This window comes from Schistocerca piceifrons, chromosome X (assembly GCF_021461385.2).
Source record: "Schistocerca piceifrons isolate TAMUIC-IGC-003096 chromosome X, iqSchPice1.1, whole genome shotgun sequence".
NCBI lineage: Eukaryota > Metazoa > Arthropoda > Insecta > Orthoptera > Acrididae > Schistocerca > Schistocerca piceifrons.
The window spans coordinates 663,690,992-663,763,080 of NC_060149.1; positions in this window are offsets into that span (position 1 = coordinate 663,690,992).

A 72,089-nucleotide genomic window follows, 5' to 3' on the forward strand; every position below is an offset into this window, starting at 1 on the left:
TGAGATTTTCTCCGCTCTGGCATTGGGTGTTGTATCGCCCTTACGTTCGTATCGGCGTAATTGATGGTCTATTGTTGAGCTGGCTGACTAGGCGCGTCCCAATAACTTAAAGAAAAAAAAGTGCTGCGACGCAAACGGCGCAACAAGCCCCTTCTGCGTGGTGTTACCGTAAGGTGTATAGCCGAGGAAAACTGGAAGGACAGACAATGAGACTTTCAATGGAAATAATACGCTGTGTGTTAGTCTCGCAAAACCGGTGCCTGTATAATTTAAAGTATTCCAAGTAAGAGAACATTTTATTCCATCACAACTAGGAAGCTACAATTTGGGCAATAATTCCTTTGCTTTTTCCAAAAGCTTGTCTGTTGAAGGAAGTGAGAAATAAACTGGATTAAGTTTTTAGACAAATGCGGACAGTACTTCTTCTTCCACAAGTTTGTTGATGTATCTTGCAGAGACTTCGAAGGAAAATACTAGCGATCGGTAAGAGCCTCCTGTTGCCAAGAGTCTGAAACAAATATAATTAGGATAGTGTAATTTTATTTTTAATGAACCAATATTTCAAGGAATTTTAGTTGAAACATGCAAGACCAGATGGAGAAATATTCGGGACTCAGTGTATGTAGGAATATAAGACAAAGAAATCTTGGAACACGCCGGCCGGTGAGTCCGTGCGGTTCTAGGCGCTTCAGTCTGGAACCGCACGACCGCTACGGTCGCAGGTTCGAATCCTGCCTCGGGCATGGATGTGTGTGATGTCCTTAGGTTAGTTAGGTTTAAGTAGTTCTAAGTTCTAGGGGACTTATGACCACAGCTGTTAAGTCCCATAGTGCTCAGAGCCATTGGAACCAAAGCTTGGAACAGGACCATATGCCCCAGCGAAACCAGAGAAATAGTTTTGGTATGACTTAGCATCCCTGGAGATAGTTCTGCGCGAAAGACGATAAGCAAATTTGTTCACTGCAGGCATACTGCTTCCACCTGCCAATATAGTTTTCGTTTCCTTGCCTTTGGGAATAATAAATATGGCCTTTTATTAACGCGTTTAAGGAACTACAATAAGAAATATTTTTTTTATAGATCTGTCTCCAAAATATAACGCAAATAAGTGTGGGAGTTAAAGGTTTTAGAGGAGGACCAAGGTTTGAATACAGTAAGCAGGTTCAAATGGATGTAGGTTGCGCTAGGTATGCAGAGATGAAGAGGATAGACTGGCACGGAGAGCTGCATCAAACCAGTCTTCAGGCTGGAGACAACAACAATAACATAACTTATTGTGGAAGAGCCTCAGATTACAGGGATCCAAGCTACGTCAAATGTTTCAGATTAACATACAATTTCGTGTAGATAAACGAAGGTGCTGACCCAAGGGGAACAAATTTGCTTAAGAGGAAGAGATGAGTGCTGAGGACAAGATGAATTTCCTCTGCTAGAAAAAAGACAGACTGAACGGGACCGCAGAACGCAAATTTAAACATCTAGAGGCAGCTGAAAAGAAAGATGATGATAATAAATAAAGACAATTATCCTAGTAATTAAGTACACTCATGCTCATAAATTAAGGATAATTGCAGAATGTGGTGCCACACAACGTGGCACTACACAAAACTGGCGCTAATAGTATAGGCGCATAAGGAACGCACACGACACAGGTCTGTAAGTCCACAGTATTGATGATAATTTGAGAAAACTGTCTCGAATTACGTGTCCTACAAAACGCCACTATTTACTGCGCTTGTACCCCGACATCAGTACAGGGTATGATCACCATGCACATGTACAAAGGCCGCACAACGGGTTGGCATACTCTGGATCAAGTGGTCAGGCAGCTGCTGGGGCATAGCCTCCAATTCTTGCACCAGTGCCTGTCGGAGCTCCTGAAGTGTCCTAGGGGTTTGAAGGCGTGCAGCAATACGTCGACCGAGAGCATTCCTGACGCGCTCGATGGGGTTTAGGTCTGGAGAACAGGCAGGCCACTCCAATCGCCTGATACCTTCTGTTTCAAGGTACTCCTCCACGATGGCAGCTCGGTGGGGCCGTGCGTTATCATCCATCAGCAGGAAGGTGGGACCCACTGCACCCCTGAAAAGGCGGACGTACTGGTGCGAAATGACGTTCCGATACACCTGACCTGTTACAGTTCCTCTGTCAAAGACATGCAGAGGGTACGTGCACCAATCATAATCCCACCCCACACCATCAAACCACGACCTCCATATAGGTCCCTTTCAAGGACATTAAGGGGTTGGTATTTGGTTCCTGGTGCACACCAGATGAAAACCCAGCGAGAATCACTGTTCAGACTATACCTGGACTCGTCCGTGAACATAACCTGGCACCACTGCTCCAATGACCATGTACTGTGTTCCTGACACCAGGCTTTACGGGCTCTCCTGTGACCAGGGGTCAGTGGAATACACCTTACAGGTCTCCGGGCGAATAAACAGTGTCTGTTCAGTCGTCTGTAGATTGTGTGTCTGGAGACAACTGTTCCAGTGGCTGCGGTAAGGTCCCGAGCAAGGCTACCTGCAGTACTCCGTGGGCACTGATGGTGAGATATCGGTCTTCTTGTGGTGTTTTACACTGTGGACGTCCCGTGCTGTAGCGCCTGGAAACGTTTCCTGTCTGCTGGAATCGTTGCCATAATCTTGAGATCACACTTTGTGACACACGGAGGGCCCGTGCTACGACCTGCTGCGTTTGACCAGCCTCTAGTAGCCCCTCATAACGTCATCAGTATGCGTTGTTTGAGCCATTTTCAACACACTGTCGCCATTAGCATGTCTGAAAACGTCTGCACGCTTACTCGCTGCACCGCAAACTGACATGCACCAACACACCTCTGCGTATGTCGACTGCTGCCAGCGCCGCCGTCCGACGGCCGCAGGTCAAATGCACCGCATGGTCATACACCGAGGTGATTTAAACCCGCAAACCGCCCACCAGAGCGTTGTTTCACTATGTATCAGCATTATCCTTAATTTATGAGCATGAGTATATTATGACGAAGTTATTACCTAAATAATAAGCAAGTGTCCATAATAATCTTGTGTGTTTCTCTGTCTTCAGTTTAAAGGGGAAATATGGCGTTCTTAAAAAAAAAATTAGGAACTGCTTCACTTTTCACTATGTGTAAAAACCTCATTTTAATAAGTCGCAAAACATCTGCAAATAGGCTACATTTAATCTAAAATGAAGCCGGAATTTCGAGTTGGCCTTTAGAAGGCACTTGTAAATCAAAATGTAGTAATAACCTTCACCGTTATGTGCCGAGAAAATACTATTAATCTTCGTCCTCCTCATATTGAGGAGCGACAATAACATTGCCGTATCATCCTCTTAATCTCGCAGTAAAAAATCTTAGTAGTTTAAACTAAAATCCAATACGGCGATGCTTCTCTCCATCCCGGCTGCGGCGGGGTTTGCGCCTCGGGGCACTGCGGCCGCTGCCGCGCGACACAGCAGGGGCAGCATCAGCCGCAGACGTATGCAGCAGCCGCGCCTGGGGCAACGCACCGCCCGTTGCATATCGCAGCTGCTCGACAGAGATCGCTCTTGTACGGTGTTCAACCAACTCAGAAAAATTCGAACATCGATTTCTCTACACTGCCTCACAAGTGTATCGTATTAGGGCAGCAATCGTTACATTTAAGAACGTTCTACGAGTGTGCGAAATATGAGAAAAACCGGTGACCCGCTGAGTGTATACTTCCGTTGTGAGTGAGGTGTGAACTGTCTATCCCACTAATTCTACATCTACATGGATACTCTGCAAATCACATTTCAGTGCCTGCCAGAGGAATCATTGAACGACCTTCACAATTCTCTATTATTCCAATCTCGTATAGCGTGCGGGAAGAATGAACACCTATATCTTTCCGTACGAGCTCTGATTTCCCTTATTTTATCTTGGTGATCGTTCCTCTCTATGTAAGTCGGTGTCAACAAAATATATTCGCATTCGGAGGAGAAAGTTGGTGATTGGAATTTCGTGAGAAGATTCCGTCGCAACGAAAAACGCCTTTCTTTTAATTATGTCCTCCCCAAATCCTGTATCATTTCTGTGACTCTCTCTCCCATATTTCGCGACAATACGAAACGTGCTGTCTTTCTTTGAACTTTTTCGATGTACTCAGTCAGTCCTGTCCGGTAAGGATCCCACACCGCGCAACAGTATTCTAAAAGAGGACGGAAAAGCGTAGTGTAGGCAGTCTCCTTAGTAGGTCTGTTACATTTTCTAAGTGTCCTGCCAATAAAACGCAGTCTTTCGTTAGCCTTCCCCACAACATTTTCTATGTGTTCCTTCCAATTTAAGTTGTTCATAATGGTAATACCTAGGTATTTAGTTGAATTTACGGCTTTTAGATTAGACTGATTTATCATGTAACCGAAGTTTAACGAGTTCCTTTTAGCACTCACACTATTCGTTATTTAGGGTCAACTGCCACTTTTCGCACCATACAGATGTCTTTTGTTTTGATCTTCTGATGACTTTATTAGTCGATACACGACAGCGTCATCTGCAAACAACCGAAGACTGCTGCTCAGATTGTCTCCCAAATCGTTTATATAGATGAGGAACAGCAAAGGGCCTATAACACTACCTTGGAAAACTCCAGAAATCACTTCTTTTTTACTCGATGACTTTGCGTCAATTACAACGAACTGTGGCCTCTCTGACAGGAAATCACAGATCTAGTCACATAACTGAGACTATATTCCATAAGCACGCAATTTCACTACGAGCCGCTTGTGTGGTACAGTGTCAAAAGTCTTCCAGAAATCCAGAAATACGGAATCGATCTGAAATTCCTGGTCAATAGCACTCAGCACTTCATGTGAATAAAGAGCTAGTTGTGTTTCACAAGAACAATGTTTTCTAAGCCCATGTTGACTGTGTGTCAATAGACCGTTTTCTTCGAGGGAATTCATTATGTTCGAACACAATATATGTTCTAAAATCCTGCTGCATATCGACGTTAACGATATGGGCCTGTAATTTAGTGGATTACTCCTACTACCTTTCTTGAATATTGGTGTGAACTGTGCAACTTTCCAGTCTTTGGGTACAGATCTGTTGTCGAGCGAACGGTTGTATATGAGTGTCAAGTATGGAGCTAATGCATCAGCATACTCCGAAAGGAACCTAATTGCTATAAGTCTGGACCAGAAGACTTGCTTTTATTAAGTGATTTAAGTTGCTTCACTACTCCGAGGATATTTACTTCTACGTTACTCATGTTGGCAGCTGTTCTCGATTCGAATTCTGGAACATTTACTTCGCTTCTTTTGTGAAAGCGTTTCTGAAGGCTGTGTTTAGTAACTCTGCTTTGGCAGCACTGTCTTCGATGGTATTTCCATTGCTATCGTGCAGAGAAGGCATTGATTGTTTCTTGCCGCTAACATACTTCACATACGACCAGAATCGCTTTGGATTTTCTGCCAGGTTTCTAGACAGAGTTTCGTTATGGAAACTGTTATAAGCATCTCGCTTTGAAGTCCGCGCTAAATTTCGAGCTTCTGTAAAAAATCGCCAATCTTGGGGATTTTGCGTCTGTTTAAATTTGGCATGTTTGTTTCGTTGTTTCTGCAACAGTGTTCTAACCCGTTTTGTGTACCAAGGAGGATCAGCACTGTCGTTTGTTAATTTATTTAGTATAAATCTCTCAATTTCTGCCGATACTATTTCTTTGAATTTAAGCCACATTTGGCCTACATTTATATTATTAATATGGAATGAGAGGAGATTTTCTCTCAGGAAGGCGTCAAGTGAATTTTAATATGCTTTTTTGAATAGGTATATTTTTCGCTTATTTTTCGAGGATTTGGGGATTACAATATTCAATCTTGCTACGACAGCCCTGTGTTCACAAATCTCTGAATCGGTTTTGATGCTCCTTGTTAACTCAGGATTATTTGTTGCTAAGAGGTCAAGTGTGTTTTCACAACCGTTTACTATTCGCATGGGCTCATGAACTAATTGCTCGAGATAATTTTCAGAGAATGCATTTAGCACAATTTCGGATGATATTTTATGCGTACCTCCAGAATTAAACATGTATTTTCGCCAACATATCGAGGGTAAATTAAAGTCACCACTAACTATTATCGTATGGTTCGGGTACGCGTTTGAAATCAAACTCAAGTTTTCTTTGAACCTTTCAGCAACTGTGTCATCTGAATTGGGAGGTCGGTAAAAGGGTCCAATAATTATTTTATTCCGGTTGTCAACAATGGCCCCTGCCCATAATAATTCACAGGAAGTATCTACTTAAATTTCGCGACAAGTTAAACTACTTCTGACAGCAACAAACACGCCTCCACCAACCGTGTTTAGCCTATGCTTTCGGAACACCGTTAGGGTTTTCGCAAAAATTTCGGCTGAGTTTATATACGGCTTTAGCCAGCTTTCAGTGCCTATAGCGATTTGAGCATCAGTGCTTTCTATTAGCGCTTGGAGCTCTGGTACTTTCCTAACACAGCTACGAAAATTTACAACTGGTTGAGGAAGAATAACGATTTATTTCCTGCTCTTGAGGACTGCGGACTGTGTGTGCTGATGCTGGACCCAGAGCAAAGATGGTTGGCGCAGTCTACGGCTAGCCAAGCACTGGGGTCAGGTGACGTCACGAGTGGCCCACGCCGGCAGACAAGATACCAGTGTCGTGGGCTTTGTGACCCGTGAAACCAACGTCGTATATCCGACGGCAAATATTTTAGCAGTGAGTTTTCTAACCGCAAGAATGCGGGACGTTATGCCGACCGTTTTGTAATAATAACTTCCCTTCATATTTTAGCCAGGGGTAAGAATGTCTATGCACATAGTTCATAGATGTATATTTTTATCTTTTTTACGTTTTTGTTCTTGTAACGGAGCTGCAACAAATGATTGCACTTCATATCCTATTTCTGAATTTTAATTTCTCATTCAGTTTTTTGTAAGGAAGCCAGAAATGTTAAACGTCTTCTTAAATCCCCTGAGTTGTTATACAGGGTGAATCAAAAAGAACTTTACATGTTTGGAATCATATAGATTTTTATTGAGATAACTTACAGAACCGGTTGATGTGTACTCCGTTAATCCCAGTTCTTTTATTTTCGTTGAATTAAAATTGCAACCGGAAAGGGATGTTTCGAGAAAATATTTCTTCATAACTTTAATTATAGCCATTTCAAAGCCTAGCATTGCCGTTTTCGCATGACCGCCATGGTACCTTTCTTTTCAATTAAGAAAAATATCTCTCATATGTATTTTGACTTTTATATGGGAGCAAAACAAATAAAACAGAAAATACCTTCGTCTCTTCTTGTGTGCTTCGGATGTCAACGTGTATGGTGTACAGTAGTTCGTAATGTTTCGAACAAATGTCAGATATCGCGTCCATATAAAGAGTTCTATTTTCAAACATGGTTTTCTCCGCTTTTTCACAACCGAACACCAGCATACTTTTGCCACGAACAGACCCACTGTTAAATTTTAACGAAAATATTACCTTCAGTTAATTTCAGAATGTTTTAACTCAGCTGAATTTCTAAACTGGTGCCAGGATTCTCTTCTTGCTCTACACAATCTAGTCTTGGAGCATTCATAATCTGGCAGATTTGCAACGAAATATAAACCTTTGTCTTTCAAATTTTGAAATCCTTTTTCAAAAGTCTGGAAAACAGGTACTGCCTTTCCTACGTGGACTCTTTTCCTGCAGTTATGTGTTCATTTCTTAATCTGCACATCTGCTTCGCCGGGTGGGCAGGAATGTTGCTGTTCAGCCATTATTACAATTTTTAAAGAGCCTCGGCACTTACTCCCTTTGGAATTCAAGCACAACCAATCCTTATCCTCATCAAATTTTTTGTGCACTCGGTAACGCCAACGATCCTTGAGACTTATTGTAACTACTTCTACTACTCTTTGTGTATGGAACTCAAGCAGCTTAGGCCTACGAAACTATTCGGAAAAGACGACTGCCGGCGAGGGTAGTGCCTGACCGGCTGTAGGAAACACGAGTGTGTCTTCGTGGCATGTTTGCCTTCTTAACGCTGAGAGTGACTGCTACAATGCACTGTATAGACAAGTAGAGGGGACGGCCGGTGTGGCCGAGCGGTTCTAGGCGCTTCAGTCTGGAAACGTGCGACCGCTACGGTCGCAGGTTCGAATCCTGCCTCGAGCATGGATGTATGTGATGTCCTTAGGTTAGTTAGGTTTAAGTAGCTCTAAGTTCTAGGGGACTGATGACCTCAGATATTAAGTCCCATAGTGCTCAGAGCCATTTGAACCAATTTGAACAAGTAGATGTCTATGTCTTGAAACAATATCGATGTTTTCATGCGGGAAGCACTGCTACTTAAAAAAAAATTAATAAAATGGTGGTATCAGGCAGAATCCATTGGTACTGGAATGTTACTTTTCACCATATATATAAACGACCCACTAGATAAAGTCGGAAGTTTCATGAAGCTTTCCGCGGACGATTCCCTTATATAGAGAGAAGTTGCAGCGCTAGATACACTCGAAGAAGAAGAAGACGAAGAAGAAGAAGAAAAGACTCACCACGAAGGAATTTTCAGAATGTCATGGAAGACAGTAGATGGGATGTACATGTATATGTACAGACAATTTCAGAAAAATTGGATGATTTATTCAAGAGAAACAGCCTCACAAATTGAGCAAGTCAGTAACGCGTTGGTTCACCTCTGGCCGTTATGCAAGCAGTTGTTCGGCTTGCCATTGACTGACTGAGTTGTTGTATGTCCTCTTGACGGATATCGTGCCAATTTCTGTCAAATTGGTGGGTTTTTCGGGAGGCCTCTGCCCGTAATACTCAAAACCTTGTAAGTTAGTGAGATACCCGGCGACCTTGCTGACCAAAGTAGACTTATCCAAGCACGAAGACGAGCAGCAGAAACTGTCGCAGTGTGTGGGTGGGCATTATCTTGCTGAAATATAAGCCCAGGATGGCTTGTCATGAAGGACAACAAAACGGGGTGCAAGATATCGTCGACGAACCACTGTGCTCTAATGGCGCCGCGGATGACAACCAAAGGGGTCGTGCTATGGGAAGAAATAGCACCCCAGACCATCATTCCTGGTTGTCGGGCCGTATGGTGGGCGACAGACAGGTCGGTATCCCACTGCTGTTCGGGACGTCACCAAACAGGTCTTCGGCCTGGAATCTCATTCAGTGGAGTAGAATTGTTTTTAGTGATGAGTCCCGCTTCGAAATGAGTCACGGTGTCTAGCGAGACGACCCGGTCAGTCGTGGGATACCAGCCTGACTGTTGCTCGCCAACTAGAAGTGATGGTCTAGAACGCCATTTATTTTCATAGCAGTACGCCTTTGGTTGTCATCCACGAATCCCGTACAGCAGAGCGGTACGTCGACGATATTCGACGCACCGTTCCGCTGCCCTTCGTGGCAAGCCAGCCTGGGCTTACATTTCAGCAAAATAATGCTCGCCCGCACACTGCGGGAGCTTCTACTGCTCGTCTTTGTGCTTGTCAAACCCTACATTGGCCAGCAAGGTCGCCGGATCTCTCCCAAATTGAGAACATTTGGAGCATTATGGGCAGGGCCTTCCAAACAGCTCCGGATTTTGACGATGTAACGCTCCAGTTGGCCAGAAATCGGCACGATATCCGGCAGGAGGACATCCAACAATTCAACTAATCAATGCCAAGCCGAGTAACTGCTTGCGTAAGGGCTAGAGGTGAACCTAAGCGTTACTGACTTGCTCGGTTTGTGAAGTTCTTCCTCTGGTATAAGTCATCCAATTTTCCTAAAATTTAATCATTTGCTTGTCTGTAAATGTACATCACATCTACTGATAAATCCTTCGTGGTTCAATCACTGGAAGACGTCCCATTGATTAAATTTCTGGGAGTGTGCGTTCGGAGCGATTTAAACGAGAAAGAGCACTGCAGATAAGGCACATGCCATACTGCGATTCACTGGAAGGATCATCCGGTACAAGGAGGTAGCATACATGACCCTTGTTCGACCAGTGGCTGGATGTTGCTCGTCAGTAGAAGATCCGTATCGGGCGTGATTGGCAGAAAAAATAAGGAAGATTCAAAGAAGAGTAGCGCGTTTCGTCATAGGCTTGTTTACAAAGCGCGAAAGCGTCACAGACATTAAAAGAGACGTTGTGCGTCACTGCGTGGTTTACCGTTAAAATTCTGAGAGTGTACGCTCACAAAAGAGTCAGTCTATACACTGCTTCTCACGTATACAGCGTAAGATAAGAGAAATTCATACTTTCACAGAGGCGTACCATTCGCTACTGGAACAGGAAATACCGGTACCCTTAGCACCATCTGCTACATAACACGAGGTGGCTTGCGATATTGATGTATATGTAGATACCTTGTGCTCCATTTGTCGGCATTTTTATCCAATGGTATCAATTACATAATTGAGATGATAATTCAGTTCAACTACAAATAATGAATTATTTCATGAGGTGATGGGTTACTAACGTGCTCAGTTGTCGGATGAATTTTTGTTCTTCATTCGTGTGGCCACGTTGTCCATAGTTGCTTTACAATTCTTGTGGGTATTTTTGTTCTGTTGCGGTGTGAGAAAAAGTGTGGTGTGAAAATCATTAGAAATGCCTAGTGCTGCAGAACAACTAAAATTTAGACCAAAAATACCAGAGTCCAAAGAAGAGAAACATCAACTATATGCTAGCAGACGGCATTTCCCGATGTAACCGAGAAATCAAGCGAAAATCACTGCAAGTACAAACCAGCGTATTGTTAACGAACTGTTTTTCGATATTAAGGCAGATCACAATGTAAATAATTTAACTACGGAGCACTGATGATGATTTACCTCAATAAAGCGAAACGCGTCTGGTGAAAAAAACACGCATTTTTGTAGTTGCAACGACAGAACAAAAATACCCTCGAGAATTTTTACTGTTGAAAGTTACATTAATTTTAAGTGCAAAATCGGTGTATAATGAACGTGATTTAAGGCGCGATAGACGATTATACACCCGCTGTTAGAAATGAAACTGTTCCAGATGGAACTAGCTCATGGCAAGTACATAACCCGTGCTAAGATTTGCAGGATCGCTTTTCCCGAAATCTTTAGTCATATTAGGGCACTCGGTGTGGTCGCCAGTAACCTGTGGTGTTGTTTAACGCTATTCTAATCGAATATCTTACTTAATAATTAAGATCTTCTAAAATCTGTTATTAGGTATGTTTACAAATTTTTATTTTGTGAAAGCTTGTACACACATTAAAGAGACGGTAGAAACAAGACAAATTTGGTCAATAACCCTAACTTTATAGCATTAGGATACCCACGCATGCACTCTAAAAGCGTGGGCTGTATATGAGTGCACTTTCGATGACGAGAACCGCTTATTACGGTTTGTGGTATAGAGATGAAGTGGATGTTTGGGAGTAGTGTTGCGTTCGCGGTGATATTGAGAGCTGCTACAGTACCAGCAATAATTTATCGGCATCCAGTGAGCTCGAAACAGATCAAAACACACCTGTCTCAATTACCGACAGAATTCTGCTAAAGTGCTTTGAGTTAGAATGAAGCGGGGCTCATTACTGCCTGTCCATTATCGCCCACTTGCGTATCGGAATTCGATACATCTTTTACGCGGTTGTTTCAGGAGTCGATTGCTGTCAATGGGACGAAACGCATTTCTGTATCAAGGTACTTCAGTCATTTAGAACATGTGGCTGTGAGGATGAAGTCAGTTTTCATTACCACTAATTTGTTGTGTGTATAAACCATAATCTGTCAGTTTTGATGAGCGTACCATCTCATCTGTTCATTAAAGACAATGTGTTACGAAATGCAAAGCTCATTTATCATACATTTAGCTTCATACGCTGCTATAGTACGTAGCATCTGGTAAGACGTCCGAAAGTTCTTTGTTAGAAAAGTAAACTGTCTGGCTGAAAGTCACCTGCAGGGATGCCCCATTTGAAGATGTGCTATGTTTGATGACTAAATATTGCTACTAGAGACTACGTACGGCACGAGTGTACACACGACATCTGACCAATCTGTTACAGAGTGCCGGCCGCTATGGCCGAGCGGTTCTAGACGCTCGAGTCCGGAACCGGGCTGCTGCTACGGTCTCAGGTTCGAATCCTGCCTCGGGCATGGATGTGTGTGCTCTCCTTAGGTTAGTTAGGTTTAAGTAGTTCTAAGTCAAGGGGACTGATGATCTCAGATGTTAAGTCCCATAGTGCTTAGAGCCATTTGAACCATTTGTTACAGAGATGCGTGCAGTGAACATGGGAGCACGTCGAGAGTTAACCGACTTTGAACGTGGGATGATGATCGGAAGGAAGGAAGGAAGAAAGGAAGATTAGAATTTTAACTTCACGTCGACAGCGCGGTGTAAGGTGCCTCTTACGTGAGGAAGACTTTTTTACCAGTTTTAATAAATTATTGTCTCTAATTGATGTATTCACGATAGTTTGGAAGTGCTGTAGTCCGTAGCCGGCCATGAGTCGGAGAGTATTTCCCACGCTGGCTGGCTAGGTGACGAAGCGACCATATGTCGCGCGTAGTGGGGTGCGACTCGGTGCTGGACCGTAGCAACAAGCGTCAGCCTGGGAAATATACATGAGGGGAAGTACCGCTATCTTGGCGCCAAAGTCACCGATTTTGTTTATTTATATTTAATAATTAGTCATTTATGACAACATGAATACTAGGAGGAGCCTCTGGATGTTTAAAACTATTTATCATAATTTTGCCTCGTTAAAATTCACACCCGTTCATTAACAAATGCATCTCTTAGTAAGTATGAACTTGATCGGAAATCAACGAACTGTGACGAAACTAGTAAGAGATACGGACTGCGTGCCAAAGTCGGCAGTCGGCGTTACGAGCTCTTCCTGTCTTGTTCGATGGTAGCCATGCTCTCGGTTACGAGTAGTTTGTGACATTAGTGTTTCATTATTGATCTAATAGGAATAAAAGTGATATTACGGCATTCTGAATGTTAATTTCGAGTAAATACATACCCCAGAGTTGATCGACAGCAATTTCAGATAATTAGCTTCCACCGACAGAGACATCCAATGCGCCAATGAAGAATCTGCAGCCGGCCGCGGTGGCCATGCGGGTCTAGGCGCTGTAGCCCGGAAACGCGAAACTGCTACGGTCGCAGGTTCGAATCCTGCTTCTGGCATGGATGTGTGTGATGTCCTTAGCTTGGTTAGGTTTAAGTAGTTCTAAGTTCTAGGGGACTGATGACCTCAGATGTTAAGCCCCATAGTGCTCAGAGCCATTTGAACCATTTGAAGAATCTGCACAGGACGACATTTACGAGAGCTGCACCGCGCACAGGTAGGAGGAAATCCGACGACACAACCCACCAAGGCGGATCAAGTAAGGTCCGACTTACACTCGCAAATTCCGGGTGGAAATGCTGACCAGTTATACTGTACGTCACATATACCACCCTCTACGGACTCGCGGCGAAGCTGAGTAATAACAGTATCAGTTTAGAAGCGAGGGGATCTTGCAGCGATCATTAGAGACAGAGCACAAACTCGGATTACAAACGGACGGGGGAAGAGATCCACCGTGCTCTTTTCAAAGGAACGATTCCCACATTTGCCTGGTGCGATTTAGAGTACTCACGGAAAACCTAAGTCTGAGTGGCTGGACGGGGATTTAAAGCGTCGTCCTCCCGAATGCGAGTCCAATGTGCTAACCACTGCACCACCTCGCTCGGCTGATGGTAATCGGTGCTCGTAGCAGATAGGAGGCTACACACGAATTCCGGCTTCCAAAGTAAAGTGTCCAGGATGAACCCTCGGTATCTCTGGGAAAATATTTCCATACGCGTAAACCACCGCAGAGGACGACCACAAGCGTCTGACGAGCCGACGTCAAATAACTCATACGGGGCGATCCAATGTCTTCCGTAATTGAATGTGGGGAGTCAGGAACTCATTCCTGCCAGGACTGCGCGGACACAAATACACCACATAGGCTTCATCAGACGTCGACTCGTGCCGCAGTGACTTCCCATAACTTTTGGCCATTCGGTGTAAGGTGTAAAGTCTGTGGCGCACAGCTCATCACCGGGTAACTGAGCTGACTGTTGGCATGACACTAGGAGAGAACATCGCCCAACGCGCCTCGGTACACGCTGGGTAGCAGGCTGACTGGGCCTGTGGCCGTCCTAGAGGGACTGCAACGAGGAAAAGTCCCTACCCCGATCTGGGATTGAACCTGAGACTCACGAGCTGAAGTTATTACTCAGTCCGTAAGACCACAACGGCAACTCTGTGTGGTATCAGGTGACAACGTACCGAGCGAAGTGGCGCAGTAGTAGGAAAATGTATGCATATTCTAGAAGGAGGCTCGAATCCGTATCTGTCCATCCAGATTTAGTTTCTCCGCTATTTCCCTGAATCTTTTGAAAAGAGCACACCAATTTTCTTCCCAAATCCGAGCTTGTGATCCAACACTAATAATATCGTTGTCGACGGGAATTTAAGTCCTGACGTTTCTTCCTTTTTTACAGTTAACGTGGAGGTGAAGCACCCCCTGGTACACCTATTTGTGGGGATGTGGATGGCGGGTGGGTGGGGACGGGGGTAGGTTGGGAAAGTGATGCCATGTGAAGTACGTATCCATCCTCCACCCCTCCAGTGTCCTTACGCGACAGATGGCCGGGCATAAATGGCGCGCCACCGGGGTCTCAGGCAGTAGGAACTAGCTGTGACTCTTTGGCTGACGTTTCCTAACTGCTAGGGTTGCAGTGTAAATATAACTCAATCCCGACTGTGGAGGGGATATAACTCTAATTAAAGCAGATGAATTTTAAACAGTACGTTATATTCTTCCAGAATTTGCAGACATATAGCCGATAGCAGTCTACACTGACCAGATAAACAACTAACATGCAGAGATAATAACCAGTGAATGCACGACTCAACACAATAATTATTAAAAGAACTTTAAGAACCCTAGGAGTTTAAAGTACAAGTGAGATTTGAATTCATATGAGAATCCTAACATTTTACAGTCAGCTGAACCCATGAGACAGTGATCAAGATGACGATAAGGGGATGACTGTGATGACGGCGTACTAAATGGTGGACTGTGTCTTCTCACTCTCGTGTGTACCCAGTCAACATTCCTACCTTCTCCTCAAGATAATGGGCAGATAAACACTACTCTGACTCAAGGTGACGGGTACTGAGAGCACATCACAAGTATGGTGGAGCTGCCTTGCTGCAACCATTGGTCTTAAGAGAAGCTACCTAACATACTGGGGCAACTGCACTCTGATGTTTTATGGCATCTGGACGTCTGCAGTACGAGTGCTACTAATCTCAAGAAATAGGGATAGTATCAGCCGCTGGAAGGAACAGCTTGCTGGAACTTAGATAACTACACCAGTGGATTAACAAAGAGAGTTCTAGATGACCTTGACCTTGAGAGATAAGGACTTTCTGTGTCAGGGTACATGCATAGGTGGTTCATAATCAAGGTCTCCCTCTCCTCTCCCCACAGGGAACAACCAACCTGTGTATGTGGTACACTGAAGGTCATACACGGGGTTCCCTGTCCCACCCATGCACCTTAGGCAAGTGGACAATGTCATGACATAACTCAGTACTGAGCACGTGATATAAAACTGGTGGGAAACCACTAGACCAATGAGAGCGCATTAAAATGGTGGGAAACCCTTTCCTCTCTCCCTGGACCAATAATATTCGAGCTCCTCCTCTTCCTTATCATCCTTTATATGTAGTTCAATTGAGTAGGCCTCTTCATTCGAGGTCTGTGCATCATCGCGAGAGATTCAGGCTCATTATACAGAAATTATCAATAATTCTATACTGATAGGTGTTAGAAATAAAAGCAATAATATGATTTCTTACAGTACAATTTTTACAAAAGTTATTTGTAATTTACTAAAATTTTTCTTTTATTTGCAAAGCTGTTTGTTTCTGGTGATGTAAAAAAGGTGTTTTTATGAAACTGCTTTTTTCTTATATACAAAAATTTCCAAAGCTGTTTTTTTTTACATTTTCTGTTGATGTATTTATACAGCCAGTTTTTCCTTACATATATACCTCAGTTTTATTTATGAAGGTATTATTTTTTCTGAGGACTTATGTATAAGGGGCATTCAAAAAGAAACGAGCCGGAGGTATAATAACAGAAACCAGTATCTGTATGTTAGAAATAGTGACCCTGACTGTTGAGACACTTGTCCTACTGTGACACAAGGAGATGAATGGCTCTCCCATAAAATTCCCGGGGCTGCAATGTTAACCAGTTTCGCATGTACAGCAGGACTTCATCGTCAGAGGTGAATCGTTTGCCCCTCAGAGCCTTTTTATGGGACCAAAAATGGCGTAATCACAGGGAGATAAGTCCAGACTGTATGGTGGGTAGCTGAGAACCTCCCATTTGAATTGCTGCAGGAGTGCCACGATGCGGCTTTGCATTGTCGTGGAGCAGAATGACCTCACAGGTAAGATTTCCTGGTCGTTTGGATTTGATCGCTTGGTGAAGGGTGGTCAAGGTTTGAGAGTAACGCTGGGCATTCACTGTTGTCCCGTGCAGCAGGGAGTGGACCTTTCCTGCACTTGTGTGGATGGCCTTGGCTGTTTTTGGTGGTTGTGACCCTGGATGCTTCCAGTGGAAACTATGTAGTTTTGATTCTGGTTTGAATTGATGACACCGTGACTCATCTCCAGCTACCACTCATGCCAGGAATGCATTCCCTTCCCGGGCATAGCGCTGGAGCTGAGCAAGACAGTGGGCCATTTGACATGCTTCCTGGTGTGGTTGAAGACTATGGGGCACCCATTGGGCACACATTTTGTGCGTGTGCAGTAGTTCCTTCATGATTTCGTGAACACTTCTGCTGCTCAATCCGACCATGGTGGCTATGGCTTTCACTGTCACTCAGCAGTCCTGGGTAATGAATGCATCCACCAGCTGGCCGATGTCATTGGTAATGCAGTGTGGTGCTCCAGACCATGCATCATCGACTATCGACACCTGTCCTTCCCTGAAACGCTTGTGCCACACCTTGACCCTTGCAAGGGCATGCAATGTTCACTGTACACTTGTGACATTCATCAATGAATGTCCATTCCTCCTCCTCCCGCTGTCAGAAAACGAAGAACACCTCTTTGCTCTTCTGCTGGTGCCTCCACGTCACTGTTTGCAATTAGACTGTCAGTGTTGGACGATTGATGCATAATGCTGCTAGCTCTGTACAGTCACATGACGTGCACGCGTGCCCTCTAGCGACATGCTGTGAACTTCCACACACTGGTCGGAATCACACCTCGTTACAGACACCATGATATTATCCTCCCGTCACCGGTTTGTGCATTCCAGGCTCTGGCTCTTTTCTTTTTGAACGCCCCTTATATATTAATAATATTATCAGTTACAATAACTAGTTACACACTGTTTCCCATTTTAGTTTGTTATTATTCATTCTACTATATATATATATATATATATATATATATATATATATATATATATACTTTCTGATCATTCTAAGTACAATATTTACATTTTAATTGTATCTTTCTATATACATATGATATACACTCCTGGAAATGGAAAAAAGAACACATTGACACCGGTGTGTCAGACCCCCCATACTTGCTCCGGACACTGCGAGAGGGCTGTACAAGCAATGATCACACGCACGGCACAGCGGACACACCAGGAACCGCGGTGTTGGCCGTCGAATGGCGCTAGCTGCGCAGCATTTGTGCACCGCCGCCGTCAGTGTCAGCCAGTTTGCCGTGGCATACGGAGCTCCATCGCAGTCTTTAACACTGGTAGCATGCCGCGACAGCGTGGACGTGAACCGTATGTGCAGTTGACGGACTTTGAGCGAGGGCGTATAGTGGGCATGCGGGAGGCCGGGTGGACGTACCGCCCAATTGCTCAACACGTGGGGCGTGAGGTCTCCACAGTACATCGATGTTGTCGCCAGTGGTCGGCGGAAGGTACACGTGCCCGTCGACCTGGGACCGGACCGCAGCGACGCACGGATGCACGCCAAGACCGTAGGATCCTACGCAGTGCCGTAGGGGACCGCACCGCCACTTCCCAGCAAATTAGGGACACTGTTGCTCCTGGGGTATCGGCGAGGACCATTCGCAACCGTCTCCATGAAGCTGGGCTACGGTCCCGCACACCGTTAAGCCGTCTTCCGCTCACGCCCCAACATCGTGCAGCCCGCCTCCAGTGGTGTCGCGACAGGCGTGAATGGAGGGACGAATGGAGACGTGTCGTCTTCAGCGATGAGAGTCGCTTCTGCCTTGGTGCCAATGATGGTCGTATGCGTGTTTGGCGCCGTGCAGGTGAGCGCCACAATCAGGACTGCATACGACCGAGGCACACAGGGCCAACACCCGGCATCATGGTGTGGGGAGCGATCTCCTACACTGGCCGTACACCACTGGTGATCGTCGAGGGGACACTGAATAGTGCACGGTACATCCAAACCGTCATCGAACCCATCGTTCTACCATTCCTAGACCGGCAAGGGAACTTGCTGTTCCAACAGGACAATGCACGTCCGCATGTATCCCGTGCCACCCAACGTGCTCTAGAAGGTGTAAGTCAACTACCCTGGCCAGCAAGATCTCCGGATCTGTCCCCCATTGAGCATGTTTGGGACTGGATGAAGCGTCGTCTCACGCGGTCTTCACGTCCAGCACGAACGCTGGTCCAGCTGAGGCGCCAGGTGGAAATGGCATGGCAAGCCGTTCCACAGGACTACATCCAGCATCTCTACGATCGTCTCCATGGGAGAATAGCAGCCTGCATTGCTGCGAAAGGTGGATATACACTGTACTAGTGCCGACATTGTGCATGCTCTGTTGCCTGTGTCTATGTGCCTGTGGTTCTGTCAGTGTGATCATGTGATGTATCTGACCCCAGGAATGTGTCAATAAAGTTTCCCCTTCCTGGGACAATGAATTCACGGTGTTCTTATTTCAATTTCCAGGAGTGTATATGGAAACAAGGACTAGCACAGCAGGCGGAGAAAAATCACACACACACACACACACACACACACAACGTGCACAAATCAGCATATAAGGTGAAACAGGGATACACAGCTACACTTTTTTTAAACTCCCAATATCAAAACCTAATACACTTGTGTGTAAGGGTTAGATAGCCAGACATGCAGAGGATAGATAACCAGCTGGCAAAACACTTTAGAAAGAAAGAGGAAATCATATTAAAAGAGTATCCAATAATCATAACATGTTTTTGTTGAACAGATAAGTTTTGTAGAGAAAATTATAGGAAATTACTCGTTATTGTCTAGACACAAACAGCCCATTGCAGTTTTTGAATCACATCCAATTTTTATTTTTGGCTGTAGTGTTTTCCTTGGAATGTTGAACGCTATGGAAACTTTTCTGGTTGAATATCTACCATTTTTCTGCTTTATTGATAGTAATTTGAAGGTCTTCTCTTCTCCATCTGCCTTTAGTAGAACCAACCTCGGGAAAGTACTGTAAAGAAAGTGAAAGCCTATCAAAACTAAAAAATAAAACGAATTTTACCGGGTGGCCAACTATCCTAAGAATGATATGTCTATCTTCCAATCAGCAGGGAGAGATGGTCAAAGTGTGTCATCAAACATGATGGACAACAACGCAAAGAGAAACAACATGACAGTATGCAGCTAGATATATAAAGCCCTGAAGTCCAACTTACGGAAAAATGGAAAATTATTGACATGCTGTATAAAATCATGAGAAATATTTACTTTTTGTTGAAACATCGACATGTCAAGACTCCATATCAACCGACTGGTAGTGCTGTAAAGTGGGCAGTTGTAGAAACACAGCCATTGGCCACCTCCCTCATATGGCTATCTATCCCTGTTTTACACTAGAATATTTACATGCATACATAGTACGCACGCAATATATACGCAAACAAAATGTACACTCAGGTATGCAGAAACACACACACACACACACACACACACACACACACACACACACACACACACACAAAACTGCGACAAGTAGTTCATCCAACTATTCCACACACACACATCCATTACTTACAAATAAATAAAACAGTCACACACTCAGTCGCTTAGTGAATAGAGTCGATATGGTAGGATCCTAGTCCCATCCCCACAGATGAACTGTTTGTCATCATGGTATGACAGCCTTACTTTGAGCTTGTGAGGTAACAGGCGAGTTGTGGCGCCCTGAAAATATTCTAAGTTCCGAGTTGGCGTAGCCGCGCTGGGGCCTCTCGGTGGGCCGGCCGCGGCGGCGGCCGAACGTTAGCCAGGGTCCATAGGCCACGTGACTGGGAATTCCATGCTGATGCTGTGTCCATGAAAGAGACTTGTATGCCGGTAGTGCCAAAGATGATGGACTTTGTGAGACCATAATGGTAGACATTTCACAGTTCATATAGAAATTAACAGCCAGAGGAATCATGATACCTTAAAAAGAAACATGTACATTTCCATTATTTGCACAACGATTCTGATGGTGTAATAAGATTTTCAATATCTTTATTAGTTTAAAATTTAGTATCCGACAGTAAATTGTACAGTACAAGTAACGCCCAGCAAAGAATTTCCAAAATCTAAACAGATCATCCAGTGTTGTCAATCGATGTGTCTTCAGAAAGCTATTAGTTTAATCCTCAATTGATATGAATGACAGGCATGTAACTTGGATAGTACATGAGCTATTGGAGGTCAATGTGGCTGATTACTATTGATCACATCAGGCCATAAGTACTCCACAGTTAGACGAAAAAAAAGACGGTAGCAGCATGCTTATAAATATATTTATTCATCTATGTCTTTGTTTATATCTGATATATGCTATTCACGAAGAAATTGGTTAATTATTTACTGTGTTTAGAAAGCACAGAGACGTTAGGCTTCTAGTGAACTGTTGCTTACTATTCTTTTTATATATGTCTATTTACTTTGTTTATGTATTTAATATGTGTGTTAGAGCGTGTTTACGGTCCAGCCGTAGGAATACTTATTTAATTTAGAGTTATTTAAATGTAAATCCAGTATTTCGTTTGGGTTACAAAATGTTCGTGAGAGTGCGTTGGCTTGGAGACATGACGGGAGCGCTATCGCCAATCACAGCGCTCGTTACGAAGGGAGGCGACTACCGAAGTGAATGGAGGGTCAGTTTGGAACAGTGCAGCGCAAGGGACAGTCGCACAGGAAGTGTGGAGTCTTGGAGAGTATGGCACAGGACACGGGGAGTGCAGGATGGGAAGCAGTGGCGTTCGGTCGCAGGAACTACTTGGAGTGTGGAGCAGTTTGCGTGTGGTTGCGGATAATAGAAATATTTCGTAGTGCACTTGTGAGAATTCCATGGCTTCTGCAGTGAAGACGTGGTATGTGTTTAGAAGTGAATATCTTGTGAGTTGTGTTGTTGTTCATAACTAATTACGTGAAGTATCTATTGTTTCCCTGTTATGCAACTTATATTTAATTGCTGGACCATCGACACCAATAATTGGTTTGCAGAAATATACCACATTCTCAAAAGTACTTCTACTATCGTACTCATCATTTAGAGTCGTTAAGATAGTACCTGCCGATTTTATTTAATTACAATCTTTCATTTATAAATTACTATGTTGCATTAAAAAATTCGCAGTTGCCGAATGATAGGAACCTCCGACCATTCGATTTATGTGTATAATCATATTGTGTACCGTAGACTCAGCAGTATTTGGCTTGTAATGCGGCAACTATGTATCCCAGCCCCTAGACATCGAAACCAGGCAAAACTTTTAATATTTCAAATCTGAGTCAGGGGGTATGTAGTTGAGGGCCACATCACACCACCCTCATTTTCATTTGAAAGCCCGCAAGCTGCAGTGCAGTATGTACCTCGTGAACTATCGATGGAAAGAGTAGGCAGCTCTTGTAATTATCTTTCGAGATAGCCTTTGAGAGAGCACATGGCATATCCTTGTCCCACCTCTGAGTGACACCTGCATCTATGCGTACATTTTCGACTTGAGTCATACAAACGCCACAAACTGTGGAGCCATTCACTCATCTTTCATCAAGCCGATCACCTTTTTTTGAGTGTTAATTCAAAAGGATTATCAACTGTACATCGAGACAATGAGTTCCTTGGGAGTGTACCTAATTACTTCATATGGATCACGACTGGATGAAACTGTCTATATCCATATAAAGTATCCTGGGATCGACGAAGTTTCGCTTCTCAAATTCATAGCGGAATCGGTACCTGTCAAGTTCGGACAGGTCTAGAACACACATACCGATTTAGACAGGCTTTAAGAACCGCACTGAAACCTTGGCCATCTCCACAGTGGGTACAACTTGGTTGAAGATGGTGACCTGCCTGAAGTGTTGTCTGCATGTGTGGACTCAGGGTCGCCCCTGCGATTACTACTCCATGACCTGACAAGATGATGATGCGTTCGTCGCCCCATACTATTTCGTCGGAAATGTATTCGCCTTGCCTGCAAACACCACCACACCCTCATTCATCATCATCACTGAAGTACGAGCTGTTGATATCAGTTCATTTAACAACACAGTCGTGTTCTGTACCATCTCGCAATCCTAATGGACCCTTCTTTCTAGGTGCACTAGTTGAAAATATCCTGATAGACCCGCAAGATATGATACTACAAGACATCTGACAAGAGGTTCGCAGACTTATTTAGATGACGCTAATTTTGAATGTATGTAGGACTAGTATAGACATCTGCATCCAATACTGATCAGTTATTTTTCTTGCATTGTAGATGACATGGAAGCCATATGTGGACACTGACTTGCACATGTAATTACTCCACCACTTGACACGACTATGATGTGTTCGTCACATTGGCTCAATTCTGCGATGATGTATCTGCCATGTCCGCAAACACCATTCCATCTGGGTTCATCATCAACACTGTGGTAGGGGCTGATGACACCAGTTCATCCGCCAAAAGAGCCACGGTGTAGAGCGTTTCTCAATTGTCAAGGACCTCCATGGCGTCAGACATGTCATCAGAAACAAATAGCTTGGTAAATAAAAGAAAAAATTCAATAAACAACAAAAAACTATTGTAAAATAGTACTGCGAATACTAAATTTTTAATAATAAGCCATAATTAATTTATCTCATTGTTGTTATTTCCAAGCCGTGTCACTATGGGATTATTGTTAATTTGTTTATAACAAACCTGAACCTCACCTCATGAGTCACAAATCTGGAATGATGAGGCCAACACAACTGAACTGATTATAAAGGGTTATAGGAGACAGTGGTAGCTTGAATATTACAGGTTCAGGAGAAGGGGAGACGGTTCCCTGTCATTTTAATGCCATCCCATTTGTCTTGGGGTATCCCACCAGTTTTATCACATGACCAGTATTGACTAATGTCATGACCCAGTCCACGTGTCTAAGGTGCACGTGTGGGACAGGGATACCCCTGGATGACGTTGAATGTACCATGTTCACATCCCAGTGGTTCTCTGTAGGGAGGGGAAGGGGGGGGAGTCAACTTTGAATATAAGTCGCCCAAGTGTGTAACCTGACACCAGAGTCATTATCTTTCAAGGTCAAGGTCATCTAGAATTTTTCATGATAATCTATTGACACTTTCTTTTGTCCACAGAGGTTTCCTCTCCTGCGTTGACACTCATTGTCAAAATACAGTCGTTTTTGTAGCACTGCGCCTCCTCTATAAAGAAGAAGAACCATTTGAATTTTGATCTGAACCTAATGTTTGCCACCATCTTGAGCAAATAACAAATCCTCTCAGAATCTCCATATCTGAATTTAGATTCCTACATGCTGTTCCTCAGCATATAACGAATCTATCTGTTTGGTCCGTCTTCTCTCTGAATTTTCGATCAAGGGTAAATTTTCAGTTGATGTAAGAGGAGCTTAGATATAAAATTGGTAATGTGATAACAAGTTCGCCAGTGGGTCAGTCGTCAAAAATAGATCTGGAATCTGCAATAATATGTGCTGATTTTTAATTATCTGTGGTTTCTTTCTTTGTTAATGGCCTGTCACTCATGCACACGTCCGAAAGCGTGACGACCCTGGCGCTACAAGTATAATGTTGGAAAGCCTGGAGCAACTTCAACCAGACTTGCTACAGATACTGAAACGTAGCTGTTATTTTGTTTAATTTCATTACGTAACGAAATTTGTTGTACGCAGCAAAATTATCAAAGAATCATGCGTGAGTCATTCACAGGAAAGTCAGATGCATACTAATTGGGCTTCACTCTTCCTTGAAGTACCTTCAAACAAGTGCCAACATTAAAATGAGCCTAAACGTCACAGGATTCACTTTAAAAATAACTACAGCTACCTTAAAATATTACTATTTGAAAAAAAGTATTATAGGTCTAGATCACTCCTAGCCCTCGTAGGGATAAGGGTAAGGAAAGGGACTGGAAGGGCGGAGGGGACGATGACATGTTAACAGACATGGAGAAATTGCAAAGCACCAAATGAGCCACATACACAAGCCAAAATACCTAACTTCGCTCCTACCTGATCACCCGAAGTCACCAGATAGTCTCACAAGAATCGATGTGTAGGAATGCAAGCTGCATACAGAGCAGATGGCTGCCACAACGCAGAGGCCGTCTCTCAGAGCACAAGTTTTGCTCGCTGCTGCATCCTGTCACTGAAGTCTGAAGTCTCCAGTCTTAGTCCTGAGCACGTACACTGCCTCTTGTCTTCTCCCAGAGTCTACTAAAAACTTCCTTTCCGTACCCTGATCAGGACAGTCTGCGCCACAAGACTCAGTCCTCCAATAATAAAAAGGAGTGCCAAACCCTGGCTGTTGAGGAAACTGTGGAGGCTCTGTCCGTTTTCTCATCAAAGAATCAGTGTGAAAAGTTCTTCAGTCACCATAATTTTCGTCGACTCCATTTCTAGATCATTCATTCTATGTCGATTTCCTACAACCCTGATGTCTTGTTTACCCCATCTATCCATGGTTTCCCCAAGCACAAAATTTTCTAAATCTCAGCTTTTAGTCTTCTACCGCTAAGTATTTTTAAACAACGCCCAATAAAACATCTACCTCCTTTCTGTGGAAGAAATCCTCACGCCTTCATAGCTGGCGTCTGATTTACGCAACTTGCTTTCACCGGGAGACCAAAAACACAAAAACAAAGCTGAATGTCCTCGTTTCCTTCAAAACGGCAGGAGATAGCGATTTTATTTCCAACTGTTTCCCTCTCTACCTACCCTTCGAGAAGTCAATGGGCTGAGTACAATATCCTCTGCAAAACATGCTTTGACGACCTGAGCCCGGTTGTAAAATGGCCATTTACCTGGTACAGGCGACTCTCCACATACGACCGTTATTGTTTTATTCAGACACTATGAGGTAAAATATATTCACATTCGACATAAATTGACTATTTTCAGACGTTAATCTTCATGATGCTAGACATACTTTTTGTTACCTTGTAGAGATTTTTCTAATTTATGTCCAAAGCGCCTGTATTTGAAACCATTCTTCACGGTGCATATAATCGGGCTGAGAGATCTCCAGATTAATTCTTCACCTGCACCATGTATCTCCATACTCCCTTTAATTCCACTCATCTTATAGTTTTATGGAGAGCCACCGCATTTGGTTGGTTCTCTTCTGGAGGGCCGTTTTGTCTACCGACGAGCATATTACAGGGACAATTTCTTCTCTTCCGTGGGTGTAATCAAAGCCAGTTGCTTTTCATTCGTAAACTTAGCATTACTGTACAGACGGAAACCGTTTTAGTAACTGCGTAGCGAGGACAGAGTTACATTCAAAGAACGATAGCTAATAGTATCTTCTTTTCAGCGATAGTTGGAAAAAATGATGCTGTTTTAGTTACGTATTGAGAAAAGTTTGTATCATGAGTAAACTAGCAAAATTGATATGAATATATGTCCTGCAATAAAGAAGTGGTGACTTAGTTAATTAATAGCAACGGATGTAATAAACTGCACATTTAATTCGTCTAGTACTTTTATTAGAGTATCAATGTTCGTGGTGACTATTTAATATATGCGTAAATAACCCAGTCGTGCTATTTTCAGCTGAATCACTCTCGCTGAGTGGCAGTCCGTTGCTAACAGAGGCCAGAACCGTGGCAGTGAGGGGAATTACGACGTAGCATTCTATGTATTCTGTCTGAGACTGGCTTCTGCTAAACTTCAATTCCAAGGAGGCATATACAAGAGGTCTACGGCCGGGACAGAATACGATGGTATTCCAAGTACTCATATACCCAGAAAGTACATGTACAGCCATTTTTCGAGCACAAGCCACACACACTACCGTCGTTACTACGGGAATAGCACTGCAGAAAAGCAAATTCCCTGTCTGTCACAGTGACACTAATTTCTTTCGGGAACAAGACAACGAGCTGAGTGGTAGACTGCCGCATGTCTTTCGCCACGACATTAACAGCCAAGGAACATATAGTCTCAGGTACTGATAACATATGTACTCTGCAAGCCACTGCAGAGTCGGTTAGTCACATGTTCGATAGATTATTTCAACGATTTCTTTTCGAAATGATGTGGAACGAATCAGTTTACAGGATATGCATATATGATTGGTTTAGGCAAATGGCTCCACGCTGGCCCTTTACAAGTTCCTGAGCAGTCCAGGTCTGACGTTAAGCACTCCGTCTTCAGGCCACAAGTGGCCAATCAGGACCATCCGACCGCCGTATCATCCTCAGCTGAGGATGCGGATAGGAGGGGCGTGTGGTCAGCACACCGCTCTCCCGGTCGTTACGATGGTTTCCTGTGACCGGAGCCGCTACTATTCGGTCGAGTAGCTCTTCAATTGGCATCACGAGGCTGAGTGCACCCCTAAAAATGGCAACAGCGCATGTCGGCCCGGACGGTCACCCATCCGAGTGCCGGCCACGCCTAACAGCTCTTAACTTCGGTGATCTGACGGGAACCGGTGTATCCACTGCGTCAAGGCCGTTGCCTAGATCTGACGTTCACGCACACACTAACTTTGCTCCTACTCATGCAGTTATCCACCTCCGCAGCAGGGTGGTCAATACGACAGACCATTATGTGGGAACCTGGGGTCGATTCCTGGTGCTGCCAGGGTTTTTCCTTGGCCGGAGGACAGGAATGTGGTGCACTCAGCTTCGTGATGCCAACTGAGGAGCTAGCTACCTGACTGTGAGGTAGCGACTCCATGGACGGAACGTTGACAGTGGCCATGGGAGCGGTGTACTGACCCCATGGTCCGCCAGACCGCAACCGATGATGAATGACTAAGGATGACACGGCGGTCGGAAGACTATCTGGTAGGCTTCAGGGCCTGATTGCGCGATTTCATTGTTCTCTCTTCCCTTTTATTCAAGAAATTACATTTAATGCTAGGTTTTTATAGACTGTCTGTTTTTAAATAAAATTTAGCCGACGGAGTAGAAGGGGCTATTCAGAAGAAATGATTTTAGGTTAGATTTAAAAGGTACATCACTACCTGTCAGACGTTTTTGTTCTTGCATACTGAACTCTTTTCTGATCTTATGATAGCTTTAATAATGAGTAAAAAAAGTCAATTTTTTCTTGTGTTGATCTAGGTGTGGACATCACTATTCTTCTCAAATTCTGAGAGATTACTTACGACAAATCTTGTTAGCGAATATACGCTGCTTGACAAATCAGGTGAAACACCCAGAAGACATGAACGGATGTCACTGTAACGACTGACGACTGTGTAGCTGATTAGGGCTGCAATTCTCTGTGATAGGTAGAACGGCCACCAGAATGCGTTAATGCTATTAGTGTTGCCTGGTTGGGCATCTAACGAACGTGAACAGTGTCAGATGTTGAGTGATCAATGTAATCGAGCCGATGCTGCGTACTCGTACGAGACAGCGTTATCAGCACCTGACCGAGTTTTAAATGGGGCCTCATTGTGGGTCCCCATTTGGCCGACTGGTCGAATCCTACTGCGATGGTAGCCTGATGGTGGACTGCGTGGGAACGTCAGGGTAGCCATATTCGTTGTTAAGGTGGTAATCGACCACGTCTGACCACCACATGGGAGGATTGCCGTTTTGTGTTTACAGGCACATCACTGTGTCTGTCATCCGAGTAGAAGTAGTGGATCCCCTGTAACATTCTGTTTTATCCCACACCTTGGTTGGAGACTAGGAGCAGCAGGACTGCGTCGGCTGTCATCACAACACAAACGGTGATGTCTGGAGTGGGAAGCATGTACTGCTGATGAATGGTGTCACATTGTGTTCAGTGATGAATCGCAGTTCTTTATTAACCCGAACGACAATAGTTGACCTGAGAAGAGGTGTCATTCTTCCAATGTGTTGGAGAGACAATGGTGTTACTCCTGTCGTCATGGTGTGATGAGCCGTCCCGTATGACGTCAGGTCACCAGGGATTGTGACAGAGGAAACTCTGACGGACAACAGTGCGTCACGGACATCCTGCATCCTCGTGTGCTACCTCTAATGAGACAGTATCGTTGTTCCATTTCTCAATAGGATAATGCTCATGTGCACATGGTACTTGTCTCTATGAACTGTCTTTGTAATGTTGAAGTATTCCCGCGGCACGCAAGGTCGCCGTATCTATCCCCTATAGAACACGTCTGGGACCAGCTCGGATCTCAGTTCTTAACAAGTACTAGTATCCACGTTATCAACCGCCAGTTACAACATCTGTGGGTCAGATTGCATCCAGAGAGGAGAAAATGGCTTTATAGCACCTTTATAAAACCGAATCGTCCGTCCCCGGTAGCTGAGTGGTACGAGCCACATGGTACCAGGTTGTGAACGGGAAGGTTGTAACATGACACAGGCTGCACGCTATTGAGATGACGGATTCCCCCTTTGCCCACGTTGCCACCTCGTGGATACTGACGAACACCGCTTAACATGTGGATCGGCGTTAGAGGTATGGCTGCTAGTGCAGAAGATCCTCGCCTGCTACCTACGAATCGCGCCTCGCACAATTGAGCCACGGCTCCTCCTTTGTCCGGAGGATATTTATTTCCCACCTGCGAAGACTCACGCTCTCACATGGTTTAAAGGCATGTCCATATACTACCTCTTTCGAGATGATGAGAAGATGGTGCTTGATTACTGGCAATTTCTCCAGGACAGTCATAGCACATTTGAGTGTACACCCCGATACCGACAACTATTTGTGAACTATTTGCGCAGTGTCTTCGATAACCCCCTTCACAGTTGGGGAGTATCGGGCAGAGGATGACCGCCGTCATGGAGCTCCACACGCTGCGAAATGTTGTACCAGTTTGGAACATGGAATCTGTACGCATATGGGCCATGCACATGGAATGGCGTGCAAGATTTGCTTACATTTTTCTTTCTCTATCATCTATCATTATACTATTAGTTTCAAATTCCATTTCATAGTTTCGAAGGTACTCTTGTTCTGTTATTGCCATGGATGTAAACTCTAATTTTGCTTGTCGTAACTGAAAGACGCCTTTTTCCTAGTAAAAAAAGTACGAGTTGCAGTTACCTTTCGGATTTTTGAATTTTTTCTCTGATATCTAAAAAAATAACGTTAAGGCAACCGCTCACGATAAGCGGGGAATTAAAAAAAAGTGGTCAGCGTGGCAGAACGTCAACCCTAAGGGCCCGTGTTCGATTCCCGGCTGGGTCGGAGATTTTCTCTGCCCAGGGACAGGGTGTTGTGTTGTCCTAATCATCATTTCATCCCCATCGACACCCAAGTCGCCGAACTGGCGTCAAATTGAAAGACTTGCGCCTGGCGAACGGTCTATCCGACGGGAGGCCCTAGTCACACGACATTTACATTTTATTTAACACCGAATCAGTGCATGAACTCAGGCAAGAGAGGGTGCGACGTCATAATGATAAGAGGCTCATACTGTCCAGTTCTTTGAACATTTGAATCGATTTTGTAATCACTGAAATAACGCCACACAGCCTCTCAGCCTATGAAGTTTCATTTCGTTTCCCCCTTCCCTTCTGGGTGAGTCAGGAGGAAAGGTACATGCTTTGGCGGGTGATACTACTGGTGTTTCTGAACAAAAAACTTCTAGTAAACATATGCCCTTTTCTTAACCGTCTCCGGGTAAACCAATGAAAACAGCTAGGAACGGGAAACGTGCAGGTGACGGTAAATCAAGATACTGTTATGTTATGATTTGCTCAATTGTGTACGTTTCCTCACAGAAGATGTTCAAACAGTCCACCGTCAACTTCAATGCATGTTGCAGCTCATGTAGACAGGTGTTGTGTCGCCGTCGGAGCTCAGTTTTGCATTCTTTTATCTGGGCACAAGCATGTAAAATACGAGCGAGAAGTTCCTCTCTTGTGTCCACTCTGCGCTTGTAGACGTCGCTCTTCAGCCACCCCCCACAAACAGTAATCCAGTGGGGTAAGACCGTGTGACCTCGGTGGCCAAGCAATGACTCCACAGCGACCGATCCAACGATCAGGATACGCTGTGTTGAGATACTGTGTCACTGGCCGTAAGGAATGTGTAGCAGCTCCGTCATGATGAAAGTACCGGGTGATCAAAAAGTCAGTATAAATTTGAAAACTTAATAAACCACGGAATAATGTAGGTAGAGCGGTACAAATTGACACACATGCTTGGAATGACATGGGGTTTTATTAGAACAAAAAAAACAACACAAAGTTCACAAAATGTCCGACAGATGGCGCTGGACAGCAAAACGTCAGTGACTGCGCATGACAATCGTGTATAAAAGGAGCTGTAATGAGAGAGAGAATCAGATGCGCCAGCTGTCGCAGTAATCTGACGTTACCTGAAAAGGCGCTTTTAGTGAAGCTGTATTATCAGAATGGGGAATGTGCTAGTTCAGCGTTACAATCCTATTGCCATAGGAAGGGGATTCGAACGGGTAAAGGTCCGTTGACAAATGCAGCTGTGGCGAGAATGATTTCGAAGTTCGAAGCCACGGGTTGTTTAGACAATAAACCCCGTAGTGGCCGACCGAGCACAAGGCGTAATGCTGCTGAGACAGTTCACGAAGAAATGGAGACTGTAGCGGGTTCATCTACGCACGGGGAAGTCAGCGCTCGTGCAGTCGCACGTCGCACCGGCATTCCATACACTACTGTTTGATTGGCACTGAGGCGTACCCTCCGATGCTATCCGTACAAAATCCATCAGCATCATGAACTGTTACCTGGAGATTTACTGAAGCGGAGGGCATTTGCGGTGTGGGCGTTTCAAAAGATGGCGGAAGATAACGAATGGTTGCGTAACGTGTTGTGGACCGACGAAGCTCATTTCACGCTCCGAGGGTCTGTCAACGCCCACAACTGCAGAATTTGGGCTACCGAAAATCTTAGAACTGTCGTGGAAACTCCATTCCACGACGAGAAAGTCACGGTATGGGTTGGATTTACCACATCTTCCGTTATCGGGCCTTTTTTCTTCGAGGAAATGCGTGATTTTGGTTTTGTAACTGCTACCGTGACGGGTGATAAGTACGCCGATATGTTACAGAATCGCATCATCCCCAGCCTGGCTGATAAACACCTGCTGGAACGTAAGATGTTTATGCACGATGGCACTCCACCCCATATTGCTAGACGCGTGAAAGATCTCTTGCGCGCGTCGTTTGGTGATGATCGTGTGCTCAGCCGCCACTTTCGTCATGCTTGGCCTCCCAGGTGCCCAGACCTCAGTCCGTGCGATTATTGGCTTTGGGGTTGGGTTACCAAGCATGAGTGTGAATTTGTACCTCTCTATCTACATTATTCCGTGATTTATTCAGTTTTCGAATTTATACTGACTTTTTGATTACCCGGTACATACGAGCTCGTGTTGCCAAAGGGATATCCTTTTGGTAACACATTTTGAAGAAACTCAAGTTACCGTGTCCCAGTAAGACTGGACCGATGAGTTGGTCATCAATAATATCGCACCACACATGACTGAGAAACGTCGTTGAAAATTCATTTCCACAGTAGTGTTCACATTTTCATCTGCCCATACATGAGAGATGCGCGTGTTGTTTATTCCATTGCGGAAAATGTTGACACATCAGTGAACAAATACGTGGAATTAATCACTCATTGGCAATGATCCACTGACAGAATTCTTGCCGGGCTGCAGCATCTCCTTCATGCAGTAAAAGGGACACAGACCGTGCTCGTGTACTGTGCGTATCACTCGTGTTTGTGGAATACCACGTTGGGCAGCAATTTTTCTAGAGCTAGTAGTAGGGTTGTGTTCCACTACTTGAAGAATTTTCTCAACTTCATTAAGAGTGTGTTGTACGGGACGTTCAGAGACAATATTTAGGTTGGGAAGCGTACCACGCTCACGCAATCCGTGAAACACAGTGCTAAACACCCTGCTATCTGGCACTCTGTGACTCGGAAATCGTTGTTGGTATTCTCGCACAGCAGCTCCGGAATCCCCATTGGACAAACCATAGACAAACACCATGCCAGCATACTCTGCATGTGTGAAGATCGTGGCATTTTCACTACACAAAACTGTATTCGTTGTTCAGGTAACAACACTGTAGTACCGTGATCTACGACAAGCACTATTAGACTTGAGGTACACAACTGCACCTTGCGCAAGTGAACTGCGTGCTGACACGGTTAGCAAGGACGACACTACACGTTTCCCGTTCCTAGTTGTTTTCATTGGTTTACCCGGAAACGGTTAAGAAAAGGGCACATGTTTATTAGGAGTTTTTTCGTTCAGAATCACCACTAGTACCCACAAGTTTCCGGCGCCGTTGTTAGATCAGTTACTGCTACTACAATGACTGAGTATCAAGATTTAATTGAGTTACATGATGGTGTTATTGTCAGCGCACGAGCGATGGGACACAGCATTTCCGAGGTTGCGGTGAAGTTGGGATTTTCCTGCACGACCATTTCAAGAGTGTACCACGAGCATCAGGAATCCGGGAAAACATCAAATCTCCGACATTGCTGCGACCGGAAAACGATGCTGCAAGAACGGGACCAACGACGACTGAAGAGAATCGTTTAACGTGATCGAAGTGCAACCTTTCCGCAAATTGCTGCAGATTTCAATGCTGGGCCATCAGCAAGTGTCACCGTGCGAACCATTCAATGAAGCATCATCGAGATCGGCTTTCGGAGAGAAAGAGCCACTAACGTACCCCTGATGACTGCACAACACAAAGCTTCACGCCTCGCCCGAGGCAGTCAACACCGACATTGGGCTGTTGATGACTGGAAACATGTTGTCTGGTCGGACGAGTCTCGTTTCAAATTGTATGGAGCGGATGGACGTGTACGGATATGGAGACAACCTCATGAACCCATGGACCCTGCATGTCAGTAGGGAACTGTTCAACCTGGTGAAGACTCTCTAATGGCGTGGGGCCTGTGCATTTAGAATGATATGGGACCGTTGATACGTCTAGATACGACTCTGACATGTGACACGTACGTAAGCATCCTGTCTGATCACCTGCATTCATTCATCCATTCATGTCCATTGTGCATTCCGACGGATTTGGGCAATTGCAGCAGGACAGTGCGACACCCCACACGTCCAGAACTGCTACAGAGTGGCTCCAGGGACACTCATCTGAGTTTAAAGACTTCCGCTGGCCATCAAACTTCCCAGACATGAACATTATTGAGCACATCTGAGATGGCTTGCAACGTGCTGTTCAGAAGAGATCTCCACCCCGTCGTACTCCTACGGATTTATGGTCAGCCCTGCAGGATTCATGGTGTCGGTTCCCTCCAGCACTACTTTAGACATTAGTCGAGTCCATGCCACGTCGTGCTGCGGCACTTCTGCGTGCTTGAGGTGCCCAACACGATATTAGGCAGGTTTACCAGTTTCTCTGGCGGTTCAGTGGATTACAGGGTTAATATAGGATGACCCAGCGGGCCAGTGAAGGTCCGACTAGTTGTACGAGTGTTCGTCAACCGAGAAACGTATGTGTGTCATCATGTGAACATGGCTTTAGTCATCTTGGGAGACAGGAATTCTCAAATCATGCTCATCACGAAGGTATAGGAGAAAAGGCAACACTTGGCCACCGTGGGTGTTGAAATAGAAATCTTGGTTCAGTGTTCAGGATAGCTTTAATGAGTGGACTCAAGCCATTGTACGAAAAAGACCTCCAAAACATCACAGAACTACACCCTCTACACACTGCAGGTTAAACGCCCCATTGGGCTGGATACCCACTCAAAACCTCACGTCATTTGAAAAAGAGAAATAATGGTAGCTAGTTTAAGGGCCACACGACACGCCTCCAATTACCTACTGCCTATTTTCTGTGTTGTTTAGTCCACTGAAGACGTGCACCTTGATGCCCCTCTGAGAAAATGGACTTTTGTGAGATAAGTGACTTCAGATGTCCATTGTTTGCATTTCATTTCGCAATGTGCGATCGGAAACTGGCTGAGGTGGAACTAAATTCACTGACAGCAGCAATGTCTGTCGGGTACGAAACCCACATTCATTGACAAGGCATGACAGTCGTCTCTGGTCCGTGTCGGCTACGCAGTTTTTACGATCACTGTTCTTATGCCATGTTACATGGGTGCAAGTGGTACACCATTCATTTTAGACACACTGGACAATCTACGTTGATACAGAATTGGATAACTTAATTCACGGTGTAGTCGTGGTCACGTCCAACTCGATACCTCCCTTCTAACATTCTGGCAGATCTACACTTCAATCCATTATTATGCGAGAATCCGACCAGATTTGCTACTTAACACGCCACTCTTTCTTTTCTTGTTTTTTTCTTTAAAAAAAACATATTTAAGGGTAATTTTGGGTGCACCCCAAGAAAGTGTGATGGGTTTGTTACTGTTTACATTGTATATCAAAGATCTAGTAGACTGCGTCTGAAGCGGTTTGAGGCTGTCCTCAAATGGTACTGTTGTCCATAAGAAGGCAGCAACGCCAGAAGACAGTAAAGATTTGCAGAAGGACCTACAGAGGACTGATGAACCGCGCAGGGACTGATATCTGACCTTGAACGTAAATAAATGTAATTTTGAGCATGCATAGGAAAAGAAATTCACCACTGTACAGGTACACTATCGATGACAAATTGCTGTAAACAGTAACTGTCGTATAATACCCAGAGCGATTTCAACTGGAAAGACTATATACAACGAAAAGCAGATGCTAGACTAAGATTCATAGGAAGAATCTTAGGAAAATGTAGCTCACGCACGAAGGAAGTCTCTTACAAGGCGCTTGTTAGATCGATTATTGAGTACTGTTCATCAATTTGGGACCCTTCACAGATAGGCCTGATAGAAGAGATTGAGAAGATCCAAGGAAGAGCTGCGCTTTTCTTCACGAGATCGTTTAGTCTGTAAGAGAACGTTACACAGATGTTCAACGAACTCCAGTGGCAGACCCTACAAGAGACGCATTGTGCATCATGCAGAGGTTTACTATTGAAACTTCGAGAGGGAACTTTCCAGGAAGAGTCATACAACATATTACTTCCTTCCACATGCGTCTCGCGAAATGATCAGTACGAGAAAATCCGATTAATTGGAGCTAATAGAGAGGCTTACCGACAACCATTCTTGCCACGCCTTTCGCGAATGGGACAGGGAAAGGGGGGATCAGTTGGTGGCACCAGAAGTACCCTCTACCACACAGTCATGTGGCTTGCGGAGTACTGATTTGGATACAGGTGTAGAAACCCCCCAAACAACTGGCACATACACACCACTTCACTCTCATGACTTAAATCAGGGCTTCACAACATACGTGCTCGCGGAGCAAGCTGTGAGCAGCAAGGCGCGAGCACAGAGCAGCGCGAGCACGCTACCCCCACTACCGGACCAAAGCGAAGAGTGGGGAGAGTCACGTGGGGCCACACAACAGCTGCCGCTAGTCAATGTAAATCCGCGGCCACCTGCAGGGATATCACTCACGAATTATTACTGCGACAAATGAAACAAATAAAGGAGAATGTACACGTGCCACATAATTTTATTAGCTTAGTGTATGCCTCTACATTCGTATTAATTTGTGAACTGTTACACAATAAAAGTTGTCACTGAAGTGTGGGATTCTCGGTTATCTTGTACTTTTTGCCCTTTACAATTGCGTCTATATTCGGAGTAATTGTTCTTGTGCATTGTAGGCGCAGCGTGCAGTTTAAATTTCGATCAGACAATGCGTTTCTCAGGTTCGTCTTGTTGCATTTCATTGCAGAGAACAGTTATTCACAAATGTACATGGAACCGAACATTGATATTATTGTAGCCGCCAGTTTGTGCAAATGAGGAAATCTATCCTGAGGGAAGTGTCTGTAAAATTCCAAAATGTTTTTCTTGTTCTGAAATTTGTCTCTGTATTCTCTGTCACACTGCAGGTCAATAATTTCTAGTTGCAGCTCAGGACGAATCTCTTAAATATTCGCTGAATATGGAGAGGAGGACAGATCAGAATCACTGTCTAGTGCTGTCAGATCTTGAAAGCGTTGATCAAATTCTTCTTTAAGGGCAACTAAACTATGTGAATAACGTTCACAGTCTTTGTGAACCTCTTGCGTGGATGATAATTTAGGAAAATGAGCTAGATTTCCTGTTTCCAGCTGCTCACCCAAAGTGTCAATTTCATTTTAAAAGCTCGTATTCGATCTATGAAATGAGTAATTAGCAGATCTTTACCTTGTAGTGAAATGTTCAGAGCACTCAGATGGCTAGTTAAATCTGCTAAGAACGCGACTGGGTGTTGTGTGATGTCCTTAGGTTAGTTAGGTTTAAGTAGTTCTAAGTTCTAGGGGACTGATGACCATAGATGTTAAGTCCCATAGTGCTCAGAGCCATTTGAACCATTTAAGAACGCGAGATCACATTTCCATGAAGGCTCTTTCAGTTCAGGAACACACATGTTATTTATTTCCATGAACATATTTATTTATAGCTGATCGTAGTACTTTAAACGTTACACAGTCGGCGCGAATTCAATAGGCACGCTGCGGCCCTATCCAAACGTGCGCGCGCATTTCCCCTCCCTCCCCACTCCGCGACCTTGCACCTGCTCGCGAGCACGTGCCTGAGCAGACGCGAGTACTCGTGCTCAAAACCGGCCAGTTGTTAAGCCCTGACTTACATCAGCGGTGGATGGTCACATGACTGCCTGGTCCAGGTCTACAGCATCTATACTACTCCACACTAACCAGTGAGCTCATTTAAGGGGTGATTCATATTTTATACAGTGTGCTTCCGTACAACATTAACAGAGGAAAAAGACAAGAATCTATACCACTAGGCAAACGAAGCAAAAGAGTGTACATCATGAACCTGAGTACCCCTACACTCACGGCCCAATCTAAAATTCACAAATCTGGGAACCTAGTTCATCCTGTAGCAAATGTCACAGATAGACCACCATTTGTCCAAAAAGTTTCGAGACTGATTACATTCCTGGCTTACAAGCAATGTCACCCCAGTCACTATGGTGGCAGCTTGAACTAACAACTGTAACAACAGACATGCGTCTGAACAGTCACTTTTAAGCAGGCAGTGTTAAGCAGTGGACATGAGACTACAGTACGTCAGCGCTGTTATGTCACAAATTGCAACAGCATGTTATGCTGCAACAGTAGTTAAGTCTGCCACTAGACAGAGGAAAATCTACGAATAAAGCTTTCAAGACTTTCTCCAGAATGTTTCGAAGAAGAAAAAAGTGCATGCGAGGTTTGTCTCGCACACCTTGACTCCAGAGCAAAAAACTACACATCAGCGCCTGCACGCGACTTGTTGAAATGAGAAAACCAGACCGTTCTTTTCAGACAAAATCATCATTGGTCATGAGATTTGGTGTTATCAACACGGACCTACCACGAAAGGACAAAATAAAGAGTGGGTCTGACGGTTCGCCAAGGCCGAAGAACGTGCAAATGTCTGCGCAAGTTGAACAATATCCCAAAGAATGATTTTCTGGCAGTTTCGCGAGGTTGTCTGAACGTTCTGTGCATTGTAATCAAGTGGGGGGACGATGCTGAACACCTAAAGCAAGAACACAGCCATCATAATGTTTCTGTATTTCCTCTGAATCCATCCTCGAAACGTTTTGTTCTGATGGTGCATAATGAGTAAGAAGCTAAACATGTAGATGTAAACTACCATACTTATAAATACATGGTCCATAAACCCTATGATGGTGCCCGAAAGACTAAAGATATCCGAACTCTAATTAGTGGTAGACTTTTATTCTCTGAGACTTCGAACTTTTTCACCAAAGTGGCTTAAACTTCTGAGATTATTGAAATTTCAGAACTTGTTACATCGCATAGCTATTACAACTTCCATTGAGACGTTAGCGTTTACAAAGATGAACTAGCAATGGCTAGTTGTCCAGTGCGTACACTGTCAGTTATTTTTGTGAAAATGTTGAAGCACACTTTTTCGAAAAATTAATGCTTACCACCAAACAAAATTCTGTATTACTGTAGATATATTGACAATGCAGTTGTTCCTTTTGACGGAAAACTAGATGAAATCGATATTATGCAGGCGCAGTTTAGTAGTCTGTATTACAAAAACAACTTCCACAAAGAAGTAGAAATAGACAAATGTATTAACATTCTAAACAGCAAGACAGTAAACATTGAACCTCAACATACATACCTCCACATACATACCTTACCATCGCAAAGCTTTCACGAATGATGTATTGATACATAACCAGTCTTGCAACCATAGCATGCCTAAAAACCTTACAGACATGTTATGCTGCATCAGTAGTTAAGTCTGCCACTAGACACGGAGGAAATTAGAGATTAAATGCCGATCTCACAGAAGCTGGTAGTTGACTATAGCTTCAACTCTTAAATGGTTGTTAGAACGTAGTATTGAAAGCGTCATACTGAATGTGGAACAACTGAACGAGATTACGTTAGAAGGGTATAGTGGGAAGGAGGGAGGGAATCTAAATATACCACTGTACTCTTCGTCTTAGCATTTTGGGAAAAGACTGTGTCTCGCCTTTAAAAATAGAAAAAAACAAAAAACTGTAATTAGGTTCCGGATATGAAATATCCTGAGACATTCAATTAGTCATAATATGAACGATGTCGGACCATTCACGAGGTCGAGAATTTAGAGAATCCACGGCAGCACATGTTGCAAGTGCTAGGTTGGACAAGCTTGACGGACGTACAGCATACATATTATAGACCATACCATAATAAATGATAACTGTTTCCGCTTTCGGTGCGCAGTTGAGACAAATAAACCTACTCGAATGATGGCTAAACGTCACATCCTACAGAGGAAAAATGAAGGAAAACTTATGAACACTCTTGAAGAAACAGAAATACACGAATAATTCAAAAAGCGAACAAACAATTTGCTAAATGAGCAAACGGATTTATATGATAGGTTCTTACGCAACTTCTATCCAATATTTCACAAACCTGATCGTGAGGAATACGATGTGATCGATTGCTCCACAGTACTTTTGGAATCTCGTCTTTTAATATACAAACATGTACCTGTATTTTTTAAATCCTTATAATGGCAGTTAACCGATAAACATTAAGAAAATATATGTGGCGACATAATGCAATACTTTAGAGGATGTAGAGGATATGTTGAACAGTAACTGTACGGTACAATTAGCATTTTATGTGATTAAGTAGGTTAAGAACTGAATCGATCATGTGCTATGGGGCGACTTACAGTATATTCCTTTAACAATGCCCACATGCCCAAATTGTGTTTTCATGTTCTCTGTCACATCTTCTGGGTATGTTTCAAATTAATGCGTAAATGAAGCAAACTGACGTGTCGTTATGAGAATGTACGTGGAAACCTTGTTCAGTATTGCAGACGTTTTAAAGATATACTGATCAGTAACTGTTTATCGCTAATAAGATTTCATTTCAGTGTTCTGGTGAACATTCAAGCCGTTCTTCATGCTTCCATGAGGCGGCGACGTGCAGTATGCCGTCTGAACGCTTCTCTTTATATCGTGTTTGTACGTTAGTGATGGTTAACAATGCTTGGTTGTACTACAGACACTTACGGAACTCCTTTGTACACAGAGACAGTAATGGGCATGCATATATAAAAGTGGTATGAACAGCTTTGACCGTTGCAGTAACGATGAGTTATGTTACGATCTTCTAGCTACCTCTCTCCGCTTTTGCAACGGCAGTCTTGTGTTGTCAGGAACGAGAACAGTGCTTTAACTTTTGTCTGTTGCTGCCGTTATTATTCGTTGTACGATTGTCGGTGCTTTCACAGCTTATTTTATGGGAACTGGCTCGCGTTGGGTGGTGGTCTCGTAAAGCTACAGTTCTGAAAGAGTTTTTATGCCTATTGCACACATGACTGCTTGTGTGTTTTATGTTCGCCCGCTGTATGCTGATAGCTGGTAGCACGTCATGTAAGTTTTCTCTGTTCTGTGTGTTGGTGTAACTGCTAAGTCTTGTATCGCTCTATTTTTTTTCTTTTTTTTTTCATCTTCTTAAGGCCTTGTAGGGATCACGTTCCAAATGCAATTCTTAATCCTTTGTTGTTCTTTACTTCTCTTCCGGTATGCCTCCATTGTTTCAATATGTTTAGTTTTTCTGTTTTCAGACCACCTTGTGTTGGTTTTCTTTTGCCTACTGCCTTGGAATCCTTCCAGTTTTATAAACTTTTTTCCTAGAAACTTCTCCTTCCAGTACTTCTTCTTCCCTTAATATGTTATTCTTTTCCAGATATTTCCTAACGTCTTGAATCCAGGTAATTCTTAGTTTCTTCTTCTTCCAAGATCACAACTGGTGAGTCTATTATCAGCCATTCTGTAAATGTGTCTGTAAAATAGTAATGTCCGCTTCCTTGTTGTTTCTTATATGCTTTCTATTTTCTGACAAATTTCACTGTTACTTCTTAATTTCCAAAATGCTACATTTGTCCATATAATTCTTATTTTTAATATTTCTAATTTATCAAGCTTACAATTTAATGCTAGACATTCGTTAGCATACAGAGACTCTGGTTTCACTACAGTGTTGTAGTTCTTTATTTTATGTTTTTAGATAAGCACTTTTTGTTGTAGGTATCCCTAGTTATACCACACGCATTCTCATTTTATGTATTCTTTTCTCTAAAGCAGATTTTTCTAAATCGTTTTCTTGAATAGTCCTCCCTAAATATTTGAATTTTTTCCCCTTTTTCTGTTTGCCCACATCTGTTGCTAAATATTTTAGAACACTATTTACACTTGTCATAGATTTTGTTTTCTCTGCACAGCTTGTTAAGCCTCTCGCGTTGGCTGTCACTTCCAGATGATGGACTTCCACATCTATATTTGTCGGGCTATCAGAAATTATGGAAAAATCGTCCGCAAATGCTAGGCAATTTATTGCAGGAGTTTTTTCTTTCTGCCTTGAACGAGTATCAATATTTTTTATTATTTCTGTTTTTTCATTCCAAGTTCTTTCAGTGTTCTCCACGACACACTCTAAAACAAGTGGAGATGAACCATCGCCTTGCTTGTATTTATTACGATAGGTCGAGATATCTCACCCATAAATTTTACTTTTGAGACTGAATCTGACAGCGTTTCTCGGATTAGGTTTACCTACTTACTTTAAAGTTCATTTATTTTTCTTTTTCATCTGTCTGTGCGAATGTGATTATGGTCTCTTCCTTGCTGCTACCACTTGAAAGTGGTGCAACATGGCCATTCGAGGAAAATAAATAATCGGAGTCGAAGGTGGAAAACGATATTTGACAAATTTTGCACGACTGTGGCACTTTCCCCTGCTGAGTGGAATGATGAAAACGAAGTGTCATGAGAAGTGAGTTTTTTTAAGACCTGTGATCATCTTTAACAATTCCCGAGTCTGCCTCCTCCCGTTCCTGTCTCTGTCCAACTGCTCCTTCCTTCTCCGTCCGCCACCTCCTCCCCGCTCTAAGTCCATCTCCACCCCACTTCTCTCTCTGTCCATCTCCACCTCTCCCCTTCGCTTTCCAAGTTACCACCAACACCCCAACAGTAATTTACTGGTTCTGACCTTCACAGTATTTCTTTCCAGATAGCAAGTAATATGTGGACCAAGTTAAAATCGAGTTATGGGTGTAGGAGTACCTTTTTCTTTATTGAAATTGGCCCTGCAGTTTCGTTTTCACGCAGCTCAATGTTCACGACCCGATGCATCTTGAACTATGAGTGGTATAATGATATAATTCTGTATTTACATCCAGTGGTATATTTAAATACTGTCTGCAAAATGTTACGAATAGACTTAGTAGTAAAGAAGTAGCAAATCAAACCAGTTATTCCTACATCTCAGTGTTTATGATGTCATGTCTCTTGAACAGTGTGTAGTACCGTGATATATGTTTGTAGCTATATTCAGCGCCATATGTGGATACTGTCTGCAAAAAGTGTTCCGGATACAGTTAGTAGCGAAGGGGTAATAAATTAAAACTGCATGCCTCATGAGGCAGTTTTGCTGCATGAAAAGCGAAAAACGTACTAAGCGAAAAACTCTTTCGTTTTATCATTTTGTGCGGGTTGTCAGCGAGAAAAAGTTTCATGAAGTTTGAAATTATGTGACAAGTTTGTTGCAAGTCACTACGTGCACTCATTTTCAGCTACTGGATGAAAATAGGCTGGTTATTTGCGCGTCGTGAGCTAAGTTATTTTTTCACCCTCACTTTCATTCGTTAGAACGGACCGATTTCAACCAAACTTGGTATACGTAGCATTTACTGTCTGTAAACGATCGCTGTGGGGATAAGAATGACCTACCTTTCTAACGAATTAGAGTGAGGGTGAGAAAATAACGTAGCTCACGACGCGTAGATAACCAGTCTATTTTCATCCAGTAGCTGAGAATGAGTGCACATAGTGACTTGTAACAAACTTGACACATAATTTCAAACGTTCAAGAAACTTTACTCGCTGATAATCCGCGAAAAATGATAAAAGGAAAGAAAGTTTTTCGATTGGAACGTTTTTCGCTGTTCATACAGTAAAACTGCCACATCAAGCATGCCGTTTTTGACGTCATCATAAAAATCGCCGCACTTGGAGATCGACGATTCCTCATCCCAATACAAGATAAAAGTTATCTAGCGAGACCTAGTCCCGCCAACAGGTTTAACAGAAATGCAGTTTAAAAAAACGAAGTTGTGGCAACGTTGTAACTCCGTACTGAGTGGCCAAGAACAGGTATCATGAACTCTATAGTGTACTGGACCTGTCCCATTAGCTCAGTGAGACGAGACAATGCCGTGGGGAATGAAACGCAGACTCGCCGATATTAGAGTCGCGTTCGCGACGAACATTTCTTTTCAGTTAAAGCATCAAACTGTACCAAATTTACACCTACACAATGCGGTATCGTGTGTATTTCTTTCTGTTACTTTTACCTTTATTTAAACATTAACACATTACGTGAACTTCCTCACAGGCGTAAACGACCTCATTGTTTCGTTCACGACACAAATCATCTGTATGCAATGAGGTACAAAAAACACCAGTCCCGGATCTACAATATTTCCGAACTGGGGCAAAAACTTCATAGTGGCGCCACGCCCCCCCCTCCCCCCTCCACATACACCCAAGCGTTTGAGATAGGACGTCAAAAAATTTAAAAAAACTCTATATCTCAATAATTCGTTCGTATTGTAGTGCACATCTTGCTGAACAGTTTGATATACAAAACATATATGTTCGAGGAAATAGAAGATGTTATTTGGTCTTAAGTGTACCAAAGTGCAGTGCCGTGCCTCTTCTCACAGCATTCTTCTATCGCACATCACTGTATTTTGCTCTGTGGAATTCAAACTTGTATATTTTCTAATGGAAGCCATCAAACTAATATTCAGGTAGTGGAAATTAAAATGTCCTGTAGTGCCTCTCCTGCTCCCAGTCGGCCGGTTTTACATCCTGCCCTCCTAAAAAAAAAAAAAAAAAAAAAAAAAAAAAAAAAAAAAAAAAAAAAAAAAAAAAAGGCTATTAATACTGGGTGGGGAAGAACTCTTCAGAAGATTTACGCACTTTGCCTGTTAGCTAACAACTTTCTCTTTAGTAAGACATAAAATTAAAAAAAAGGAAAGATAAAACCAAGACAAGAGACGAGCAAGACAGTACACATTTCTTCAAACCTTAGGACCCAGCATTTTTTCTCTTATCTTGCTACAGCTTTATACGGTGATCTTTCCTTTTCCGAAAGAATCTATTACATCATCAAAGTTCGTCAAACGCTTTGCTACATGAAAATTCGAAATGTCATTGTCTAATACTGAAAAAGCTGTTATTACGAATGTGGTTTCTAGATTTGATTACCTCTGTTTTATCACTGTCTGCAGATAAAACGAAAGAGGCCTTTCTAATATTGCAGTAATTGTAAGACACGTCAAATAAGCTAGACTGTTTTAGCACAAATGGTCATTTACATAAATAACGCGACAGAATATAATTCACGAAGTACCAATATCAAATGCCTATTAGGCCTACTACAAGCAAAAAATTTTGACAGTGAATAGTTTCACATTTCATTTATATGCTCCAGTTTTTCAACCATGAGATCGAAAACTAGTAGTACCAAATTTTTATATAAATTTGGAATTGTAATATTCTTCCTTATAATATATGTGATGTCACCGTTTATTCTCCTTCCTCATTCTAACAAACAATCTTGCCATCATTAATTCTTAACTATTCCTACCATTGTCAGAACTTCTTCTCCGATTAACTTCAATAGCCCTGCCCAAAACCACCTGTTTATTTCCAAGATGCTACTCGACGCGGGTGTAAAATTGAATGCACGCAACGGAAAATACTGAACGCGAATATGAAGATTTGGCCCTGTCTGACTACCCCCTGCAGCAGATCTTAGGATCTCTTGATGATGATATTATCTCCTCCTTTTTGCTCTTTAACTTATAAATTACAACATAAACATAAATGAGTGATTAAGGGAACTACTAACTACAAAGTGATAAATGCTGTTTCTGCTTATACATTTATTGTAGATTAAAACCCCTTTATATATGACTAATGTCTATATATTAATGTTCAATGAACATAAAGAAGCACAAAGGAATCTCCTAACTAATATTAGTGTTCAATTGCCCAAATCTGTCCGTTTTTATGGCTACGCGATCTATTGTAAATAACGTGAGATGACTGACATCAGCTACGTACCAAACACTAGAAAACACTACTTTCAAAGGTGATATACAGTGGTGTGCAACCACAATGGAAATAAAACTTACGTGATCACAGCTGTTTAGCCTTATAGCCCTAATAAACCAAAGCAGTTAGTAATATCACCATATGTACTGCGCCCGGCGCGTCGGAGTGATGGTTCTCGTACACGTCTGCGACGACGGAAAAACTCCAGCCACAAAATATATATAAAAAAACTCATTCAAACATTAGGACGGCAGGAGACAGTCCTCTGACTAGTATAATTTAATACTGTCTCCTCCTCTCTTTGTTCTACAGACGATAAACTCCCAGCCACAAGGACGGAGTTCAGATAACGTCTCAACATGAGTATAGACAGAAGAAAAGCTCTATCACTGAACGCTGCGTACTCAACGAAGACTCCCTACCTGGAGGCGAAGTCCAGAATCGTATGAGTTCGTAACAGTACAGTGCCTAACCGTTCTAACTATAAAATCTTCTGAGAGGAAAGACAGCAAGTCCGTCTGTAACAACAAAAGCTGATATTGAGCGACCGTCAAACATGGCCGCTCAAAATGGAAGACCCCGTTCTCTCCACCGCTGGCTTCCCAGCAACACTCGGCTCCCCTCCATAACTGCAGAAAGCGAATCATATTATCGAAACCACGGAATATTCTCCCTCTTTACAGATTCTTCCGAACGCCGACCAATCATATTTTAGTCTTTAGTCGTCCAGCGCAGAAAGTTTGCGAGGAAATACCTATCCCTGTTAATTAGGAATTCATACAATGGTACACTTCTCAGAGTAAAAATCCTCGGAAATAACCGAGCCTGCGTGAGTTCCGAGGTAACGCTTCCTCGTTACTCTCTGCTGCGTCCAAGATTTTCAGAGTTTCCGAAGTATTATCCGGTTATCCTTCCGAACCAGCCGGCCGCCGCTGTATTGTGCTTCAGCGCTCAGGTGCCCCGACCGTCCGTCTTGGATACTTCGTGTGTCAAACAGCACCAACACACTTGTGCGGGCTTTTCTACCCAGGGCTTGAGTTACGCCTGCCGTTTCATTTCCACTGGCGTTCCAACCTCTATTAATATAGGCAATCATTCAATACTCCATTTTGACGTTTTGATAATAAAGACACTCCATCACTTTTCATGCAATAAGCGCTAACAACTATTTACAAGGTGTATGTGACAATGTCAATCTTCTTTATATATTGATATATACGATGTACAACCTATCACATGATACCTAAATCCGGTTGTAAATCACGGCAAAGTATGTAGATGACTGCTTGTAAAGTGCGAAATTACAGACACCTTACATAGTTATGCCTCGTTTATTCTCCAGTTAGGCATAATTGTGTGTTCGTACAATGCGTTTTCCACACTATTTTCAGAATAGAACTTAAGCGCCTGCTAACCGAGGGCTGTACAACTGGCCCTTAGTAGTTTAGCTATCTGTCAAAAATTGTCTGTCAGAATTTCATTTTCTAGGATACAGCGAGAAGATAATATGTAATCTTTCCTGCTAGTCGTTTATTTCCACTCTGGTAGTTTTAATATATGGATTTCGCTAATAATTATAATAAAGCTGATAATTCACACACGCAATCAATCGCATACACGAACATCAATTGACATTCACCCGTGGAGGTTTATTCGGCTCAGCTCGTTTAGCCCCACCTCCTTTTGTCTGCAGGGAAGTTTTTCATTTCAAGGTGCAACGGGGATCCCCTGGTAGAGACATCACGTACACTATGCACGCATTCAAAAAGCAGCTTATGATTAGTTCAGTAATCAACTTAGAATGTGTTCAAAATGTTCAAAAACCAATAGGAATGAATTTCAAAATCATATGAATAACGGATAGACCAATCTGGGCTGGATGCTAGGCGTTATGTGCAACAAGGTTTTTTTTCTTCAAGAATATGAATATGGCGCCACCTGAAATTGCTGCTTGGGGCAGATACCCCGGTCCCCTCCCCTTCCCTCCCCACCCCCTAGGTGTTCAAATGTGTGTGAATTCCTAAGAGACCAAACTGCTGAGGTCATCGGTCCCTAGACTTACACACTACTTAAGCTAACTCATGCTAATAACAACACACACACACACACACACACACACACACATGCCCGAAGGAGGACTCGAACCTCCGGCGGGAGGGGCCGCGCAATTAGTGACATGGCGCCTCTAACCGCGAGGCTCTCCCCCTAGATCCGGGCCTGAAAATCACAGTAAGTAGAACACACTTAATTGTACATTATGCTGTGCACACTACTTCCATACTGTATGTCTGACGTCCAAGCTTATCTTCACAGAGCCGGTAGGTACACGTACGAGCAACGAACAATTTCAAAGCGACCACCTAGCATCTGCAAACACTTCGCCACTATCTGGATCATACTTTGCTGGAGACTACGCAACACAGCTGCGTCCATCATTGCCGAAGCGGCATTCACGCGAGCTATTAGGTCCTGTACATCCAAGGGTAGAGGACTATAAACTTGTTCCCTTCAGTGTCGTCACAAATAAAAATCTAGTGGATTTAGATGTGGGGAACGTGAAGGCCAGAGCACTGGACCTCCACGACCAATCCACTGCCCTGGAAACGCTTCATTTAAATAATTACGCGCATTCACTCCAAAGTGTGGCAGTGCACCATCATGCTGAAACAACCGCTGTCCCCGAACATAAAGTGGAACGTTTCCTGTTGCGTGAGGCACAGTATTGCAAAGAAATGTAAGATACATGGGCGCATTTAACTTGTCCGGCAATAAGTATGGGCCCAAAAACCCTCCCCCACAGTTCTCGACCACAGGTTTATTTCAAAGTGTGGCTGAGATACACGTTTATAGGCGACATGTGGGTTGTATTCTGACCAATAATAGCTGTTGTGGAGTTGAAAATAACTTCACGAGTAAAGCTAGATTTGTCTCTCCACATCACGTTATTTATAAAATGTTCCTTATCGTCTGCTTGGTGCAAAAACCATTCACAGAACTGCACTCGTCGAATGCGGTCTTCTGGCCGCTGATGTTGAGTTAACGTGTAATGATGTGGATGCAGTTCTTCGTTGTGCAGCAGTTAAACAACCAGTCTTTGAGGTATCCGGAACTGCCTTCCAGTATCACGGGTACTGCGCCGAAGTTATTGGTGAACGGTTTCAAGAATCGCTCCTCTGTATGTGGAATACGTCTAGACCTTGGACGATCTTTGTCCATTACTTGTGGACGAAGATTATCGGTTTCACGAAGGCGTTGCTCTAGGTGCCGAAAAACGTTCTTAGGGATTACGCCTTTGAAGGCACCGTGCAACAGCAACAGCAGCTTGGTTATTGGATACACTCAGCAACGGCAGCATGGTTGGCTCTGAGCACAATGGGATTTAACATCTGCGGTCATCAGTCCCCTAGAACTTAGAACTACTTAAACCTAACTAACCTAAGGACATCACACACATCCATGCCCGAGCCAGGATTCGAACCTGCGACCGTAGCGGTCGCGCGGTTCCAGACTGAAGCGCCTAGAACCGCATGGCCACTGCGGCCGGCAGACGGCAGCATGTCGACGTATTTATTGTTTATGTACTCCACCAGGAAGCCACCCTACATGACCTTGACAGGAGCAGTTATAGTTGTGCACTGCGCGGGTAGTGGACACATGCATGCAGTTTAATGGATCCCACTGTCATGAGATAGGCTGCTGTCGCGTGACAAAATGTCTTGCTTATAAACGACGAGAACTAGGGAACAGACGTCTAAAAAATAAAAAAGGAACCTGACGACGGTTAAATTGTCACTTCCGTCGTCCTTGCCCTGTCAAAAGAAGCCTACTCAGTTCCTTTTTAAAATTACTTAATTACTTAACGGCAGGAAACAATGGACACAATAAATTTTTTCTTTATTCATTTATATTTTATCTTTGGAACCTTCAATCGTGCTACTCAACAAAGAAAGAAACGAGATTAGAGTTAATCCTACATCGCTTCAGCCACTGAGAAAGGAAAAAAAAATCATTTCCAGTCGTTGCCTGCAATAATTTTTATTTGTTTTTTTATTAATTAAAAAAAGACAAACGGGACCACAAAAAGGAAATAATCAGTGTAACAATACACCTGAAAAGGGACCATGACGAAAATACCACGAGGACCAGTTTACTCATCAACCGTTTTTGAACAAAAGCAAAGTAATAGGAATGAAACATCTGAACAGAATAGGGATTCTGGACACAAACACGAGATACTGCATATCTTCATATTTGCAAAAAAGCGCACGATAACGTGGGATCCTGTGCAATGGGCCGTAACCATATGATGATAAGAGGCGCAAGGGTCTGGGTCATACCCGTTGCCCACCACGTAATGAACAAAATGCCCGACAAGCCACATAACTTTATTGTTTTTCGTGCTGGGAAAGAAGGGTGAATCAAGACGCAGGAGAATCTCACCGGAGATTGCCACTTCCGTCGTCCTTACAGTGGCAAGAAACGCCAATTGCCGGCGGAGCCAACTCCAATGTCTGTGTCCGCAGGCAATCAGCCGATAACGTAATGTATCCGCTTCACGGCAACGACTGCATCGGCCTGTCTTACTAAGACCAATACGAAGAAGTCGAACGTTGGTGGGGACAAGCTTATGAACGGCTTGGCCAATTCCATCGGAAAAATACGTGGGCTGACATTGGACCAAACAACCTTCCGATCTATCTATGGCGACAGGAACCCCACAGAGGTTAAGCGATTTGGAAACTTCCAGCGACAGAGAGATGCGTCTGGAAAAGGATTTCAACCCCCAAATAACTGACATCGATAAAAAATTCCCAACTTTGGTATTTATCCCACCAACATCTACTGGAGGGATTAAACTCGCTGGTCGGAGACAGGCAAAAAGGTCAGCTGCAAGTGACTGGGGGACGCGAAGACACTTTAAAATAGAGCGTCTATGAAAGAAAGCAGAAGGCTTTACCCGAACATCAGGGAGGCCCAAACCTCCCAGCAGCCCGAGTTTCGCCATTACCTCAAACTGAATCCGAAAAATCGAGTTTCGCCAGGCAAACTTGCCCGATAATCGGAGTAAATTTCGGGACATCATCGCAGGAAGGAGAGAAATTTGTGCATCAAAATAGGCTTTACTCACCACAAAGTTTCTGAGGTAAGTAACGAGAGGGAGCGACACTCGTGTTCAAGGATCGCTCATTGAATCTTATCCGTGACGGACTTTCAATTTAAAGCAGCCATATTCATCGGACAGCAATCAATAACACCTAACGATCGATTGTGGCTGACCGCCACAGTCCATGGGATCTCAGTTGCTTTAAATCCCCGCAAATTGAGTAACCGACATTTCCAGTCGTTAATCTGAAATCCTGTAAGACGACAAAATGTATCCAAAACGTCCTTCAGCATCGGTATGCCGTCATGAGTACGAAGAAGTACCATAACGTCATCGGCACACGCTCGGACAATAAATCTTTCTCCCAATAATTACCAGCCATCCAATCGAGCAGCTATGGACCACAGTAAGGGTTCCAGAAATAGCACGAATAACGACATATATATCAGTCTCACCTGCAGGACACCACCACACACTGCTGTGGAGGGAATCAGATGACCATTCACGTCAACAGATAGACGCCTGAAATCCAATAATTAGACAGGTGAACATCCGTCGTGCAGTATCATTAAAACCGAGAGCCTACAACACCCGCAACAGAAAATCGTGAAGAACTCGGTCAAACGTATTATCAAAATCAATAAAAAGTGAAGCTCCCTACACAGGAACATTGTAAGCAATCAAGATGAGATCACGACATTCAGCAACGGGAGACATGAGAGTACAATCCAGGAGACAACTTTGATAATGGGCGACAATGTCAGCAAGCACAACCGGAAAACCGTCATTTATGGCCCATGCTACGATTTTATGATCACAATTGTGTAGCGTTATCAGTAGGACCTTATCTACGGACAGGCATGACTTTTTTTGGGAATTAAAACAATTTTTTCAACCTTAAAGATGGGCGGGATGTGTGCCTCTTGCACTCCTTCATTCACCGTAGATGTTATCGTATTTCCTGTCAGAGGCCGAAACCGAACGTATAATTCTTTGGGCAGACCTTCCAAACTCGGCGATTTGCGGGAAGGAGAGCGGATACAATGTCATATACCTCATCAGGGTGAAAAACTGCCAAAAACTCCTCATGGAGAGCTGACGCAAAAACACTATCGACGAGGAAAGTAAAATCAGCAAACGGTGTACCGTCTGATTCCACTCCAGTGTAAAGATCGGAAACATACCGGGAAAGTTCACGCATTATGTCAGGTTAGGATTATCACCCACGTCCATCAATAGAACGAATGATAGACAAGTCCTCTGAGATTGCGTTCGATGCCAGATTAGATGATACAGAAACGCCAACTCATCCTGGAGAATCGAACGTGGCTGGGAACGCAAAGAAATACCATCTAATTGCAGCCTTTTGAGTCGCAGGAGTTACTTCACGTGGTCAATATCCTTAACTCTCAAAAGACCGCCTCGAGCACTACCATAAGGACCACGAAGAACAGCATAATAAAATTCCCGAGTCCTCCTCATTGTACTCGTTTTACCAGCATTAAAGCGCTTGAGTGCAGTGCGAAGCCGAGGTTTGGCAATGACAGCCCACCATTCCATAATTGAGCGATGACGCACTTGCGAACGGCTTGCCAGGCCACACACGGCAGCGATGACGTCATGCAGATAAGGGGTCCGCCAGATGTGAAATATTTAGCTTCAAATTGGGCGAGAAAGATGTACCCGGTGCGGGACATGATTAAGAGACGCCGGCCGTTGTGACCGAGCGGTTCTAGGGGCTTCCGTCCGGAACTGCGCTGCTGCTACGGTCGCAGGTTCGAATCCTGCCTCGGGCATGGATGTGTGTGATATCCTTGGGTTTGTAAGGTTTAAGTAGTTCTAAGTCCAGGGGACTGATGACCTCAGATGTTAAGTCCCGTAGTGCTTAGAGCCATTTAAACCATTTTCGCGGAAACGACGCCCTATACCCCGACTATCGTCCAGTGTTTCAAAGTCGGTATACGAAATACCGTCCCTATTAAGCACGCCTAAGCCACTAGAACTTCCCGACGCAACACTGAAAAACATATAATACCCAGGGAGGCAAAACACATCAAACAACACTTATTGTAAACACAAGGCATCAGCTTGGGACTCATAAACAAACTCTCGCAAAGCAGCAAGCTGTTATGGAGAGCGTATCCTGATAACATTTAGGATAAGAAACATATACACAATATTAGTCCCACTCTCCACAAGATCGGCAGATGGTGGAGAAGAAGTTACAGGATCTGATGCCTCCCCGCCGGAAGTGAGGATACCATGCTTTGCTTTTTCGGTGCGACGTTGCACGCTCAGGTTGGAAAAATTGTCTCACGCCATTCCGTGATATCACAACTTCTTGACGCGGAAGGGTCAACGGAATGCAAGAAACACAACCGGTAGAGATGAACGTCATCATCAGATAAAGAACAGACAAGCAGTGATGCAGCGTCTAAAGCTGTCTGCATCATTTGACTACCCAGAAGAGAATCCGTAGTAGCCAGTTGCTCCACTGTATCAGAATGAGGGGATGGTATTGCAGTAGAACACAGTCCGCGGGTTTATTCGGCCTGGCAGCTCGTGGTCTAGTGGCTAGCGTTGATGCCTGGGGATCACGGGATCCCGGGTTCGATTGCCGGCCTAGTTAGGGATTTTCTCTGCCTGGGGACTGGGTGTTTGTGTTGACCTCATCACTTCATCATCAAAATATTGGACTGTGTAAAAAAGTTGGGGCTTTGTACGGGCGCTGATGTTCGCGCAGTTGAGCGCCTCACAAACAATCACCATAATCATTCTTTAGCCTGGACCGCCGCATTCGACGCGGCCGCCTGCCAACCCGTGGCCCTTGGCTGTCTCAGCGCGCCGCTGACCACAGCACAGGGCAAAGGCAGGTGGATGCATGGCAGTTCCGAGAGATGCACGCCACTCGCCACATGCCGTACTTTACTATGCGGCATGTGCTTCCCACTGCACCGTCACCTGCCATCACTGAAAGATGTTTTTATTCACAGATGCCTTGCACGCATTTGTTAGATACATTTTAAACGACGACGGTGAGTGCCTGATGACGACTCGTGAATAAAGTGTTGTATTTCTCTAAGTGTTACATTTAAAACACGATGAGTTGAGGCTGAAATAAAGCTGCCAGGAAAAAAGGTGAGTTTTATTTCATTTCAAAAATTTAAAACTGATTTGAAAGACAGTGTACGTAAATCAAACAAACGCAACAAAATGTGCAATAAACGTAAACTTTTCCAGCACTACAAAGAACGGGAAACGAAACTTAATGTCCAAAAGGAATTTCTGAATATTTTCACTCATTTGACTCGCATCGAGTAACTATGAATAAAAAGAGGAGCATCAACATTGTCTGGGCTTAAGAGACCGTCTTGCGTTTAGAATAAAACCGGCAGAACTAAAATTCCTTGCAGAAGCAGAGCTAGATGCTTGTATACACAATATTTTTCTGGCGATCTTCTGAAGAGGCGGAAAATTCGCGCTCTCGTTTTTGATTTTGCAGTTTTCATTTTGCAGTTTTGATTTAAATATCTCTCCAACTCATCTACTGAAACAAGACTATCATCGACATATGCCCACAAAGCAAACTTCTTTACTTCCTCTGGCCGTCTCTAATGACCTCGTTGTCGTCGAAACGTTAAACACTAATATCCTCCTCTTCCACTTCCTGTGGTTGCGGTGCATTTGTGGAATTGATGAAAGACTTTGTTCTTCTTGGCATGTACATGCCTCTTTCACTACGATGTTTTTTACCTGAGTGGAAAAACAGAAAAGCTCTTTAGTACATCGTTTTACAAATCCGCGCCAATGTGAGCCCTACTCTGTATATGAAAGTTTATAGAAAAGAAAACCAAATGTTCTGTTGATGAAGGAATTTGAACTATGAATTTTACTCAATTTAAGGCTCTGGCCAGGTCGCTCGCAAATTCTATCGGGTGATCTGATGAAGTATTCTCATATGTTCGGTTATTCTTTAGGCTAGGAAATATCTACTCTGAACCTATAAGGCTTATACTCGATTCTGTGACCGACCTTGGTTTCCACTGAGAGTCGTCAGTTCCCTTTGGAACTGGCCATTGGGGAGCTATCAACATAGCAGTAAATGGATTGTATGCCTTACCTCTGCCAAGGCTTCACGCCTCTTCTTTTCAGGTATCATTTTTAAATGATGAAATGGAGGTCAGAGAAAGGTTGCGACCTCATGACCCTTCTAGATAACTAACTTTTCCTCCAAGCATAATTTAAGGCGTTTAGGTAAAAGTCCTATTTCAGAGGCTTCTCTGTCCTGGGGCGCCTGACTCAAACGTTGTAATAGTGTCATCTTCCACGACAACAGAAGGTGCAGTGTAGGTGGTATCTCCACTTCTAGTTCTTTGGAAGCCGCCTTGACGGGTTGGAAAAACTCTCATGTCTTAAAGGCTATAAAATAAACGATAACGTATAATAGCTACAGCAACAGAATAGCATACATATCGCGAGAAGAGAAGTCAGTTGGTTCATGAGCGTGATATCAGTTACTTCAATTCGAGCTATTTTTCCTTTCTCACAGAGCTTTTCGCACAAATTCGAGATACGCGAACAAGCGGCATGGTACTGGACCAAAAAAGGGAATGGGGAGAAAATAATAGAGATCATGGGTGTGAGAGTAGAGGAAAAGAGAGAAATAAGAAACAGAGGGGAGGAACTGTGGCAGAGGGTTTGGGAGGAAGATGAAACGGGGAGAAGAACATTCCAGTTCTTACCTGACGTAGAAGAACGCTGGGTCATGAAATATTTGGAACCCACACGAGGACTCATCCACTTCCTCACTGGTCATGGAATGGTGGGCTGTCATTACCAAACCTCGGCTTCGCACTGCACTCAAGCGCTTTAATGCTGGTAAAACGAGTACAATGAGGAGGACTCGGGAATTTTATTATGCTGTTCTTCGTGGTCCTTATGGTAGTGCTCGAGGCGGTCTTTTGAGAGTTAAGGATATTGACCACGTGAAGTAACTCCTGCGACTCAAAAGGCTGCAATTAGATGGTATTTCTTTGCGTTCCCAGCCACGTTCGATTCTCCAGGATGAGTTGGCGTTTCTGTATCATCTAATCTGGCATCGAACGCAATCTCAGAGGACTTGTCTATCATTCGTTCTATCGATGGACGTGGGTGATAATCATAACCTGACATAATGCGTGAACTTTCCCGGTATGTTTCCGATCTTTACACTGGAGTGGAATCAGACGGTACACCGTTTGCTGATTTTACTTTCCTCGTCGATAGTGTTTTTGCGTCAGCTCTCCATGAGGAGTTTTTGGCAGTTTTTCACCTTGATGAGGTATATGATATTGTATCCGCTCTTCTTCCCGCAAATCGCCGGGTTTGGAAGATCTGCCCAAAGAATTATACGTTCGGTTTCGGCCTCTGACAGGAAATACGATAACATCTACGGTGAATGAAGGAGTGCAAGAGGCACAAATCCCGCCCATCTTTAAGGTCGAAAAGGGCAACCCCCGAGTGTGACTGTGGCGCGGCGGAGGAAACTCCCGACCATGTGGTTTCCGAGTGCCCTCTCTTCAATGACGTTGCGACAACAATCCGAGACAGACTTCCGAACAACGAGACATACAATCTACTTAGACATGAAGACACTTTCCATACTCTGAATGCTCTGGCAGATGAGGTATCACGAAAAGTATTAACAGATTACCTGAGGAACCAAGAATAGGTACCAAATTCATATACTAACCGATTAAGACCTGATCCCATTCCCATACCGCCTGTGCGTGGAATGGCCGACTTCCATCAGTTGGAAACCGCCACGTACGGGATTAGGGGGGGGGGGGGGGGTCAATTATACCGATTGTGACCAAAAGCACCAATGATGACGTAGGTTAAGTTAGTAGTTAGTAGGACTTAATTTAGAACACTAAGATAGGAAACTGCAGCGAATACTAACCTTGGCCGGCCCAGTGCCAGGGGCATGCTCCTCGGGATTAGCTCGAGGAGCCTGGCCACCCTAAGTACGTTTGTATTTTACTGGCACACCTGTGACGCTGCAGTTAGTAGTCATTTCTAGGTTAGATAATTAACTAAAGAAACTAGGTAAAACTAAACTGCCCATTGTTGTACAAAACTAACCATACTATAGTAACTTAAACTGTAGTTCACTAACATAATTTTAATCCAGCTGCACAATAACTTAATTCTATGTAACAATTAATGGCCCACTAATCATGTTAGGAGGTGGGTCAAATATGTATAATTAGTATTGTTGTGTTAATAAAGATTTTTTTAAAAAAAAGTCGAAAATTGGCCTTCTACCCATTCTAATATTGTCAGCCGCGTATTCTAGTGAATATCGTTGGACTGTTCCAGCGACCTGTAAAGAGCTTTACGATGGCCTCTTTTTTTGCGTATATGACGAGTTCTTTCCCCGCAGTCAAAAGACCATGAACTTGTGGACAATTGATGCATCTACACTCCGCATTAAATGCATCTCGTAGAACTGTGTTTAGCATATGGCAGGAACAATTCAATCGTGAACAATCGCGCAGTGCAGCGACAGTGTTGGCACCTTGATCAGTCGTTAAATGCATCACTTTCAAAGCAGAGTCCTGGATACCAAGAGATAAATCGTCTCAACAATTCCCTTCTAATGATATTGCCCGTTTTTGGTTCATCTGGAAACTGGATTGTAAACAAACCATGAGATCTGAGAGTCTAGTCAATAAAACAGGAGGCAGTTCATGCCACACAATGATTTCTTCCTATGCTGCATGTCCATACGACTGCAGTTGCTGAGCTTTCACTTTTTGTTATATGAGCTGTTATCTCAGGCACAATTACATCTCTTAGGTTTTTAGCACTTTCTGCAATGTGCCGCGACACGCTTGTGGGATGTGGTATAATAAGCCTTCGCCGATACTTTTCTGTAAGTCGCTCCAGCGTCTCCTAACGCTTGAAGAAGATCCAAAACCCTTAGAGTCCTATAGTTACGTACGACCATAGGTGTCGCTCACACATAGCCACGCATTTATCGACAGTTATATCCTGAGTGGGTTTAGGAAGGCGTTTCTCGTCCACACAAGGCCTTTGTTTATTAGACATGCATGGATGGCGAGAAATGGGTGAAGTGCCTCTTGACCCTTTAGCATGAGCGTAAATTTCACAGCACACTTGTTTCAGGCTGTGTGGTTCTGTACCCACCACTCATTAGGTCTTCTTTTACTTCCCTTTTTCTTGACATGCTCTCCTTCCTCTGCAAAACACGCCTAGTTTCCGCGCTCATTTTTCGTGTTACGAAAAATATGGAGCAGTCGCACCACTCCCAGCAATGCTCTACTCGTCGCTCGTAGACTGTAGCCCGCAAAGGCGGGGGCGGCGCTACCACCAGCCCGTAGGCCGCAGCACACCACTGCCCGGGCAGTGCTGTGACGTCACGGGCTTGCTCAGCCAAAGCCTTCTAGATACAAGGCCTACGCACAGCGGCCATATTGGCACGTGACGTCACAATCTGTTGGTCATCTTATCTGTAGTCGGCAGTCCTGTTGGCGTGTATGTTGTGTTGAAAGTGTGTGCCACGTGAAATGATATATATTTCATAAAGTATTCGCCTACAGCTCTTCGAAGTATGGGATACAAGTGTTGCGTTTCCTTTTGCCAGGGAAATTATAAATCCCAAAAAGGCATGAAAGTGCACATGTTTCGATTTCCCAAATGTGTGAAGTTGAGAAATCGCTGGATTGCAGCTATTCCCAGACAGGAATTTGTGTCTACGCATCATTCAACAGTAAGTAAATGACGAAAAATTTATAGCGTTTTATTTGTTTCTATTGCACCACATTTGCCAATTGTTCTTAAAAGCAGTTATGTATCATGTACCAGTATAATTTGTTTCTTAATTCTGGACCATTGCTGTGAGGTTAATACGAAGCAACTATTGTCACACAGAATAGTTATATTAATTAGTGTGGCTCGAAAATGTTTAGTATTTCGTATGATTCCTACCAGATTATTGAGTTTCCAGTACTTTTATTTGGAAGAGGTACAGAATGATTTTGTTCAGTTTTACATATACAGCTATTCGGAAATAATTTCAATTTGAGTAAACTATCTTAGAAAATTGCTTTAATGAATTCAGTGTTCGACAGATTAGGCAGTATAGAAAGCAGAATTTCGATGTAAGTGCACTGTGATTAAATTAGCAGCACTCTGTGACACGAATTTCAGTCAGGGATATAGGGGAAACAATCTTTTCATGTTTAAGGTTCTAAAGTTCTGGAGAAACAGGGAAATAAAATATTTTTGATTTATTAAATATTACGTCAGGAGGGGCTCCATTTCGTGGAATGATTTGAGTTTCGTGTGAGGTCAGCAGATTTTGAAGTGGAGAGGAAAATTTGCGAAAATAACCAGGGAAACAAATTCTTAAATTCTGTAGGAGCTCCAGCTACTTTATTTAAAACCGAAAACGTCTGCTTGTTATTGCATATTGCCGATTTTTTACTGCAAGAAAACATAGGTCCTGAGGTAAAAGACAGAAATTAAAATTACAGTTTGTATTCGAGCCTAGAAACGCGTATTTAAGGCAAATCGTCAACAATTTTACATCTTGAAATACCATAGGGCAGTTTTGTTCAGTTACTTCACACAATGGTATAAATTTCCATACTTTCATTACAAGGCCATGTAGAAGAGGAAAGCACGAGAATCCCTATGCGGTCTCAGTTCTAAAACTCATAAAGTTCGTATAGCTGCAGAGTGGTTAAGCAGGAGCGTTCCAATACAGACCTGGCCATCAGTATGTGACGTCACAAGTGTGCGCGCAGGCCTTTAGTCTAGGTGGTGTTGGCTCAGTACGGAGCAGTGCAGCCGGGGCTCGCGGGCTGCGTCTTTTATGTGCGACACTGCTGTGCCCATAGAACACAAGCGTCTGCCGACAGCAAAATCCGTCAACGGCTTTAGGATGAAGACTATGCTATACTCTGTAATGTCGAACTGCTTTGGATGGGCGTGACGTCACAACTGTTCACTGAAGTAGCGGGAAAATAGTTACGAAAATGCGAAGTGTCTCTGAAAACGATAAACGTCTGGAATCTGATAATAAGCAGCTGTTTTGTGTTGTGTTACGAGTTCTGGTGTGATCCACCTTTGCGATACAGAAGAAGTATTGTTGACGAATACAACTGATGTAAATGTTATGAGCTTCATTATGGACACACAGTTCAGCGGCTGCGAAGGGTGTATGTGAACAGAGTACCACGTTTACATTTTTTATCAATATGGACAGATTCTAAGACTGCTAGCAAAATTATGGAACGTTATCTTATGATTAACATTGTAATAATTTGGCTAGTCAGTTGTATAAGAAGGATGCCAAAAGTTGAGAAGTTTGAATATTTACTATATCTAATGATAAATATTATTGAGGGCTATAACTCAAACCTCTCAAAAGAATTATTTCACCAGTATGTTCCTTTTTGTTGGTAACTCTGTGATAAGAACTTTTAAATTCTGTTGTTGATACATGGCAGCCAAGTGTTACAGTTTCTCGGGCTTATTCATAAGTCAATGAAAGCTAACAGACCTCATCAAGTAAACCGTTATTATTACATGTACACTGATAGTTTAAATACCTGAAGAATGTGCACAGCTCTCTAAATTTCTTCAAGTTTTAGTACTGAAGAGTATTTTGTTCAGTTGCATGGGGAGCTGGGTAAAGTAATAATTATTGATCACCTACATTGAACATAGACACTTCAAATAATAATCTCTTCTGGACATTGTTTCCAGAAAAAGACACTATAATTGTCTGTGGGGATTCCAATATAAATCTTGTGAATGAATCTGCATCTAACGATCTATTTCTTAATGTATTCCACAGCATCAACATGTTTCCTCTCATATACAGCCCCACAAGAATAACAAACAGAATAGCAAATTTTATACACAACATATTTTAATTTATGAACGCTGCTGGGATAAAAATTAGTAATACTGATTTGTTGTTAGCCGGTAATAATGACTCTATCCTTACAATTCCTGCTGTGTCTGTGAGAGAAAGTAATGTGTGTCTTTCTCATAGAAGAAGTTTCTTTGCAGGAAATTGAAAGCTGTGCGTCTGGTCCCGGCGAAGGGTTCGAGTCCTCCCTTGGGCATGGGTGTGTGTGTTTGTCCTTAGGATAATTTAGGTTAAGCAGTGTGTAAGCTTAGGGACTGATGAACTTAGCAGTTAAGTCCCATAAGATTTCACACACATTTGAACATTTTTGAAATTGAAAGTTCTGTATATAATGAGGGTAAAAGTTGTGTATTGAACCCAGCCTCCCCCCCCCCCTTGTCACCTTGAATTTTTCAATATGATATGGTCAGAAACGTTAGGCTTCTCTGCAGTTTGATTTGTCATCACAACCAGATTTTTTGTTTTCACATTCGCCTGCTTCATCACCTAAACCAAATTGTCGCCTTCCAACCTAACCTAGACCTTGACCTGGGATACAGATCAGTCTATCACCACAACCAAGGTTTCAGGATGGAGGGCTCCAGTATGTAACTATAGTCTACAATGAGTAATGAATCCTTCTTACAATTAGAAATGATTTCACAATTAGATATTAACGCTGCTTACAATAACTTTGGAATTCATGATTAGCTTTGAAATGTGCTTTCCAAAGAAACTGACAAGTTTCCATTCATGCAGAAGAACAAAGTCTAGTACCTACATTATGCCAGGCTTTAAGATTTCCTGCAGGGATTTGAAAAGGGTTAATTCTCAAATCAAAATATTAACAGATCTTCTGTTTATAAAACTTATAAGAAAATATATTGTTTGTGGTTTTGTAACATACATTTTATCTTCCACGTAAGCCCAAGAGAAGAAATCCGTTGGTGTAAGGTCAGATTTGGGTGTTTTTTTTTTTTTTTCGCTCACCATCACTTTTCCACCAAATACATCAATGTAGTTATGCACAACAGTTGTTGCGTAGTGTGGCAGGGCTCTGTCATGTCGAAAGTAAAGTGGGTTTAAGTTGTAGATTATTTGTAGTCCCAGTACAGCATATCTTGTCAACATTTCCAGACAGTTCTCTCTAGATTCTGTTCCATCAATCAAGACCCAAGTACTCCACAACATGAGATACCACACCAAACAGTAACGCCAGGTTGTTTTAACTGCATCTCAAAAACAGGTCTCTATAAATCAATAGGTACAGCTGTTTCTGGTGGCATGGCCTGATAATTTGAAAGTTGTCTCATCACTCCAAGTTACGTTAGAAAATATCTTATTATCACTTTCTCATCTTTTAAGATTTTCTCACAAAATTGAAGCCTACGAACAGGATCGTCTTCCAATAGTCCATGTACGAGGCATGGTACGTAATGTTTGAATTTTACCTTATATAAAATTCTCCACCCAGAAATTGTAGAAATATCCTACTCGAGAGATAGCCTTCGAATAGACTTTTATGGCTCTGGATAACCACTGGTAAAACTGTAAGCTTATTGATGACCTAACTGACCTGTGGCAATGCACTGCAGATCCACTTTTCTCAAAATGTTTCTGTAAATTATAGCTTTCCTTGTATTTGGGACAGTGTTGTAATTGTTATCCACTTACTTATTATTAAATTATAACCACCTCTGTAACACATTTTTAAAGCAAAAATTCTTTCATCGTTATAAAAAATCTACACAATATGTTAGAATCTATAATGAGTAATGTCAGACGATTGATTTAATAGCAGTGCACTCTGGTGTTTGTATTGATAATTATCTGAAAAAGAAATACAGCAGCGCACTCTGTTTGCTGTGATAATTATAGAGTCAAACACCAAAGTTACATTAATGTTTTCAATGGCTAGTGATTTTTGGCCGACCACATATTCTTTGTCATTTGGTTATGGAACGTGAAATGATGCATAAGCGGATAAAGTGTACATTTTTTCATGTCTGATGGGCAGTTCACCACTAATTTGTTACTTTCATCAACCTATCCCAACCTCAGGCAAAAGAGGCCACCCTAAATTTAATATACAAGTGATATGGGTATCATATTCTTTGGAACAGTGTGGGTATGATGTAATAGAGCTGTTCACTGAGTCTCTTAAACGAAAATGGGTGTTATTTTGTTTGTTTTCATCAACTGAGCAACCCAGTCAGCTTACGCATCGACTCTTCAGGTTTCAGGAAGTATATTACACTAATTGGTCAACTCTTGCTCACACATTTCACTGCTGAGCAAGTATACTTGCTTACCTAAGGTTGGTGTACTTGCGAAATTCACTTTAATTTCAATCATGTGTACACTTCCTGTATTACCCTTTGCCAGTGCTTTTACAGTTAGATAAGCTGTGGAAAATATTGTGGACAACTTGACAAGTGAGAGGTGCCAAGTAAACTTCTTATTTCATTAAAGGGTCACTTCAGTTACTAACTAACTAATGGAAGATATATTAGTCTCAAAATACAATATTCAGAGCATTGAACTAACAATTGCTAGGAAAGGTACCTGCTAGACTTTTTACCAGCAAACAACTTATTTTGAAAAAACATAGGAACCTCAAACAAAGTGGAAAGTGTCAGCACAACTAAAAGTGGTGCAGGTAACTGTGTTCAAATAACTGTTACATCCACATAAAGTAAACCTATTATTTCATACGGTTACTTCACATGATCATCCAGTACAGGAGGTGATCTATTTATAAACTGGATCTATCATTTTTGTACTGTAGTATTCTTTCATAAAAATCATTTGACGAGATCACTAAATTAACACAATTGCTGGATTACTAGTTTCAGCAATATGTATTGTCATCCTCAGATCCATAAAACTGGGCAGTGGGAGTTACATCATACAATGCTTACACTACTCTTGTCACATGAGGACTATACTACATGCATCAAAAGCTGAAGCATTACAATCACATGACAGGTGTTCTATCATAAAATATGTACTCCATGCTGTACGTACTTTATGACAGAACACCTAGCCTGTCACTGTCCCATAAAGAAGTTGTCCTTTCTACCATCATTAAGGCTTTCATTTCTGAAGTGAAAACAGCACTGATTTGTCACATTTACGGCTATATTAGATATCCTTAGTCAACCTCACCTACAACAAATATGTCACTGTATTGGACTGTTGGCAGTAAGTGTGAAGCCAACATCTGTAAGTGTGTAATGTTCAACTGAAAGGAATATTTACACATATAGTCTTTTTTTATTTTCAAAGCAATTTGCTGTTGAAACTGCAAAATGACAACTACACAAATTTGCACAGCAGCATCAGTTTAGAAATTTCTGTGATGACAAAAAATATCTTAATGGAGGAAAGTACTGGCACGTGTTCTAGGCATAAAGCAATTAAACTCAAAAAATGCTTTTGCATCGTAGTGAAATAAGTAAGTCATGGCAAAATACGCTGCAGACAATGAGATTCATAAACAATCACACGCATGATGATAATGAAATGTCATTAATATTAAAACAAATCATGTTTGGACAAGCATTTACACTAATAGTTCGTTGATGGTTTGATAAAAGAATCAAAGAGAACTAAAAGAATAAACAAATCACACGTATTTTAAAAAGCTAATAACAAGTATACAAATTTTACAACAAATTTTGCTTCTTTGGCAGAACCAGCTCTGGTGCAATCTTCACCACAGTGTCTGATTGTCCCTTTATGTCCTTATACATGTGAATGTGCGTCTTTTTTGTAGAAAAAGAAACCTTTGAAGTTCAATTTTTTTGTTAGCTGGTTCCCTGGAAGTGGAGGGAGCAGCAGAATAGTTTGGCACATGGGGAGAAATAAATTTATTCAGTGCTTGCAATCCTTGATGAGTTTCAATTGAGTTTATAGTTTTTGTGAAATTTTCAGTAGTCAGCATTTTTTTCTGTCTACAAATCAGTCTTGTATTTCAGTGTAGTGCACGACATATCTTTGAGGATAATTTTCTCTTCTTGCAAGCCTTCTGCATCCTTTTTTTGAGTAAATGCAGAGTCTGATGGCTTAATTGCATCATCGATTTTAATGGACCGACAAACGAGATGTACTTTGTATATGCTTGCACATGTTCAAAGCAATCGCTGCATCAGTACAAGTGCAATTGAATCTGTGTAAACAAGCTTTACAGCTAGTGGATCGAAGGTTACAGCTACATTCAGTTTTCTGCACTGAAACAACATATACTTTATCTGACTCCTCTGACATCATATTCCATCAGCCACTATCTGCCATGTAGACGGAAATTTCAGACAGTTCCTCAGACCACTGATGTCTCAGTCTTAAAGCAGATAATTTCTTTGTAAATTTGCCTCTGTGAACAATAACAAGTCTGCCAGATAACATATCCCTCAAGAACTTCATCAAAGCATGAATGATATTTTTCAGTCTTTTAACTTTTTGGCTTTAAGATAGATTTGCTTTAGTTTTTAATGCATATTTTCAAGTGCCATAGTTGTATTTATGCCAGACTGCATGCATTCTGCAACAATGCGCCCATTTTGAGGCACCATGAATAAACTTTTCAATATATTTTGCAAAATTTACTGTCAGGTCGCTGGCATAAAGTTCATCCAGTTAATTTTTTGCCATGATTTTGAATGAAAAAAGCCTCTCTCATACATTAATACTTTTATGTTTCTATAAACCTCAACCTGCATGTCTTTATCTTTCATTTCGTCTCCAAGCACGATCTACATTCAACTGCAATAAAGTTTATTAGTTCTTCTCTCTGGTTGTAAGGACATCCTTGCACTGAAAAAACTTCGCCATGTCAGACATAAACCATTTAGGTTTCAACTCAGCACCCAAGTAGGAAATTATTGTCTTATAAAAAAGTTCCATAATTATTATATCACTTTTGTTTGGAAACGTGAAAGCACAAGGAAATCCCTGGCGCATGTCATCTAGAACTAATAACGTGAAAAGCTCAAAGTTGTAAGCATTCAGTCCACGGGTCCTATTAATAAAAAAAAATCATTTCCAAACCTTGAAAGCAGCTGAAGTTGTACATCATTTGCAATTAAAAGCAAAAGTCTTCTGTTTCGAGTTGTGGGTAGTCAGCTACAGCTAGTCCTTGCGACTTGTACAGGGGTGACAGATGACGTTATGGGGAACAGCTGTCGTTAGAAACAAAATGCTCACTGATACTTCATGGAACGCAAGACGTCGTTGAAGATTGGTTATGAAACTGAGAGGAGGCAGGCCGTAGGGACTCTGTGGCGTTCATACGCAGCGTGTTTTGCCTCATCCTGTCAAATGTTCAAATGTGTGTGAATTCCTAAGGGACCAAAATGCTGAGGTCATCGGTCCCTAGGCTTACACACTACTTTAACTTATGCGAAGAACAACACCCATGCCCATGCCCGAGGGAGGACTCGAACCTCCGGCGGGAGGGGCCGCGCAGTCCGGGACATGGCGCCGCAAACCGCGCAGCCACTCAGCGCGGCTCATCCAGTCATCTGCTCCGCGTGAAAAGCAAAATTTAAGTTCTTGAATCGCTTCCAAAATTTCTTTCTCCGATTAGGGGCACATTCTTATGGCTTTCTTGTCAAAAAGCACTATTAGTTTACTGGGTTTGTAATACGCCGCACAATGGTTAGTAGACCCTGCTAGTTTGGCGAAGTCTCGTTGTCCCAGGGCCAATGACTGTCTCGTACCAAAGTTGTTTACCGTGACGCGATTTATCAACCCTAATTGTCGCAAACACTTTGAAATGTCCTGTATTTCAGCGCTCCGAATCATCTTGCTCCTGGTCAAAGTCGATCAACTGAGTATGGCCAGGAGGTTGCAGTAGGGACAGGTTGGCAAATAAAACATCTAAAACTGTAATACGACTTGTTGTATGGACGATTCGCACACCATACTTTGGTTTTGTGGTACGCTGAACAATGGAACATGAGCTCACTAACACGCCGTTCAAACTAGAAAATGATTTACCCAGTTAACACGAAATTGGTGGCGGAGGACACATCATACTGTCCGCAATAGCAGAGCGCACGATTCAGATGTGGAAACGATGACTGAGATGTTATAAAATGGCTCTGAGCACTATGCGACTTAACTTCTGAGGTCATCAGTCGCCTAGAACTTAGAACTAATTAAACCTAAGGACATCACACACATCCATGCCGGAGGAAGGATTCGAACCTGCGACCGTAGCGATCGCTCGGTTCCAGACTGTAGCGCCTAGAACCGCACGGCCACTCCGGTCGGCTGAGATGTTATAGTTGGTCGCACTACTTAACTATGTGACACAGTTTCGATAAATGACTATTAGCGTACTACTGGAGTAAGGAAGCATATAAAACAAAATGTATCGCACACACAAACTTTACACGTCTCAGAACGCAGCCAAACTGACTTCCGGCCACGTGGTCCAGCATAAAGAAAGTGGAGCAAACTAAGAAAAGAATAAGCAAACGCTTCCGCAACACTTTTAGTAATGAAAGGAACACAACGAAAACATTACTCGTCTTATAGCATGGACGAAGTGACTTAAAGCCACGTGATACAGTACACAAAGAAAGTGGAATGAAGTCAGACAATTAAAGCGGTAATTTATTGTTGTTGTTGTGGTCTTCAGTCCTGAGACTGGTTTGATGCAGCTCTCCATGCTGTTCTATCCTGTGCAAGCTGCTTCATCTCCCAGTACGTACTGCAGCCTACATCCTTCTGAATCTGCTTAGTGTATTCATCTCTTGGTCTCCCGCTACCATTTTTACCCTCCAAGCTGCCCTCCAATACTAAATTGGTGATCCCTTGATGCCTCAGAATATGTCGTACCAACCGACCCCTTCTTCTAGTCAATTTGTGCCACAAACTCCTCTTCTCCCCAATTCTATTCAATACCTCCTCATTAGTTATGTGATCTACCCATCTAATCTTCAGCATTCTTCTGTAGCACCACATTTCGAAAGCTTCTATTCTGTTCTTGTCCAAACTAGGAAGACAAAATGTAAACACTTCCGGAACCTGTTAAGTACTGAAAGGATGAAAATCGCTCACCCATGTTATAGCATTGCTAAAATGACGTGTGGTCACGTGGTCCAGTACACAATGCAAGTGGAATGAAATCAGGCAATTAAATAGACGATTTACAGAAGAAAAATAATATAAAAACATTACCGCAGTGCACGAAGGAAATCGACAATCTCGTTAAAACAATTAAATAACATTTTGATTATACATATAACTCCTGAAGCCTAGCTAAGTATTCCTGTACGGACCGACTGTCCATGCGTCCGCCCCCGCGCGCTGCGAGAAACATGTGCCCTTAGCTACTGGCGAGCACGCTCACTCTCCCCTGCCGTTTCCCGACCAGTAGCAAGTTTTGCCGTTTGCCAACCGGGGCGGAATAAGGCTTCCACAGCTTCTCAAACTTCTCCGTTCACAGACTTACGTGCGCAAACACAAAATCAAAGACACACAGGATAGTTCCTTTAAAGATGTGACGAGCTGGGTTATATGATTTTGAATTTTCTGCGACCACGGTGGTCGCGCGAACTTGGTGTAACGTCACATTCAGTATGCTTTCTATCGCAAGCTACTCTTGACACTGTGGATCTCGGAATATAGAATTTCATAACGATATCCGAAGAGGAATGTCTCACGCGTCGTCTCCAACTACCATTTTGCGTACAAAGGCTGTCAGTTCCCTTCGCACGGGCACAATCACCTTCGAAACCTTTTCGGATGAATCACCTGAGTACAAATGACAGTTTCTCTCTCGCTCTTGCTCAAAATAACAAGCCTTTCCTGGGCTCGACTGTGAGTAGGTTAAGCGCCTGATGCGCTATTCCTACCGTTCTTCTTTGGTTTGGGGTAGTCGTGCCTCGCTTCTTGGAGACTCTTCTTTTGGGGATGACTGCTAGACCTTCCTGAGGCAGGCTGGTGGGATAGCTTTCTATTCCCTCAGCAGGTCAGGCCAGCGCGTGGTTGGCCTACGGTGGATCTGCAGGCCCAAGTCTTTGATGAGCCGGTGCTCGGAGTTTTCCGCCTTCGCGCAGAACTGGCGTGCTGTCTGCTTTTACCTATCTCGTAGCAGCGGGATGCCAGTATCTTCGTGTAGCATTTGCGTGCTATATCTGCTCGGAAGGCGCAGAGCGAGCTTGAGAGCCCGTTTTTGCACCCTCTGCAGCGTCCCGATGTCGGTGTCGGCCGCGTTTCCCCACACCACCGCCGCGTATTCTAACACTGGCCTCATTAGCATCAGGTATAGTGTGACGCCGTGGTGCGAAGGCAACGAGAACGACGGCTTGAGCAGAGGGTATAGTGCGCGAAGTCGCCCTAATGCTTTGCCCTTGACGACTCTGATGTGCGGCAGCCATGTCAGTCTTTGGTCCGGAGTGACTCCAAGGTAGCGGCCAGTCTCGCTCCACGGGATGGGGCCTCCCGCGATGGTAACCGGCCTGGCTCTTGGCAGCATTGTATTTCAGCCGCCATTTGTTTGACCACGTTCCGACCCCGCAGCCGAGCTCCAGCAGTCTTCTCATTTCTGCCGCGTTCATACTTCGCACGAGCAGCGCCGTGTCATCAGTATATAGGGCCAATTTCACTCGCGCCACCCTCGGGGCGTCGGCGGTGTAGAGGGGGTACAACAGGGCCAAGCACTGATCCCTGCGGCACTCCCTCTCGAATCGGCCGCTGCGTCGATCTTCCGTCGTCAGTGCAGACGTGGAATGTTCGTCCGGCGAGGTAGGAGCGGATCAGTACTCTATGTGGCGTCGGTACCCCGTGCACAAAGAGTTTGTACACGAGGCCGTTGTGCCACACAGAATCGAGTGCCCTGGAAACATTGAGTAGCACCGCCCCAAGGCACTCTCGCGTCTCCAGGGCTTCTTCCACCAGCCTCAGCAGCTGGTGGGTGGTCGAATGTCCGCTCCAGAACCGGAACTGCTCGTCGGCAATGACGGACTCTTCTTCTAGGTGACGCAGCAGCCTCTTGACGTGGACGGTAGCTGGTGGCCTGACGAGCATCTTTGTTCGTCTTTGGCACTGGTACGACATCCGCATGCTTCCATACGGAAGGGAAGACTTCAGTCCGAAGGATACTGTTAAAGATGGTAGTCAGGATCCGGTGGGCTCTCGCCGGCAGGTTTCGTAAGAGAAAGTTGTCAATTCCATCAGAGCCTCCTGCCTTTCTGACGTTCAGCGACCGCAGCTGCTTTCCTACTTCCTCTTCCTCAATGGGGGTGATATCGTCATTCTCCTGCCTCGCTGATAGGTACGTTGGAAGTTCTTCGTCCACACGTCAGATGTGATCCAGGTCCACGTCGTCCTCAACAGCTGTGAAGTTCTCCGAGAAAGTGTCTGCTAATACGCTGGCCTTCTCGTCTTGGTTGCAGACGTAGTTCTGTTCGACCTGTAGTGGCGGAATACGTTGCCGCCAGAGAAGGAAACTTTTCACTACTAACCATGCACTGCCGTCCTCTGGGTTTAGGGAGGTTACTAGGCCAGCCCAGCGCCGGTTCCTGTGGTGATCCACCGCCGCCTTGATTTCTCGCCTCATCTGGTTTAAGCGGCTCTTGGTTGCCGGCTTGCGCGTGAGCTGCCACTCTCGGAAGGTCCTGTTCTTTTCCCTGATGGCCTCTAAGATGTGAGGAAGGATTTTACGGGAGTGGTCTGGCTTCTGAGGTGGACGTCTCGGTGTGGCTGCTTCTGCTGCTTGGCTGCTTGTAGAAGTCGGCGGTTCATGGATTCAAGAGTGGCATTGGCAACCTCGGTGTCAGGGTCCGGCAGCTCCTCCAGCATTCAGGAACTTCGTTCTCGAAGCGCTGTAAGTTCATCTTCTTGTAGCAGCGGCGGCGGGCAGGTACGAGCCATGTTTTTTAAGTAAGTACCGTTTTGAAATTTAAAAAAGACGTGCTAAGATATATCAATAATTTTATTTTCACATGACAGCCTGTACCTTAATCTACATTTCTACATAATTTTCGTCAATATTGAGGCACTTGTCATAACGTTGTACCAGTTTTTGAATACCCTCCTCATAGAAGTCTGCCGCCTAATTTGTTAATCACTGCATCACCACTGTTTTGACTTCGTAATCGTCTCGAAGACGCTGACTGTCCAGGTGTTTGTTCAAGTGCAGGAACAGATGGTAGTCACTTGGCGCAAGATCGGGGCTGTACGGAGGATGGTTTAGAGTTTCCCATCGAAAAGATGTGATGAGATTTTTGGTCTGATTCGCCACGTGTGGACGGGCATTGTCTTGCAGCAAAACGACGCCCTTACTCAACTTCCATGGACTGTTGATTTGGTTCTGGTGTGACGTAGGCCACCCATGTTTCATCGCCCATAACAATTTGGGTTTAAGGAATCATCACCGTCGTTGTGATACCGCTCAAGGAAAGTCAATGCACTGTCTAAACGTTTGGTTTTGTGCACATCCGTCACCATTCCAATGTGCGCACAATTTTAGGTAGTTCAAGTGTTCGATCACAATGCCATACCAGACACTACGAGAAACATTAGGAAAGTCACCTCGCAAGGAGAAAATCGTAAAGCGTCTGTTTTCTCTCACTTTATTGTCCACTTCCTGCACCAAACTTTCATTAACGACCGAAGGACGCCCATTTCATTGTTCATTATGCACATTTGTGCGGCCATCTTTAAATGATCTCACCCACTTTCTTACCATTCCATCACTCATAATGTTTTCTCCGTAAACTGCACAGATCTCACGATGAATATCGATCGCTTTTAGGCCTTCAGCACTAAGAAATGACAGCCCGTACTTCACAGACGGCGGGACTCACGATTATCGGAGGCATCTTAAACACTCAGTACACAATGTAAACAAGGTAGAATCAGGCTGTAATGGCGTCAGTGCGTAGATTAAGGTACAGGCTTTCATGTAAGAATAAAATTATTGAGATATCTTAGCACGTCTTTTTTTAATTTCAAAACGGTACTTACTTAAAAAACACGCCTCGTAGTACAGTACCTACGATGCCAGTATCGTAAATAACTGGCAGATGGTCCGATGACATGGCGCAGCGAGTTATTAGCCGTATGCTGCTCGACGCCTTTTATGATGGTAACGTCAAGGACGTCTGGGTGCCCTCTGGCAGGGTAAATCGTCGGGTCGAACGGCTCCAGTATGATGACGCCGTTTTGGTGGGCGGCGCGCAACAGGCGGCGACCGCTGACATTTTTGAGGTGGGAGTTCCACTGCGTGTGCTTTGCGTTAAAGTCACCCGCAATGAAAATCCTCCCCCTAATCGCCAGCAATGCGTCAATGTCAGCAGCCTCCAGGTTCCCTCTTGGCGGTCGGCAGGCCGCAATGAAGATGATCTTCCCGACGGTGGAGTTGACAGCGACTCCTGTTGCCTCCACATATCCAGCGCAGGCAGAAGCACCAAGTGGTTACAACGCCCTAATTGGCATTGTAGCGAGAAGGAAGCCTTTCTCTGGGCAGTATCACTAACCTGGTGTCTTGCTGCTTCGGTAAGTCCCTCGTTGCACAGAAGTAGCGCTCAGTCGCCAGGTTCCATGTAGGTGGTGATCCTGTTGAAGTGGAGTGTTTAGGGATGCCAGTTGTTAATTGTCAACAACGTTTGAACTATACTTGTTTTAATACAGAAATTGCTTTGTCACACACGTCACAGAATCAGTATTTGCAATATGGCGGCTCTGAACTACGCCGTTATATTCGACCCTTTACACACATTAACACAGTTTTCTGACTTTACATTATGATAGACACTGCCCACGACATGTGGCATTCTTATAACTAATAACTTCACTTTATATCTCGTTTAACATCTGAAATATGCACTCGCGACCGTTCTTTTAGAGCCGCCCCTGTTACTTGACCGTTTGTTTTGCGTGGCTCCTCGC